This window comes from Dryobates pubescens, chromosome 16, assembly GCF_014839835.1.
Source record: "Dryobates pubescens isolate bDryPub1 chromosome 16, bDryPub1.pri, whole genome shotgun sequence".
Classification (NCBI taxonomy): Eukaryota; Metazoa; Chordata; class Aves; order Piciformes; family Picidae; genus Dryobates; species Dryobates pubescens.
Genome location: NC_071627.1, coordinates 20,267,224 through 20,336,038, shown reverse-complemented (window position 1 = coordinate 20,336,038; position 68,815 = coordinate 20,267,224). Strand labels below are relative to the sequence as shown.

General features: G+C 51.4%; 2 protein-coding genes across 5 annotated transcripts in view; one reads left to right on the top strand and one right to left on the bottom strand.

Moving 5' to 3' along the window:
- Nucleotides 1-11,094: 11,094 nt before the first annotated feature.
- Nucleotides 11,095-52,928, top strand: LARP1 (La ribonucleoprotein 1, translational regulator). The gene is made up of 20 exons (XM_054168386.1): nt 11,095-11,479; nt 27,265-27,291; nt 40,226-40,287; nt 41,750-41,815; nt 42,577-42,748; nt 43,338-43,469; nt 43,663-43,806; nt 44,512-44,674; nt 44,915-45,059; nt 45,283-45,457; nt 46,212-46,381; nt 46,648-47,007; nt 48,132-48,255; nt 48,837-49,042; nt 49,117-49,223; nt 49,610-49,761; nt 50,056-50,200; nt 50,440-50,549; nt 51,058-51,185; nt 52,160-52,928. Exons 1-20 carry the CDS (start codon nt 11,128-11,130, stop codon nt 52,379-52,381), a joined length of 3,162 nt encoding a protein of 1,053 aa, XP_054024361.1. The 5' UTR covers nt 11,095-11,127; the 3' UTR covers nt 52,382-52,928.
- A 5,888-nt stretch (nt 52,929-58,816) lies between these two features.
- FAXDC2 (fatty acid hydroxylase domain containing 2) overlaps nt 58,817-68,815 on the bottom strand; it is a 12,192-nt gene continuing 2,193 nt past the window's right edge. For 2 of the 4 annotated variants that reach the window (XM_054168479.1, XM_054168477.1), the window contains exons 2-10: nt 67,860-67,924; nt 66,699-66,746; nt 63,828-63,919; nt 63,624-63,727; nt 62,786-62,907; nt 62,253-62,458; nt 61,702-61,807; nt 60,513-60,679; nt 58,817-59,391 (exon numbers count right to left, since the gene is read on the bottom strand). In XM_054168479.1, coding sequence (XP_054024454.1) covers nt 59,235-59,391; nt 60,513-60,679; nt 61,702-61,807; nt 62,253-62,458; nt 62,786-62,907; nt 63,624-63,727; nt 63,828-63,919; nt 66,699-66,746 — 1,002 coding nt within the window. In that variant the 5' untranslated portion in view covers nt 67,860-67,924 and the 3' untranslated portion in view covers nt 58,817-59,234. The remainder of the gene's footprint in view (nt 59,392-60,512; nt 60,680-61,701; nt 61,808-62,252; nt 62,459-62,785; nt 62,908-63,623; nt 63,728-63,827; nt 63,920-66,698; nt 66,747-67,859; nt 67,925-68,815) is intronic. The other 2 variants (XM_054168478.1, XM_009904593.2) reach the window with 1 other exon arrangement.

Below are 68,815 nucleotides of genomic sequence, written 5' to 3'. Positions count from 1 at the left end.
TTCCAACAACCCACCCTTCCAGGGGGCAGCTGGGGCTGGTGGCTGCTGGGGTGTCTGTGGGGGCTGAGATTTGGGGAAATGGGGGGGTTGGAATTGTCTCTCACTGGCTTTGAGAGCAGAGGGCACAGAAACAAACAACTGCCTCTTTTGGGCCCCCATGTTACATGGATTTGATAAATGTGGGTACATTTCTTCCAGACAAAGGCGTTTGCAGCTACAAGCACACAAAGGCTATCACTAGCACTGCCTGGTGCTGGCACTGTGTGATGCTGGCTCTGGGACCTGAGATGCTATCTTGGGGACTAGCTGGCAGTCCCAGGCAGAGCCAGGGCATATCAACCTGCACTGCACTGAGGACACCTTGCAAACATCCCATCGTGTTCCTGAGATTTATTTCTGGGCTAAAGCCAGGCAGGAAGAGGCTTTCTGCAGGCAGCTGCCTGCCAGCAGAGATTTCCCCACCCCAGACTAGATGCTCTTCAACCTCTTTGTCCCCTCGGGTCGAACATTTCCCCTTTGAAAGAGGGAACGGGTTGGTTTTAATGGTTTATTGGGGTGAAAGGAATAGTCTTCTGCTAAGAAAATCAGTTGTTCTGGGTTTCTCCCAGAGCTGGGAGGTGTTTGGTCCGGGCTCACTGGGCGGCAGATGGCAGCAAAGTAGGGCTTGGGCTGAGCCTCTGCTCCCCAGGGTTCTCCAGCTCCTCAGTCTAAGCCCGGAAGAAGCCACCGGCAGCATTTCCTTCCAAACTGATTTTTCTTGTGGGGCTAGGGACCTTTTCCCCCGTCTCTGCTGTGCCCTGGTTCCTTTCCCATCAGGTAAGGCAAAGAATATTGGCAAATTCAAGCTGGCTCTGGTCTGGTCCCCCTCCCCAGCCGACTCAAAACCACCACTGTGACCTCACCAGGATAACATGGGGCATGATGACAGTTCAGATCTCTCTCTTCCTGCCCCATCCTGGGGTCTCAGCCTTCCCAGGAAGGATAAGCAATTCCCTCTGCATCAAGTGGTGGTTTCTGGTCCCTCTCCAGAGAGAACCCCTAGGGCCAGGAAGGGGCAGAAAGCCTCCCCCCCACCCCAACACTCTCTGAGAAAATTAAAAACCCAGCAAAGCAGAAGGCTTTGAGAGCTGTAAACAGGTTTACAGTGGGGTTTCCATGGCTTGTGCCTGATGGCTGGGAGCACAGCCAGAGCCCATGGGGGCGCATGGCTGGCCAAGGCAGCCAAAGCTCTCTCTTGGCATCCAGCACCAGGATGATGCTGGAAGGGAGCCAAGGACATCCCCCCTCTTCTCAGGGCGCTCTGGGGTGCCTGTTTACAAGTGTGGGTGATTTTGTTGAGTCACAGATCAGGGCTGGCAAGCACCCAGCACTGCACCACCAGCTGGACTGAGGCTTGGGGTTGTGCCACCCTCAAAGAAGCAGTGAGGGGAAAAACTGTAACCCCTGGCAGAGAGCTGAAAGCATCTTCTCCAGCCTGTCTGGCTCCTCTAACACACTGCTTGGTCAAAAACAAACAAACCAACCAGTTGAAATAAAATAAAATATGGGAGAGAACGATGACTTTGTGAGTGTGGAGCCCTTACTGATGGAGCAGCTCCTCCCAGAAGGGTGGGCATGGGGATGGGGTCAGGCTGTCCCCAGAGCCATGGTAGGGGCTGCAAAGCTGTGACTAGGACCTGCTTCAGTACTATACAATTTTAGGAAGCCCAAGCCTGGCCATGGGTGCACATGAAGGCTGCTGCAAGCAAGCAGCAATTCTCCAAGCCTGCAAGTGCCTCTGAGTCAGAGTGGATGTGGTGGGACTGCCAAGGGATGCTGGTGGTGAAGGATCTGCAGCCCCCAGTGTTGAGCCACTGCATATCTCTCTCTTTTACTCCCTGGCTTTTCTTTCCCTTGGAACAGCAACAGGGGGATTTCTCCTACAAGGACCCAGGGCAAGGGAGGGAGAACCAGCACTGTTTCCAAAGTGCAAACCAGGCAGAGAAACTCACCACAGCTGCATGGCTTCCTGGGCTGCACCACCACCTGCCGTGGTGGGAAATTCCCTCTGTCAGAGGCAGCCCCCTCTCTCCCTTGCAGCTCTGCCTCCTGGGGTGCCCCATTATCTCCAGTACCGGGGTCCTGGGTGCCTGTGTCACTCCACCCAGCCTGGCTTGCTGGAGATGCAGTTAAGAGCCAGGGCTGCCCTCTCCTGATTACACACATGGGTGCTGGGGCTTTTATCATGGGCAAAGCCCTGCTGGCTCATTCTGTCCCCCTGGCTGCTCCTGAGAGCTCTGTGCTCACAGCCTGGCTTCACTATCTCCTCTTTTCACCCGAACCACACAACCTGCAGCCTGCCTATCTGAAAAGCAACACCAAGCAGGACAGGGCCCTGGCCTCTGCCCAGGGGAAAGTGCCATTTGCTGCTACTTGGGGAACTGGTTCTTCCAGGGAAGGACAGATCCTGATTACTCTCAGGCCGATTTTGTGACCCACTGAACGCTAGCAGCTGCTGCTGGGACAGGACAGGTCCAGCCCAGGAACCAGCTCCAAGCCCTGCCCTGTTCCTGGGAGCAGGATGAAGGGGGTAGGATTGTCTTCTAGCAGCCAGCAGACCTTGCAGATGGGATGAAAAAGGCTATGCAGTGTGTTAGAAATTGTTTAAATGTGAGCATCCAACCTGACTACAATTTCCCTGGGGGGTTTTCTCATGTTTGGGCTCTCACACAACCAAGAAGGTCACTAGAGAGCAGCTTCACCAGGCAAAGCACCCAAACCAGCAGGACATGGGGAAGCTCCACCAAAGCATCCCTAACTGCCCTGTGAAACAATGGTGCCACCCCAAATAGTCCCCAAAGAGCAGTTGGGGCCCCTGTGTCAGTCACTGGATCCCTTGCTTGAAAAGAAGACATCATGAAAGTATTTGGGCCCTAGGGAACATGGGAAGGGGGAGACAGGCTGAAGAGCTCTAGGAAGAGATATCCGAGTTTGAAGATCAAGCAAGTGATGTCCCCAATTGCCCTGCAGTTAGTGAACACCTGTGGCTGGATGCTCCAGCCTCCACCAGTGTTATCAGCAATCAGAACATGCTGTCACCACGTGCAGGAAGGCAGGAGGTGTCTCAATGAGGATCGCTGAAGTAAATGATTAAATTAAGAGCTAAGGCAGTACAGCTGCAGGAATGACTGGGGCTGGAGCAGGAATTGCAGCACAACGTGGAGCAGGATGGCTGGAGGGAGCAAGTCAGCAAAACCACCTGCCAGCCCTCTGGGAAGAGGAACAGAGGAGCTGGGGATCTGGCACGTGAGCAGTGACTGACATTGTCCTCGTCTTTCCCCTCTCTGATGACCCTGTCCCACCAGGCAGAAGAGTCAAAAGCATCCTGTGATGTGGCTTTTGTCTTCCTCTGGGGTTATACTGGGGAGGTCTTGTGCTTCACCAGCATTAACTGTGCCTGGCTGCCCTGCAGGCTCCAGCTGCCACCCTGCTCCAGGCTCTGGGCCACTATCACGTGCTCCTCCCCAGTCGAATAAACTGTGGAGATGTTTTGGTTTGGCACGAGCTTTGGTTTGGCATCTTTAGGGGAGGAATTACAAAACAGCAAGATAAGGCTGATAGGCTGGAAGTGAGCTCAAAAAACCCTCTCTTTCAAGTGTAAAAAGGGCTCTCCTAGCCGGCAGACTTGTGGGGTGATCTTGGTTTAGGACATAAATCGCTGGCAGGGCTTTCCGGAGAGCTGGAAAGCTCTCGGTGCTGCCTTGGGGTGGTTTTGTGCCAACCTCATGCTGGCTCTACTGAAACAGAGACAAGATTTTGCTGTGCTAGCAGGAGTTTGTAAGCAACTTGCAGGGGTGGAGAGGGCCAATATGTTCTATTTCCTCTGTTTGTTTGTTTTTCCTCTGATGATAGAGAGGACTTGAAAGGTGTCTGTCTGTGAAAAGGACAAGCCATGTCTGGTTCCTGTTGATTCCTGTTGTCCTGGCTCTGCTTGCCATTGGAAGAAAACGTTTGTAGAAACAAACAAGAGGCATAAAAATCAAACAGACTGAAGCACAGGTGAGAAGTTCTGGCTCTGACTGTACACAGTTTCACATTGCATTTATTCTGTTCATGATTTAACTTCAAAGCCTAACAAGCAGCCTGGTAGGAGGTCAGACCCTTGCAGGCCAGCACTGTGCCTCTCAGTGGATAAGGAAAGCTCTTGTATCACCATGAAATCAGGAAGCCAAAATATAACAACATCCATCTGCAAGTTCCACATTTCTGGCCTGAGATACCTACCATCCAGCATGGTTGCAGCTGGTCAGTGGTTGTCACTACTGCAACATCCTCCACCACTTAACACCCTCAGCACTTCTTTATTTGCTTGATATAATTGCAAAAATGAATGCATTGATGCAGAACTTAGCCACTGCATTCCCAGCTATGTAATTAAACTTCCCATCCCACGTTAATTTCCACTGACAGCACTGGAACCAGAGGATGTCTTGGATCTCTAGGGTGGGCTTCTCTTTTTGTTGTTGCTCCCTTGGCTGTGAAGAAACTTAGGAGCTCACTGGGAAGTACAGGGACAGAAGAAGAAAGGGCAAGACTTAAGTCATAAAACAGAGACTCTCACAGCCTGGACTCCTGGTCCAGTGGCTCTTCGTGGGCAGTGGATTCAGGATTCTCCCAGATGCTTTACCAGAATGTGTCTGTGAGCATCCTGTGGTCTTGCTTGCCCCCTGGAGCTGGGACAGCAGATACATTCTGTCCTGAGGTTAGTCAGAGATACTCTGGCTGATAGCCTTTGCAGCTGCAAATCTTGATGAGTCTTTCCTGAGCAACAGCTTTGGGCTGACTCTTTAAAAACACAGAGTAATTCTTTTCCGTCGCTCGAAGCTCCCTACAACCTTCTAGGCACTACAGCATTATCTGGTATCCCCAGTCTGGGTCTCTGTGAGGAGGAAGCAGGGTGATGAGGGGGCTCCCCTTTGCCCAGGCCAATCTCAGTCTGCATCCCCACACCTGTCATGCTGCTAGCTGCTCAGCTGAACTGAGGGCTGACACAGACGCGGCATGTCCACCCCTCTGCAACCCATTCTCATTCCTGATGACCTCTCTGGGGACAAAGCATGAACATGAGCCCTTTTAGCTGTTGTGTTTGTATACACAGGCCTGCTGCTGACACAGATCTCTTAATCCCCCTGCCTGTGTCCCATGGACCGTGCTTGTACAGCGGTGGCCACGGCTGGGTGCTGGCACTGCACTTTACAGAAGCCTTTTTACCTCTGACTTGCTGATCAGCTGCTGACAGGGTGTTATCGGGAGGCTGGGGCGGCTCGGTGGTGCCATTTGGCTAAGGGGACTGTCCCCAGACTGACGTGGTGGCACCAGGGCAGTCTGGAAGGGGAGAGAAGCCAGTATGCGCTGTTCTGTGCTTTGGCATTGCTTTGCTTCCAGTTTATCATCTCTCCCACTTCGTGTGCCTCCAGCTTGGAGCTGGAGGTGGCTCAGCTCGTGATTCAGAAGGCTGATGTTTCCTTTGCACCACCAAAATATTTGGGAAAGCAAACACAAAATTGGCGAGGCTGGGTGGGAGTTACAGCTTGCTGCAGGGCACAAAAGGAGAGGAGGGGCTGCTCAGAGCAGCCTGGAACTGTGGCCCCAGGGTGCTGGGTGTAACTGGCAGAGCAGTGCTGGCTGGTGGGGAAGTGTCTGTGCAGGATGGACAATTCCCCAAAAGACAGCATGGGTAGGAAAGCCAGCAGAACCAGCTCAGCATAGAAACCTCTCTGCAGCTGAAGCAGGGACAGGAGCAGAAAGGTGCACAGGGGAGGAAGATCCTTGTGGCACCAAGAGCACAACAGTCCCACACAACACATCCCTGCGGTTAAAGGGAGATCATTTAGTTGCTCCTGGGGGTCAGGCAGAGCTGATGTGGAGGTGTCCCCACTTCAGCCTCTTTGTTCACATGTGTGATGCAGCTTTTGGTCTAAGAGAGACCCCCTGACCTACTCCTGCAGGAGTCTGAACTCTTGCACACAAAGTAAACAAACATTTAATGTTTCCTCTCACTGTTTCTCAGTTTCTTAGCCATTTGAGGAGGAGAACAGCACCCATTGGATCCCTATGTATAGAAGCACAGAATCAGAGAATGCTTTGGTTGGAAGGGACCTTTAAAGGTCACCTAGTTCAACCCTTCTGCCACAAGCAGGAATATCTTCAACCTGATCAGATTGCTCAGAGCCCCCATCCAACCTGACCTGGAACATTTGAGAGTGCCCATTGGAATGTGCTGCCTGGGGAGGTGGTGGAGTTGCCATCATTGGGGGTGTTTAGGAGGAGACTTGATGGGGTGCTTGGTGCCGTGGTTTAGTTGATTAGATGGTGTTGGATGATGGGTTGGATGCAATAATCTTGAAGGTCTCTTCCAATCTGGTCTGGTCTGGTCTGGTCTGGTCTGGTCTGGTCTGGTCTGGTCTGGTCTATTCTATTCTATTCTATTCTATTCTATTCTATTCTATTCTATTCTATTCTATTTCCAGGGATAGGGCATCTACCACCTCTCTGGGCAACATGGACCTGTGTTTCAGCACCCTAAGTGTGAAAAATGTCTTACTTATACCTAGTCTAAATATCTATGTACACTGTGAACTGTATGTTGTAGCATATAGGAAATATCTAAGTATTGGTGCAGTGCACAGATCCTGACGTGTGGCCTGCCAGAGAAACACCCAGCAGTGATTGAATTCTGCTGTGGCTCAGGCTAAGATTTGAAAGGCAAAGCCCAGGGCTTGGCTTTGACTGCAGAGGGGTGAAACAGTATTGAAATAACTGCCAGGCACTGAAAGGAGCAGGAGTCCCATGGGAAAAGAGAGAATTTGTGGCCGTGCGTAGCTGATGGTTTTATTGTGGATGTACAACCTGCCAAAGGAGTGAATGAAGCTGCTGGGAGTTGCTTCAGATTTAGTATTTCATAACTTTGGTGGCTGACTCCAAGCCTTTTGGCTTTTAATTAATCTTAGGAGCTTAAAGGAAAATATCCCAGCAATTCCACCCATAAATCTTATTGATTCCCACCTTGAGTCTTTGGGAGCTTTTAGGACACTGCCACTACTTGAATTAACTGAGCTCTAAAAAGCAGTTGCTGGCTGATGGCTCCCTGCACATTAGGCACAAGGCAGAAAGATGTGTGATCTCAGCACTCTGGCACATGGCAGAGAAACACAAACTCCCAGGACTCACAGCACATTGCCTGCACACCATGTTTCTCTGTGGCAATGGCACATCCCTGACTGGGTTGAGCCAGGATCCTCCAGGGCTGCTGGGACCTGGGAGGGATGCAGGCCATTTCATCTAAGGGATGGAAAGCTTAAGGCTTTTTGAAGAAGGATGCTAGAGCATTCATACCTCATTTCTCTTTGTAGAAATGCATGAAATATTTTTGCTGAAGTTTCTGATGGCAGAGGGGTGGCATAGAGGGTAAACATCCATCAAAGAAAACATCAGCCTTGGTGGTCAGCTGATGATCTTTGAGGTCTCTTCCAACCTTAGTGATGCTGTGATACTGTGATACCTGGAAACTGAAAAGGCTTAGGGGACTTGTTAAGTAACCTGGGCTAATATATCTGCAGCAAACTGCACAAAGTGAGAAATTGTGGTCCAGAGGAGGTATTGCTCTCTCCAGCCAACGTCATCATCAACTAGAAAATAGGGGTGCTTTCAGGGTTTTACTTGAGCAAGCTAGGTTATTTATTGACTTTGGGAGTGTCCCACAAGAACTGTGCCTTTTGGAAGGAAAAATTGTGACTATCAAAGCAGTTATGCACCATTCAATACTCCCTCCTCCCTCAATCCACTTGTTTAAAACATGCAAAAACAGCATAGCAGACTTCAGATTTTTAACTATGGGATATTTACTCTTATTTAAATCTAACCTTTTCATGCCAGGAAATCCCATACAGCACACTTTTGACACCAACACATTTGCAGCACCGCTTCCCAGTGAGCAGAAGATGGAAGCTGTGAGGTGCCAGCAGCTCTGCAGAGCTGATGGGAGATGGTTTCTGCTCTGTGCATGGTGTGAGTACCCTGAGTAGAATGATGTCTTCAGCTGGGCTGCAACATTCAACTGCTGAGCCCCTGGGTCGTGAAGTCCTGCAAAGTGGAAGCACTTTTTAATGGGGATGTAATGGAACTCATTAGTGTCTGCTGCTTTATTACACAGGTTGAAAATTACTTGTTAGTGTGAATGCATTCAGCCTTCATGCTGGTTCTTCATATGCTTTGCTGGAAGGGTACAAGTGTGTTTATCTTGGAGCCAGGGAGTAGCTTCTGTCTCTGTGGATCGAACAGCTGCAGATGGCAGAAGCCCAAGGGACTGTGAGCACTTGGTGTGCTCTCATCACCTTGCCCTACCAGAAGAAATGGAGGCTTTGCTGTTCTGGCTGCATTTTTTTTGCATGGCCCCTCTCCCCAGAGCAGGGGTGTGAGCTTTGGGGTTAAAAACCCAGAGCGAAGAGATCTCAAAAGCTGGTTCCAAGAAGGTGATATTGGAACAGCTCTCTGCTAGAAACCTGAAGGAACTGGCACTTTCTTCTGGTTTTGAGCTAAAGAAGGTGGAAACACCAGTATTTGAGGTAGTAGAATAAAATATTGGGGCATTTCATTTAAAAAGTACTCAAGAGCTTTTAGTGGTCACAGTATGCCACTAATAGGTGTCTTCTGGGGTTGGAAGGCACCTGTCATGGCAGGGTGACAGGGAGTTGCTGGCAGTCTCCTATTAGCCCCACTCACTGCTGAGGCTACAAAACTGGGACTGATATTTGGGCTTCCACTGTTCTGTGACAGAAAACCTGATCCAAAGCAAAAGGGCTGGGAGGCAGCACAGGCAGCTGCTTGGCATGGCTCAGGTAGGCCTGGGGACACATCTGGGTTGAAGGGTGAGGCAAAGGAGAAGCCTTGAGGATGATGGTTAGGTGCTTTTGTTGAATTTGGGGAAAGTGGTAAATCGTGCTGCAGAAATGCAGTGACACCTTGGCTGCTTCTCAGTAAGCCCCTGGAGCTGAGGAGCAGAATATCCCAGTACTGTAGACACGGGATGGAGCAGGGCAAAGTGGGTCAGGCAGAGGTGAGGACACTGGAGGAGCGAAGTGCATGGAGCTTGCTAGACATGGCAGGTGTGTTCCCACCAGCAGGAGCTGGTGCACGCTCAGCTTCCCTTCATGTGAAGGATGGGCGTTTGAGTGCTGACCAGCCAAGCCCATTTGTCCCTATGGCTGGTGCAGGAAGGTTACACAGATGCTTTCCTTTCTCCTCCCTCACCCATGCATTTATTTTCTAACACTTAAAACTCTGCTGAACTTTGGCCTGGCTGGACATCGAGCAAGCATTGAGGGTGAGACTCGCTCTTTTGCCTGGCAGCTCTGGAGCCAGTCTGGCCCTCAGCCACTGTGGACACTTTCCTGATCATGTGGCAGGCAGAGCAGCATCATAAAGGGACAGAGTGAATGCTGTGCCCTGGCTGGGGGTCAGGAACCCAACCAGATTGCATGTCCCCCACCTTTCCCAACCAGCAATGGGTTGTGTTCCACATCCAAGAGCCTGCTCCTAGAGAGGATAACACAAGCCTGGTGGAAGGGAAGGTGGCCTGAACTGATGGGAGTTGTGCAGCCCCCAAAAGAGTGCAGAGACACCCCAGCAAATAGAGACTGGGCTATATGTGGTACAGGACACAGCTTGTGTTACTGCAGCTCAGGTGTCAGTGCATCCCTGCTGGCTATTCAGCCAGGACAGGGAACGGCTCTTCTGGAATTACATATAAGCTTCCTATTGGAATTTTGCCAGCCAAATTCTCAAATGTAGTTGGGATGTAGCACATCCTGGCGATCCCCAAGGTTGTGGCACACTAGTGTGCTGAGACAAGAGGTTGGCTCCTGAGGGATGTGGAGAGTCAGGATGGGCTCAGTGGAGCAAGCTCAACATCCTGAGACTCCCTCTGTGGATCTGCCAGCACCTTGACACTTTTGCCCTTCTAAATGGAGTGCTGAGCTCATGTTTGCCTCTTGCCCTCTTCTTGCCTTCTAGCAGCAACACTGTGAAATGAGCTTTTCATCCTTCTCCACGCACCATCAGCCAGCAGCTACAGCTTCAGTGCTTTGTCATGCTGCCGAGTCTCCTGTGGGATTTGCACTGAGAGGGCTGCAGGACATGCTGGGGCTTCCAGATGGACCTTTCCAGGGAGCAGTGGAGCACCATGCTCACTGGAAAGGCCAGGAGAGGTTTGATAGGAATAAAAGAGGCATAGACTAGGGGACACAGTGAGAGAGGCAGGTTGGGCTAGGTGGTACCGGCAGTGCAGGCTGCTTTTGGATGCGTGGAATTTGTGTGCGTTTACACACAGGGTTTGGACTCCTGCTGACCACAAGAATTAGGGGACAAATACTGAGGATGTCAAAGGCAGTGAGGACCCAGCGAGACCTCACCAGCTGGAGATCAGTTAAACATTTCACACTCTCAGACGAAGATCTGTGGTTGTTGCCCAGATCAGGACACCGGGAGTTTCCCCAGCACAGACTTATTTCCCAGGACACGCACCGAGTCCCTTCCACTGGAGACCGAATCACCCGAAGCCGCCCGGTCCGTTATATTCGGGAGTGGGTATCGAAAAGCATCCCCATGCCGCGGCTCGGGGCCGAAGCGTGTCACAACACCCTCGTTACTCCCCGGTTCACTGCTCTACTCCTGTTTCTGCAGCAGTGCGCCGTTGCCGAGGCGGCGGCTCCGGGGCTCCCCGGTGCGTTTCAGAGCTTCCCCAGCCGGCAGCGGCGCCCCGGCACACGCCCAGAGCGCCACCCGGCACCGGGGACAGCCCCGCACTCAAGGCCCCTTTAAGGGTCCCCCCCCCTCTACGCGGCCGGGCGTTGCATCAGGCACGTGCGCGCCGCCGGCCGGCCCGCGAGGGCGCGCCCCTCCCCGCCCCTCCCCTCGGCGGTGGCGCGCTCGGACGGGCGGGCCGGCGCGGCGCGCGCCCCCGCGGCAGTCGCGTGGTCCCCGCGCGTCTCCATATTGCGGCGGCGGCGAAGGGGGGGGTGGGCAGCGCGCGGCGGCAGCGGCGGCGGGGGGGGGGACTCCAGAGCTCCCCGGCGGGGCGGGGGCGCGCAGATGGCGACGCAGGTGGAGGCGCTGCTGCCCGGCGCCCCGCTGCTGCCCGCCGAGGAGCGCGCCCTGGTGCTGAAGCCGCCGCAGGACGGTGGCCGGGAGAAGGGCGAGCCACCCATGGGCCCCGACGGCGGCCCCGCGGCACCGCGGCCGCCCAGCGCTAAGCAGCAGAAGGAGGAGAGCAACAACCAGGAGAAGGAGAGCCTGCTGAGGGCGGGTGGGGAAGCGGAGGACGGCGGCGAGGCGGGCGGCGCGGGGCGCCGGGAGTTCATCGAGGCCCCGCCGCCCAAGGTGAACCCCTGGACGAAGAACGCGCCCGCCGCCGCGCCGGTGGTGAACGGGCAGTCGCCTCCAGGTGGGTACCGGGAGTTGCAGTGAGGTGAGGGGGTAACGACAGAGGCGGTGGTGGAGAGAGTTCGTTGCGCCGCCGACCGCGCCCCGGCCGGCCGCGCCATGCGGCACGGCGTGGGGACGGCGCCGCGCTTGCGGCCTGCCGGCGAGCGGGACTGCGGCCGGCATGAGGGGAGGGCGGCGAAGGGAGGGAGCGGCGGGGTGTTTGTGTGGGGGGTCGGTGGAAGTAGGAAACGGCAGCACCGTCCGTGGCCATGAGGCGGGGAGCGCGTGTGCGGGGGAGGGGAGCTGGGCCCGGCCCGGGCAGCGGCCATGAGGCGGCGGTGGCGGAGGGGGGGAGGTGGGGGCCGGCGAGGGCTTGGCAGCGGCGGGGCGGGCCCGGGCTCTTGGCGGCCGGAGGCGCTCGGTGGCCGGGCCTTGGTGATGGGGCACGCGGCAACGGCCCCGCTCCAAGCTCCAACCCCACCTTCCCCGCCTCAGCTCCCAGCATTCCGCCGCAGCGCAGGCAACGTGGTCGCTTCCCCCGGGAGCGCGGCCCGGCCCTCGCCGCACCCCGCCACCGCCCCCCCGGGAGGGCCTTCCGCGGCCTGGCGCTGCCCACGTGTGCGGCGGCTGTTCCCCGGCGCGCAGGCCGCGCCGCCTTTCTCTGCCGACTCATGGCGGCAGGGTCGGGGGCTGCTGCGGCGGCCCGGCGCGGCTCTGCCTCTGCTCGCTTGCAGCTGCGAACAGCGATTGTCAGCAGCGAAGCGTGCACGGCTTTGAGGTGTGGGGGGTGTCCGCAAAAGGGAGTCGCGTGGGGAAGCGTCCAGTGGGGCGACACCGTCTAAGTCGAGGTTTTAACCTTCTGCTGCCATCAGCAAAAGCTGGAATTGCAGAACAACCATTTCCTCGGAAGTTGGGATAAAACGTTGCTATTGCCAGGGCATCGCTCACACCTGCTTCAAGTCAGTCGGTACTAAGAGGAACACAGAAGTTTTCACCGAGTGTCTTGTTTGGGAAAGAATTTTTCCAGCCTGCCTTTATTAACTCTAAAATCACACTGCCAGATATGACATCAGATTCTCAATTACTGTATGTGCTAGTGTTTTGCAATAACTGTTACTGCCTGGCATGATGATTCATCAGAGGTATTGATCTTTGGAAGATGAACAGCTCTGCAATTTGCACCTGGAAAGCTGTCATCTTAATGGGGAGTGTAGAGGAGAAGTTAATTGTGCCAGGTAAAAGTCCGTGTTCATAATGTTAGGTGGTTTGTCTTTGCACACACCAACATAAGCAAAGCCTAACAAAATCTGGGACAGCGTTGCTGTCCACATTTGTCTCTTGTGGTGTGACATAAAACTGGTCACGTCGCTCCTTTGTGTGAAAGCTGCACTCCACTGCTCCATTGCGCTGCCTGCTCCGGTAACAGTCCCCAGAAATAAACCAAAAGATGCACCACTGAAGGTTGAATGTTTCTGTTTGAGGCTCACATTCATAGTGTGTTTGGATTCATTACCAGGCCAGTTGCAAAGGTGGGTGCCTTGTCTAAGCTAGCAGAGACGAAGCACTCAGCCCAGCATATGGAGGAGGATGATTTGGGCTTTTTTGAGGGCGAGAGCGTGTCAGTAACATGTCCACCCTATGGTAGGGCATGGGAGTAATGTTGCAACACTCCGAATTTTCTTGGGCTGAGCACAATTGTCATGGTGTTCCTGAAGGCGTTTCAATAATGGAATTGGTTAGTGGTGTGTTTTGGGATGCTTGGCAGCAGCAACTGCAGCGCCCAGACGCTGCTGCTTCTTGGCTCTCCTCTCTTGGGGCATTGTTTCTTTTGCTGCCAGTTCGTTAGCAGAAGAGAAAACGTGTAAAATAAACACGGCTGGTGAGCTCTCACGAGAGGCAGGCTGGCAGCTGACCTTGCCAGGCAGTTCCTTGCCCTAGTACCTTCTTGTGGTGTCCACAGTGAGTTGTGCCCTCACTGCTTTGAGTAGAGGATTTCTTTTGGCAGATGCTTACCAAAAAAATCACAAAAAAGATCTGGGGTGTGAGTTTTTGTGAAGGGATGGTGCTGATGAGGTGTGCTGTCGTGTTGCCATGACCCTCCAGGCCTAGGGAAAGCCACTCTTTTGTATACTTAAAGCAGGTTGAGAGCTTCTAAACTCTGGACAGTTGTCTCTGGATGGTTTTGGGTTTTCAGCAGACCTTGCAAAACCATGGCTCACGATCTAGCAGTGTTCCCAGAGCACTGCTTGTGTGCTAGAGGTACTAAATGTTTCTAGCCCTGATCCTCCCAGAGGTAATGAGGAGACCCAGGGAGCTTGGTGAGGGGAGACCAGGGAGCTTGGTGAGGACAGCAGTGTAAAGATAAACAGATCTCTCTCTGACTTGTTTTACAGGCTTTGAAAGCCCTAATTTTTTATAATGATTCTATTAATTGTAGACCCACAGAACAGATTTAATGGGCAAGACCTACCTCTGTAATGGTCTGTGTTGGAACTGCTGCTTACAAAAGGAAAGAAAGGCCTTGAGCTGTGGCCTAGAGGAAACAGCCATCTTTTGAGATATTTCTGAGGTCTGTCTGTGTCAGAAAATGGATAGGGAAGTTTGAACTGTTTGACTTGCTGCAGCATGGGAGGGCTGATGTAGGGACTGATGAACGGTGTCCTGATGGATCAGGATTTATCTTCAGAAGTCAGTGTCTTGCTTACCTGCTGCAGCGTTTTTATGCTCAGGGTTGGCAGTGAGGGTGTTTGAGTAAATGTTTTTGCTTTTGCAGAAAGGAGGACTACTGAAGTGAAGCCACTCCTGGCTTCTTAATCCCTTCCCCCAAAAGCACAGTGGCGTGGCAGTAAGTGGAGCAACCATTAGATCAAGTTAGACAACAGTGATACTGCTGATGCTGTAAGCAGAGGCTGAGGCTCAGCTGGAGTGGCACACCAGTGAATTTCCTGGTGGCTTGACAAGACATGTGTTGTATTTCTATTCATGTGCCTTTCAGAGTCAGGGTACAAGGGATCAGAGGGGATCCTTTGAGTCCTGAGATAACCCATCCCATGTGGCAAGGCTTGTACTTGACACTGCTTACTGCTTTTGAGGGGATCCTGGCACTGGTAACTATGCCTCATTTTTACTCTCTAATGATCTAGTAACAAGGTCTGCGTGACTGTCCTCTCCTTACACGTTCTCTTATCATGTAAATAAATGCGGCCAGCAGCCTGACTGGCAAAGGCATGATGGTAGTGTGTGTGTCTGCAGTAGCAAAGGAAGCATTTTCTGGCAAAAACAGCTTTGCACTTTTGGCTTTAAACCAAACTCGGAGTATTTTCTCCAGTTCTTCCACAGAGGAGAAGGGTGGCTTGCAGTTAAAGGCAGCTTGACCTTCTGGAACATGTTGTACTCCTCCACTGTGCCCTGCACCCGGGCTGGTGCTGATGCAAGCATTGGTGCAGACAGGTGTTAACAGCACCCTGTTTTCAAAACCTGCTGGAGTTTTTTCAAGAAATGTTGCATCAAGGCACTTGGCACTTCTTAATTTTTAAAGCCATTGACATCTTGAAAGCGAGAACACGCAGGTTCTAATGCCTGGCGCTGCAACTGCCAAGCTTCGCCTGTACTAACTTTTATGCTGGTTTTGCAAACACTCAAGCGGGAGAAATCAATGTCTTTCCTAGTGGAGATGCAAGAGGTGTTTGAGTTTGTTGAGTAGAGTTTCTTGCTTGCCATTTGGCACATGCACTGGGCGGGTACGCAGTACTTTCCAGAAGGCACACCTTAGTTGCTAGCAGCAAGCACCAGAGGTTAGTCGACTATTGTTCAGAGAGAGTGCGTGTTGATTTATGCCAGAGCAGAGGCTGGGCTGGCTACCAGTACTGAGGAGAAGGCAGAGGAAGATTCATTAGCTTCTCACCCCTTGCTGACTAAGTCCCCATAGGGCTTTCCTTGAAACCAGCCTCCAGTAGAGGAGATAAGATGTATGGGAAACTTATTTTACCTTTGGCATTTCTTTGTGTTTGGAGTACACGTGTGCATCTGCCTGCTTGGGTATCCAGCTTGGTAGTGCTGCACACACCTATTTCCAAAGTGTTGGGCAATTCTCTCTCTGTCGTGGCATGTAATTATGGACCTCTCCTGGCTGTTTGTTGCAACAGAGCTATCGCAGCAGGAGTCCTTCCCCCCCCAGCCCTGCCCCAGGTTTCCTCCCTGAAATACTGTTTTGTTCCCATCCCACAACTCAAGTTTGAGTAACTCTTCCCATCTTACTATGAGAGGACGAGCGTAACTGGAGCTCACTGCTCCAAAAAATGTGAAGCTTTAACTCCTCTGTACACCTTTGCCCTTCAGCTTTGTGCTGGACCTTTGCCCTGTTCTGCACTGTTTGTTTCGGGAAGGCTGGGGAATGCAGCACAGCTCCTGAGAGCTGACTCACTGGTCCTGGTTGCTGGGCTTCAGCACTTGCTTCTGCTGTGACTTCCAGTTCTAGATTTCCAGGTCCAAGGTGTTGCTAGAGGATTCTCACCAAACACCTTCTTACCCTTTAAACTTTTTTGCCTGTGGTGCCAAGGTGGTTTCCCTTGGGATTGTATCTGGGATTACTGGTTTGGGATGAAGACGGTACTTGGGTCGCTTGTGAAGACAAATCAAGTGCAAAAAGCAGGGCCAGGAAGGGGGGCACTGGGGCTGCAATGCTTTTCTCTCCCTTCCAAATTATGATACCTGATCCTTTTGCTGTGTTTTTGCTTTTGCTGTGAGATTATCCTCAGGAGAACACCAAATGTCAGCTTGGATGGACTTAGGTTGCTCTTAGTGTACTTGAAACTACTTTGCAATGAATCTCTGACACCACCTTGGTGGTGATGCTTGTTTGTCTAAACAAGAAGTGAGCATGTTAGCTGTCCTGTCTAGGCCAGGATGAGTATTTGGATCCTTAAAGTTACTACAGCTGCAAACAGCAAGGGCTTAAAAATAATAAAAAAAAGAATCTTAGTGAAAATTTAAATACATTTGAATGCACACACAGGATTGTGGAGTCCTTTATGGTGGTGCATCTCACAGAGGAGCTCTGTTCCCATCTCAATAACCACATAAGTGGAGGTATGGTGGCCTCACTGTAGATCTGGCAGGTAACCCATAGGAGACCTGAGAAGGCTTTTTTTCTTTGCTTTGTTCTTACCCTAAGTCCAGTTGGGAGTGGTGAGTTTTGTGCATTCCAGCCATGGTATGTATTTACATTATGGTCTTTAAAGTGTTATTTGTTTCCTGGTCATGTTGGCATTGGAACCTTTACTGACTTCTTACCAGTGGCTTTAGACTTCATGCTGCTGGCTCTGTCAAGTCTGTGGTCTGCTGTGCACACAGGGAACCTGGGGAAAGAGGTGGTACAACCTTGGTGATACCTGCTGGGTAGTGGTAAAGCCATCTAAGTGGAGCTTTGCATGGGCAAGAAGTGAGCTTCTGGGGTTGGGTAAAGTTCTGGGTACTCTGTGCATGTGTGGGCAAGTGATGCAGCTGCATGACCTGAGCAGGTCAGAGAAAAAGTAAAAGCAAAGCTTTGAAGAAGTGAATGTAGTGCAGTGAGAACTTAAGAGCAGCTACTTGAGTATTTAGGAAACAGTAACTGGTGACCAGAACAAATAGGAACTGGGCTTGGCCTCAACTAAATCAATTATCAGACTTCTTGGGGTCAGGGCTGGTCTGGATTGTTTGGTTGAAAGGAGAAGCGGGTGTTGTGCATGGGAAGGTACAACAGCTGTGGAGTAGAAAACAGATCTGCTGGTGGCAATTCTAATACTGCACAAGATACATGGGATTTTTTGGGCAGGCTTGTGGAAACAGTGGTCAAGTCAAGTGACAACATGTTTCTAAACAGAGGCTCATCCTGTAATTGCAGGTTCCCAGTAATCCTCCTAATTGAACTTCCCTCTACCAGAGCATGTGCTAGTGCTACAGTTTGGGAGCCCTCTGTGGGCAGGATTGCCTTTCCTGAGTACACTGGTGTGTGATGTGCTGTACCTCTGTTGGGATTTCTGTTGCACCGGGCTGCTGGTGCTGGTTGAGCTGCCAGAGCCACCGTTAGCAAGTTGTCTGGCCCGGCTTCTGTGTTACACTCGCTGTGAATCTTCCCGGGATCAAGAGCTCTTCCCACAGCATTAAAGCTGCGTGTGCTGGGGGATATGCTGTTGTCACGTGCAAGGAGATGGAGGAAGGGCTGCAAACTGGCTGATCTAATACCTGCATTATCAGTGGTTTACCTTCAGTGTCCTTCTGGAGCAAAGCTGACTTAGGAGCAGCTTGCCTCATCACTTCCATGGATTGCAGCGCTGTGTAAGGACACACAGAGTGCTTCAGCAGTGGTTGTGATTTGGGTTTTTTTTTGGTTTTGAGTCATCCTGTTACTTTGTGTGGTCACAAGTTGGAAGGGTTGGTAGACAGCTCTGCTGTGCATAGCTTGGGGCTGATGGTCTGCAGGAGGTGACCATGATGGCCCTGGCAGGGTGAGGGGTCAGGTGGAAAGCCCTGTTTGCTTTAGAAATGACCAATGGAGGTAGCCCTTCGTGTGACTAAGGTCTGCCAGTGCCATTCAGTCTGGCTCTGGTGACATTCAGAAGTGACACAGGCACCTTTTCTTCACTTGATCTAGAAGATGGTGCTCTGGATCCCTCAGGAGCGCACGTGGCATGCAGCTTGCTCCAACCTTTGCTCCTAGGGAAGCACATTCACTTCCTGCCAGGCACCCCTTGAAGTGGTTGGAAACAGGTCTACAACCTGCTGCTATAGCAAGCAGAGCTGGCCTGTGACCTGGCCACGTGCTCACAGGTGCTTCTCTCCACTGCACTCCTGTCTTGCTTCCCAAAGTTGACCTGGCCTCTGTTGGGCCCTAGGAGAGGCATCCCTGCCCCCTGAGGAAGGCGATGGAGGTGGCTTAGTATCTGTGGTGCTCCACTGTGTTATTTGTTTGGTCTGTGGTGGGTTCTGTGGAGATGCCCTGGTGACAGTGAGACCAGTAGTTAGGGGGCACTGGGAAGAAGTGGGGGCTCGGATGGGACTTGTGAACTTCACGTGTCCTTGACACATGAGCCAGAGTTAAACCGTGATTGGAAAGCTGGGCAGTGGGTGGAAATGTGCAGTGTGTCCTTCCCGCTGGGTGCCAGTGCAGCCAGGAGGTGCCCTGTGAGCCTGGGGGCAGCCTGGTGCTGCTCCCCTCTTCCCTGCCCAGGTATGGGGGTGCAGCCCCAGAGGCTGGGGGTGGTGGGAGGCAGCAGAGTCCTTCCCGAGCACAGTGCTGAGCACGTTTTTCCAGCTGAGCGGCAGCGTGTGCCGCGCTCCTGCAGAGTGACTCTGCAGTCTGCAGGGCATGGCTGCGCGCTGGAAGGGAGCTGCCGGCAGCAGGGAGGGCGCAGGGGCTGCTTATCTCTTCTTCTTTCCTGGTAGTCATTTGACTTCTTTTGACTTGCCTGATGGATGCATGCATGGAGGGAACAGAGGGTTTTCAGAGCAGGATGTGTTAAGAGGTTTTAGTAAGTCTGAAATGCTGAGAGAAGGGGTGAGTTTTTCCGGACTAAATCTGTGGGGAAACAAGTATGAAATTGGAAAAGCCACAAAAATGAGGAAAGGTTAGGGTGTTGGTGATGGGAAAGTAACAGATACTGGTGTCTTACCTGCCTGCTAACTGGGAGGTGCTGCCAGAAGGTGAGTACATTGTTAAATGCTTAGCACTAAGCAGATTATTTGTGATACATATTCAGCCTTTGCACTAAATCCAATCTGGATTTCTTTTTTTGTTGTGGGTTTTTTTTCCCCCTCTCCTTACTTTAACTGTGCTTTTGAAAACTTCTGGTCAGTGGTGCAAATGAGTGATTATTAATTTACCAAATGTTAATTACCAAGCTGTCTGGTTTGCACACTTACAGATGGTGAAGCTAGTGATGGAATGAAATACTGAGCGCCTACGGTTAATAAGCAACACTCAAATGTTTGATAAGCCAACCTTTGCTTCAAACTACTGCAAATTCATTTATTCAGATTCTCCAAGGCCAGATCTTCCTTTTTTCTTTTTTTTTTTTTTGTATTAAAAGTTGCAAAAGAAACCCTGAATTGATTCCTGGAAGACACTTAGGATTCTTTCTCCAATCATTTTAAACTTTTGCTGTAGCCCTCCCAAACACTCACAAAGCCCACCTAGCTGAGTAGCAATGTCTGTTCATGTCAACTCTTCCAGCCACCCACAAGCCTACTGAAAGTAAGGACTTGACCATAATTAAAAATAGCAATGCTCTAGGCCTCACCTAGCACAAAAAGAACTATTAAAAGGAGTGGCTGAAGCCCTTTGCCCTATGTACCTCCAGGTGGGCTCATGTTGGCAAGTCAGCTGCAAGGCTGTGGAAGGGAGCAAGTGAATGGAAAAACAAGGATTTAAGTGTAAACAGTAACAACAGTATATGTAATGCTGAGAAATTCTTGAACTGGAGCAGCAAATACTGAAATGTGGCTAATGGTGTCCCATAAATACTCTCTAGAGGTTTTACTCTTGACTGAAGCAGATGTGATAGGGTATTTGTGCACAAGATCCCACCCAACAAGGCAGAAAAGTGAATTGGAGGTGTCTTCACCATGTGCTCAGATGACAAAGCATGGGATTTTGCTGGCTGTAATCATATCAAATTTCACTTCCTTAGTCCCAGCTAAACCTTGAGAGCTCAGGGGAATACCTAATGTGATCTAATGCATCTTCGGAGTGCTCAGAAGTCCTCTGCCGCTGCAGAGGGTCTTGCACTGAACAAAAGGGGGATTGATTTCTTTTGGCCTCCCAATCTCAGGTGAAGTCTTCTGGCTCTCCTTTTGTTTTGATTGGTGAGTGACAGATGTGGCATTTGCACACTGTACAGGGAGGAATTTGCTGTAAGTGATCCATGTTTTCCAAATGAAAAATTAAATCTGTAAGTAGAGCTACGAAGATGACTTAGAAGAGACATGGCAGATCACGGGCAGACAGCCCACTTGACTTCAGTTGGAACTCAAATCACACTTGATCTAATCAACAGCAGAGAAGTGGAACCAAGCAAGGATGGAGTTTGGAGGGTGATTGGAAAAGCTGTGTATTTGATTAAAACCAACCAGATAGCCTGGACTGGAGAGGGGGAACATCTCAGACTGTGAATCTGGTGATTTCTTCAGTCAAGGGATTTAATTAGGCTGTCTTTGCTGTGCTGCCTTGTGTATCCTACAGTCCCCCCTGCTTGGCCTTCTGCCTGCAGCCTTGAGGTGGAGAATGCCTTGCAATTTTCAGTTCCTGGGGTTTTCACATGCATTTATGGCAGCCCCTCCTGATGTTATGGGACATATCCATGATACTGGGACTTATGAGAAGCAGGAGGGATGCTTTTTCATGCAGAGGCTGGATTTCTGTCTATGGTAACGGATACTCTATAGGGAGACGGTTCTGTCTTGCTAGCTGCTTACTGAGCTGTCCTTAGGCAGAGCTTTGCTGTGGTGTCTGAGGCTGCCTGCCCTTGATGCACACACAGAAAAGCGTGCTGCAGCGCAATGTGAGATGACCCTGTCAGAGGGATGTGCCAGTCTGTGTTGGTTTCCACAGCGTGGGATCCAGTTGGCTTCTGGGCTGCACTAAAATGGTTCTTGTGTTCCAGTGAATCTGAGACACACTGATTTTGCTTGATCACACTTGGACTTTTAGTTCTTGTTCAATGTCCAGTACCTTAAAGAGCAATTTGTGGAGGGTGGCTGTGATTGCTGGGCTCAGTCTCATGTAAGGTTGGAGGGCTGGAGGCATCCAGTGGTGTCACTTCAGGCTTCCTGGTGATTAAGGGATGTGAGGCAGAGAGCTGGGTCACCAGCTGCTACAGGGGAACTGTAATGGGACACCTCTGATGTGCCTTGTACATTCTCTGCTGCTTTTTGTCTCATGTGAATTGGCGTGTTCAGTCTATGGGAGTTTTGCTGCTTGTCTGTTTTGGAGATGGGGGGCAAGGGGTTAATGGGAGAGAACACCCAGTGTTTGTTCTCTCCAGTGCAAGCACTGATAAGTGGATGGGAGAAAAAACAGCAGTGACCTTACAGTTATTCTTTGTGTGCCTGTGCATATGCAAGTGTTGGACTTGCAAGGCTGTCTGTTTGGAGAGCTCTCAGGTGTTTTCTGGTCAGACTGAGTAGGTGTGCGTTCCCCGCAACTCCACTGGCATCTGGTGCTCAGAGAAGAGACCTGGACCCTCTTCCAGGCAGATACCTGACAGGTTCTTTTGCCAGGCACAGTGCTGGTCCCAGTGGTGACTATCTTCAGCTGCAGTTGCAGCCTTGCTTGGTCAGCTCTGCTCCCCTTCTGTCTGGAAGAAACTGAATGTCAGCATTAAGCTACTAGCTTAATGTGTGGCATGAAGTTAAAGCTAAGGAGCTATCTTTGACAAATAATGCTCAGATTTGGGAGTAGGTGATTTTTGCCAGGGGTGTTCTTCTTGCAGCTTGGTGATACTGGAATTCTTCATCCCTTTCCAAGTATGTGAAGTTAGCAGCAGCACCCCAGCTGAGTTGCACCAAAACCATGGCCGTTTATACACTGAAAACCCATTTCAAGCATTTGTTTCCACATGTTTTGTGGGAAACAAATGTCAGCTCACACTGGCTGCAGCTCTTCAGCTTAGTGTAGGTATTGAGGGTGTCTGAGAAGAAACAGAAGATGGAGAGAACAGGACTACTTACCAAGGATCTAATGATCTGGATACCCTTGTGGAGAAACTGGTTTGGAAGCTGATAAATGCTTCTGTAGCTTTTTATCTTCTTTCACAGATCTTAGTGGTGTCTTAGGACCTACCCACCATCATGTGAGGTTGATCCATCTGGCTTGAATCTTTTACCCATACGAAGCTTCTCTTTGGGGAGGTAAAGATACTTCTTACAGTTGAGTGTTGTTGAGAGTTGTGAGAGGGGTTTGCCTGGACCTGGCAGCTGGAAAGGGTTGGGAAGATCTGGATGGCTGAGAGCTGGACCCTCCCCGAGCCTGCTCAGCAAGTAGTGAAGGAGGGGGAGCAGGAAGCAAGCAAGATCTCAGGAGTGACATAATTTGCCATGCTAATCTTTGGGGTTGGGGTTTCTTGCTTTGCTACTTTTTCCTCGCAGGCCTCGCCCCCTCTCCTCTGAGCATTGCTTTGAAGAGGCTTGTAACTGTCTTGGGAACCTGTGCAGACACTGCCTTGGCCTCTGAGGGGGAGCTGGGTGATACAGATTTGAGCTGAGAAGTTGCCTGGGGATGGGGAAGAGATTCAGATGGCACTGGTCTTTCTGCAGCAGATGCTGGACTCTGTAATTTGGAGCTTTCCGCTGCCTGTGCTGTTGGCGGTGGGAGAATCGCTGTTGTAGCCAGAAGAGCTGAATTGTCCTTGCCGGGTGGCAGGTCAGGTTAGGAGGAAAGATCCCTGGAGATCCTGCTATCTGCCAGCATTTCCTTTCCTCATCCCTCTCCTGGGAAACTAGCACAGCCCTGCAAGCTTTTGAGCTGTCACAACCGAGTTCTGGTCACGTCTCTGCTGCTGAGTCCTGTGTGACCTTGGAGAGGTCATTTTTTTGATGATGTCCGAGTCCTTTGTCTGCAAAACGTGGAGGGATGATTTAGTTACAACTGCATGGGTCCAAAGCCAGAACAAATCAGCTGTTGTCTTCTCATAGCAGTGGCAGTGTGGCTGAGCGGTGTGTCCTGCTGGGTGCAGCTGAGGAGCATCCTGTCATGTGTACTTGTACCTGTGTGTGCCCAGGAGCAGCCCTTGCTCAGCACACTGGTACCAGTCAGTGAGCTTTGGTGGCTGGCAGACGACACAAAGCACATTGAGGTCGTTTCTCCCCCAGTTTGGAGAGCAGAATGGTATCTGGTAGTGGGGAGGGTGGGCAGCGGGGTGCAGGGAGCTGGCTGCCACTGCCTGCAGCCCTGCCCCTCTCGGCAGTTAGGGCTGTGGGTTGCTTAATAACGAGTCAGCGTTTCTCTTGCATCAGGGTTAATGAGCTGCTCCTTAGCTGCTGTCTCTCAGACCCTGCTGGGAAGAAGCAACATCTGTGGCACAGAAGGGGTGCTGGTGGTGGAGGGGCTGGGGACAGGCAATGAGTGCTGGAGGTCCCTTCCCAGCTGTAGCTCCAGAGCTGGGAGAAGGCAGGCTTCCTGTCAGGGCTTTGGGTTTGACTCTGAAGTGTGGCTGGTGGAGGAGGCCAGTTATCAGCATGCTTCTGGAGTGAGTGGGGGAGATCTGGGCTTGTAAATGGGGTAGCATTTCTGGACCTGTCCCAGATACCTGAATAGCAGCAGTGGCCAGATAGCCCCTAGGGAGGGAGTATGTGTGTGGCTGCATCAGCTTTTCTCTTTAAATGCCCCATTTTAGCATATAGTTGTCTCCTGTGTTTTAAAAATACTGTCAGGCAAAAATTGGGATTCTGTATCCACCCCCCAGCATCACCTCAAATAAGGGCTGCCCTCAATTTGGTTTTGTCTCCTGGGCTTATTTTTACAGCAGCTCTGGGTATTGGTGTTCAGAGCAAGCGCCTCTGTCCTGCATCTGCGCCCTTACATGACAGCACAGAAGGGGATGCTCCGTGCCCATCCCCACATCCTGCTGGCCCTTGACCTCCTCCTGCTGGCTCCTTCCTCTGCCTCCCTTTGCTGATAACAGGAGATTCATGGAGAGTGGTTTCCACTGAGGTGATGTAGGCTCTGTGGATAATGTACAGAGCTGAGGAGGATGGGAAAGGGCTCGGGACATAGCTGGCTTGCCAGAGACTGGTGCTGTGATCAAGTGCTCACTGGTTCCTGTGATGAGTATAATCCCTGTGTTTAGACACCAAGTCTTTCTCCTTTCAGCCTGTACTGAGAAGTGTCTGTATGCAAGAAGGGGAAGGAAATGTGAGACCACAGAGCCCAAATGTTATGAGTCTTCCTTGCTTGCAACTCGGTATTGCCTCTTGGTCCTTTCCATTTGGCTGGTTGGAGGTTATTCTGTATCATCCCAGTGTGGTGGGCTGGATTTGGCTGGAAGATATGGTGCAGGCAGGGGCAGAGCTGCTCCACTCCATGTGAGTGCCTGCTGCTGGACAACTGGCTGGTTGGATGGTGGAAAGCTGCTTTGGAATGTTACTCTGAGGTTTGGCCTGCATCAGGATACCTGGCATTGGGGTGTCTTGTGGGAAGGTGGTGTGTATGGTGGGAGCAATCAGTGAGATTGGGTTGCTGGCTTTGGTTTTTCATGCTGGCACATTGCCTCAGGAAAATCCCAGTCTGCTCTTTGCCTGGGTCCTTCATGGTTGACTGTTCTTATTTATCTGAAATTTTTAAACCTGGGGAGCACTGGGAAGGGAGCTCAACTGGACAGGCAGCCTCAGTCTTGCAGTGTGCTAGGTGGACTCCTTGGGGAACAGCCCAAAGGGTTTATCTTTGCCAGCCACACACATTTCTGCCTCTTTCCCCACCATGGCTTTCTTGGGAAAAGCAAGCTGCCTGATTTAGACTTCTCTTGGGCACCTCAGGTGCTGCCCTTAATTGGCAGGCTAATTTCTAATCTAGTCACTTGTGCTTGCAAGGGAAGAAGATGTCCCAAAGGGTGGTTGTGCTTGATGGTCCCTGACCCACCCTGCTTCATCTGTCTCCTCTTGGCCTCCCTATTATTCAAACGAGCAGGTCCTGCACACTGCTTGTTTTGTGCTTGTTCTTGGCAGTGTGGAAAGCTGCCTGCAAGCCCTCTGCTCTTGGGTCTCTACTCTGGAGTCAAATCTCTGTTAATAGTAGCTGTGATGAGTTAGACAAGCTCAGTCTTCCCAAACAGGAAAGCTGAAGACTAGAGGCAGGTGTCTTTTCTCAACAGGAGTTGTGCTGGCAAGCCTCTCATGGTGAATGTGAGCAATACCTGCCCGTGGTCATTGTGTGTGGTCCTTGCTTTCTACTGATCTAAGCAGCTGAGGACCTTCCACTGCTGTTCTAGCACACTCAGGGGCAAATCTGTTGCTGAGTGGTTGTGGTTTCTAGAAGGGGATAGCTGGACCTGTTGTGGATGACTGGTTGTGCAAATGGTTGGCCAAGCTGTGGTGTGCATTTGATGAAGAGTTGCTTGGACAGCCTAGCAGGAATGCAAACTGGAGAACTGTACCTGGCAGGGGTATGGAAAGGAGGCTGGTTGCCAAGGCCTGTAGCTCTTGGCTGGCACAAAGGAATTCCTGTCCTCTGCCACTGTAGTAGTAGTCTTAGTTGTTAATTTGGGGCTTTGGTAATAGCTGGTACAGCTAGCTGGTCCAAACAGGTAACATGCATTAACCAGTACATGGTGCTCTGTGGAGAAGTTGTCTAAATGTTACCCAAGTAGGAGGATGCAGAACTTGCCTCTTGTTTGGGATCTTTCAGACCGAGTACAGGGTATTTCTACTCCCTGTTGTGGGAGCCTGACCTCATCAGCAACCATCACAGAAGTACAAGATGTTTAGGTCTACCTGGATGATGTGTTGGTGGAGGATTGCAGTAGAATGTGGAGTCTGCAGAGCATCCAGGCTGGTGCTTGGAGGTTTTTCTGGGTGTGTTGTTTTTACCCTCAGATGTGCCTTCAGCATGGCCACAGCTCATAACCTTGTGTAACAGCAGAGTTCTTGGCATTTTCTTTTTTCCCTCCACCCTTGCTTCTGCTGCTCATAGGTGGGGTGAAAGCATCCCTGCCTGAGGATGCCTTGAACATGGTGCACTGTTACAGGCAGATAACAGGAGCTCTTTGGTAGAGGCACATTTTTGCTGCTTCTGCATTAATTGAGCTCAGGCCAGAGAGCTTTGTTCCTTCCAAGGGGTTAGTCCTTGCTGCAGCTCTCATGACTTTACAGCTGAATGTGTGTCTTGGGCAGCTGATAAGCAGGAGCCAGGGGCCTGCCTGCCCCTGTTCTAGGAGGACCTTGGCTTGCAGCAAGCCTTCCTTCCTTCTCTTCCAAGTTCCTTGAAGAAAACAGTGTATTGCTCTCAAAAGTGCTGTTTTGATAGCTTTTGGGGAGCCTCTATCAACAGAGTTTCTCCACACATGCTGTCATGCATGCTCCTAAAAGTCTTTCAACTAATCTTTCCCAGCTACTTCAGTGAACTCCTAACAATAAATAGGGTCATCAGGAGAAGGACCTGTACCTCTAACTGGAAAGAGCATGGGAGGGTTGAGTGATCTGACTGAGCATCTGAAACTGCCCATACTCCAGCAGCCCTGCTCAACATGCTGTCCTGGCTGGCAGAACCACATGAGATGGAAAGGACAAGGCAGAAGTGTTCCACCAGAGTGATGCATGATGTGCTAAGGCACTGAGCATCCATTTAGGTGGTAGATGCATGATTCTGGCTGCCTGTTTTCTGGTATGGGTGCTGTTGATATTATTGCTCTGAAGACCAAGAACCATCAGGAAAATGCTCACTTTGCTTTGGCTGCCACCTGCATCCCTTGGTGGGACACAGTGTTAGAGGTTCTCTGTACGGGTTTCCATTTGATATTGCTGGCCAGGGGTAGTGTGAGAGTGCCTTGGACTAGGTCTTGCTGTGCAGCTTTCTGTTAGAAGCCAATATAGAAGATTATTTATGAGAACAATACACTCAGATAAACACTGTCTCCCTCAAAAGTCTTTCTCACAGAAAGTGGTTGAATTGAGGTAGGTTCCAAGCTGGATTGATGTTTAACTTGGGATACTAAGAAAATACTTCCTCTGTTTAGCTAAAGCAAACAAACCAAGAGAGGAGGAACCTTTTAAATATGATCTGCACTCCAGCTGTAACCAATACTGATCCTTTCTTTTTCTTCTTGTCTCTTACAGATATATTTCCAACGGATGGCCAGGCTGGTATGTATTATTTGGAGTTCTTCAAACCTCCTGCTCCCATGCCATCTCTGCACTTCTTTCTGATGCTACAGGACTATGAAACAGACATTCATTAAAAAACCCAGAAATTCCCAAGCCAAAAACACTCCTCAGAGAAAACCAAACAAAGAAGTCCTAGTACTTGGCCATTGCTGCATGGCAGTGACATGTTGGGTGCTGTGCTGTAGTGATGGCTGCAGCTGCTGGAGGATTTCTTTCCTGCCATGTGTTGTAGAGTGGCAAATTTGGGTGTTCAGTGTTTAAACAGTCTGGGAATTTGTAGGTCTTGATCATCACATAAAACTGACAACACTGATGCATCAAGATGCAAATGTAACTCAGAATCACTGCTCTTTGTGTGTTGTATACAGCTTGATGTGTCTGTCTCTGAGATGTACATTTGAATGGTGCTTAGAAAAGGTCCCTTTGGGGCTGGCTGTGCTGCTGCTGCTGAGTATCACTGTTGAAGACAGCTGAGATCCACCCTGCATTGCCATCTACAAAAGACCAATGAAAACTTCCTGGCCCCAGGGTTCAGCCTTTCTAGGATGGACCCTGTAGAAATGGACTGGGGTCCTAATGAGAGAGGGAAGGCTTCTTTGGATGCAAGTCCAAAAGTTGGGAAGAGGATATAGATTTTTAAAGCAGGTATTGATGATCTCAGTTCTTGCCTTTCCTAAACTGCCAGAATCTCTTTATCCAAATTGATGTTGAAGTGCCAAGACTGAAGGAAAAGTTTGTTTCAGACAGTGATACCAAGACCAGCCAGTAAGATCCTGTTGCCTTGTGGAGGTGTCCCATAGCAGAAGCACTGAGAATGGGGGTCAGTGCCTGGCTTGGCCTTGTGTGACCTCAAATGTATCACTGTGCTCAAGCCCTGCCTGCATCTTTGGCTTTGCATGGGATCACATTTCCCCAGTTCACATGATAGTGTGAGGATAAATTGCTGCTGATTGTGGAGGTATTGTGTGATCAGGATTTGGAAGAGTTGAAATCATCTCCATTGTTTTGAAGTTGGGGTGTGTGTGTGTGTTCATGTTCCCATGGTACAGAACTAGATCCACTGGGGCATTGCAGAAGATGCCTCTGCAGGTGTTGGATAAGTAATCCAAGTAGTAACCCAACCCATTTGTAGGTCTTTCATGATTCTCTTGCTTTCAGGACATGTGTGGAAAGCAAAATACTAATGGTTTTGAAGCACAATATTCCCATGTATTGACATCATGAGAGGCTTTTCTCCATCCTGCTGAAGGTCTGCCTTCATTGCATGTTTGATTAGGTTTTTTTTGACTGCTTGTTCTGCAGACTTGGAGATCTCCTTTGGTTGGCACAGCTCCATTCTCTCCAGCCTGTTGGGGACCTTCACAGCTGCCTCCAGGGTGGGGCATGAGTGTGCATCTGCAGGAGATGATAGCATTTCACTGGGTGTATGTTACATGTCAGTAGCATTGCAGAAAATGGTACCTACAGAGCTGGGAGGTTTTTTACAGTTCTGTGGGTTTGAGAAGTGAAAGCTTAAACAGGATTCCTCTGAAGGGTAGCTGTGCAGGACTCTGCACAGCCTTTACTATGCCTTCTTCAGAAAAGCCCTAAAGCTGGTGCCATGCTTTTTCTTCCCATGCACTGTGCTTATTGGGAAGCCCTGATATCTCAAAACACAGTGAAGTGTGGATACAGCAGGCAAAGGCAGGGGAGCACCACTGGTGGGGGGCAGCAGGCTCTTCTGGAGCCTATCTGCTCCTAGCATTGGAGCTGTTGTACACTCCTGAGGCCGCTGGCTTTGACTGCCTTTGCTGAGGTTTTTTATTTGCTCAGGTCTGTTAGGGCTAATCACCAGGGCTCCCATATCTGTGTCAGTGGCTAGATTTTGTTTTGTTTTGTTTTAAGATTAATCTTGTAAAGCCAGGTGGTTTCCTCTTTTGGTGAGAAGTATATTCTTCCACCCAAGAGTGGTGATGGAGGATGCTGAGTTGCAGGAACAGACTTGGGACCTGCATAGGTGGTGAGCCTGAGCCAAAAATCAGCCATTTTGTAGGCACAGGAGCTGTAGTGTGCCCCAAAGCATGTCCCCACTTGTTGGTTTATGGAAGCTGGAGGCGTTCTGCCCCCAGCCTGGTGTCACGTGCCGGTGCTATGGAGGTGGAAGGGCAGCAGTGTTTGCGTCCTGGTTACCTAACAGCGTCTGGAAATAAAGCTGCTCTTGGAGATCAGTGACAGCAGTTCCTCCATCCTCTCCTGCATCCAGCAAGTAGGATCCAGCAGCTGTAGGGTGCTTTTCAGAAGAAGCCACTTCAAACCTTTGGATCTGGGGTTCAGATGGAAAGATGAGAGACTTTAACACCCTTGAGAGGAGCAAGGCTGGGCTCGGCTTGGTGGTGTAGCGGCAGAGCAGAGGGATGGACTCTCATATAGCCACTTCTGTTAGAGGAGTGCTACAAGGGCACATCTCCACCTGGGCCTCTGTGGACATGGTGGCCATGAACACCTAACCTCTCTGGGAGCCTGCCTTTGCTGTCCACCTCCCAGGACTTGGTCCACGTGGGGTGGTGAAGTTTGCTGCCTGCTATTTGATGAAGTACTTTCACTTCCTTTAAACGGATCTCCTGCTAACTTTTAAGTGCTGTTCCTGTGTCCTGCCAGCCTGCTGCCCTCTTCTCACTGGTGGAGGAGGACCCCAGCCTCTTTAGTCTCACCTCTTAAGAGGTTGCCTCTGGGTGATTTAACTGCTTTCCTGTGTGCATCGGTACTGTGCACCTGTAACACTGCTGTGCCCTTGCTGAGCTGCAGAGACCAGAGCTGACTGCAGGGTGGAGCTGTGAATTCGTTGGTGTTCTGCAGAGCAGTAAGTGATGCTCTGCCTTGCTCTCACTGCTCTTGATTATTTTCTTTAAATCTTCTACTGCACCCTGAGCTGATAATTTTGGAGAATTGTCAGCAGTGGCTGAGTACCTTTCTTGAGTAACAGATGCCACTTTGAATTAGACACTGTGAACGTTCCATAAAGAGATGTGGGTGATGCTCCCACTGCAAGGAAGCAGGTTTTAGTCCTTTGTAAAGAGAAGGGGAGGAAGTGGATCTTCTAAAAGTGCTGTCTCTCACTCTTTTGTGGCTGAGTATTCCTGACTTCTTTGGAAAGCTCTCTGATTAGGACATTTTTTAATGCTGAATATTGAGACAGAGGAAGCAGCCCCCTGTAGCAGTGGAATTACCTGGATTGGAGAGTAGTTTATGCAGCAGGATGGGCAGCATTTGTTGTGTCAGTTTCACTGTATCTGGCTTACGGTGGGAAGAATAAGTGAGGATGTTGTGTCTTGTTTGGAAAGCATGCCCTGGAGTTAGCTCAGCTGAGGAACCTTAAGGAGCCTTCCTGCCTGCTCCCAAAGATTGCAAGGATATTTGGCTGCCCTGTTCCTGCCACGGTTCTAGTGCTCTGGTTTTGCCAATAAAAGGAATACACTATACCTGTGCTTAGTGTAATCCAGCTGTAGGATTTCTTCAGCTCATTTCTGGAGACATCCTGCTTAGTGGGTGACCAAGGTCTGGCCTCCCAAATTCCTGGGAATGCTTGCTGCATCCGGGCCTACCACCAAGTTGCTGTTGCTTTCCTCTACCCAAGAGACGGGGCTGCATTTCTGCCGGGTGGCGATTTTTGTCTTCCTTGAGGGTGTGAGCTGAGGTCTTGCACAGACTCCTTCTGTTGTATGTCACTGGCGAGGCAGGTTGGCAGCTGACCTAGTACAAGATTTGCAGGCAAGGCCTAGCAGTTGCTTTGCAAATGGCCACTGCACAGGGGAGGAAACAAGTAGGCAAAGTCTCGTGCAGGAGGCACAGTGGTGAGGAACCAGGAACGATGTTATTTAAATTACATCATTGTCTCCTTTCTAGGAACTCAGTCTCTGGCTCCCTCCTTTGAGATGACAGGTTTTCCAGAAGCATGCTTTGTGCAGAGGTTGCACTTTTGCCTTGTATGACCCTTTGCCCCCCTCCCCTGGCGTGGGTGGAAGCCACGCAGTCCTCTCGTCAAGAGCACAAACGTTGGGAGCTGGAGGGTCTTGTGCCAGGCGCTTGGCTCTCAATGCCTGTCTCTTCCTTGTTAAATACTTACAGTGAGATGTACCAGATGCTTCCCAGGGAGAGTTTTGTCATCTTCCAAGTCCCCAGATGCAGCTGTAGGAGTCTGACAGCCATTCAAGGGATCAGTCAGCCTGGTGCCCTGTGTTCGGCAGGGATGTGGTGACCTCGCTGCAGGCGCCGCTTGCGCTCTCATCAGCCGCAGCGGGAGGCAGGCAGAGAGCACCCCTCTGCTGATGGCAAGAGATTAATGATGGCTGGTCCTCAGGACTCTTTGGATTTTTATGTTGTTTTTTTTTTCTCCTTCTTCCTTTGGAGTTCTTCTGCTGCAGCATGAGGGGGAGTGGGTGATGCTCTTGGCTTTCACTGCCACACACCTCTTTCTGGGGCCTTCTCCATGTGGTGATGCGTGGGACCGCTGCACAGCTGCCTTTGCTCCCTCTCTGTTCTCAGCCTGCCTGTGTCTGTCTTGCCCACCCAGCCACGGTGTGGAGAGAAAGCTGGCTGAGCCAGAGGTGGGCTGAGCCAGGTGAGCCAAACTCTCATCAGCAGGTGTGAGCATCACCAGCCCTGACTGTGCAGAGGCCAGCAGCCGGAGTGTCACTGCTGAATGCCACTCCTGTCCTGGTCACACTGGTCAGATTCCCAGTGTGCCTCCCACTTTCAAGATAAGGTCTAGGACCTTGGGCTGGACCCTGTTTGTTGCTTTTGGTGCTTATCAGCTTTTACACACAAGGTGACCCGCAGAGCAGCCCTGAAGATGGGAAGGGAGGCCCAGCCTGGGCTCTGCACTGGTGTATGTGCACACTGGGCTGCCTCTTGTGCCCCGTGTCCCCAGCCTCTTGGCGTCACAGCTCCTGGCTGCATGAGGGACTTCCCGGGTGCCATGGAGGGAGGATCTCTGGAGGTGGCAGGCAGGCTTCTCCGAGTGGGGGGGAGCAGGGAGGGGCAGGCTGGCTAGGTCATCGTTTTTCCAACTAAATATAGTTGTCTGTGCTTTCATAAGGGCAGGATTGCTGCACCACGTGACTGCCTTATCCCTCCCGGCCGGCAGCTCCGAGTAGGGGATCGTGTGTCTGAATGGGTAATAATTAACTGTTAACTAGCTTTTCATTAGAGCCTGGCAGAACCAGCAGAGCCATGCAGCAGAGCTAAGCAGGAGCAGGGAAACTGCTCCTGCTTCCTCCTGGAGGCTGCACCACCCCCCTTTAATTTGCAAATCAGTTGTCCCCAGAGGTGAGTGGGTTGGGGTGGGTGTTTTTGCTGTGTTTTATAAGGAGTCCTGCCATGCCTGATGTGTGTATCCTTGCTGTCTTGGAATTCCTCTTCATGTCACCCCTCCTTCTCCCCCACCAATGATTTGGTCCTTTTAGGTCATGAACTATATCATCTGTTCTCCAAGCCAGCCTGGAGGACAGCCTGACCCTCTGGCTCCTCCACAATTCAGCCTGCCTGCATGGCCTGGGCCCCTGCTTTCCCTTTCCCAGTGCTGAGGTGTCCTTGCTGTGCCTCACTGTCCTGAGTGGCAGCTGGATCAACTTGTGCCTTTTCTCAGGGACTCCAGCCTGCCTGTGACTGCCTGCTGTGGCCTTTGACTGGGAGTGTTGCTGGCTTTTCCTGCCCCTCTCCCTGAACTGTTTAACCTGACAGAGTGTTTGCAAGGTGTCCTTGGAGGCTTTTCTGTCTTCTGTGATGGCAGAGGAGTTGCTGGTGAAGTGCTCTGCTGGCTGCACACTTATCTGCACCAGACAAGCTGGGTCAGGCCCTGGTGCTGGAGTGTTCTCTCCTGTAGCAGTAGTGGGGTGAGGGGTGCTTTTCTCCATGCTAAGGGAGAGCAGGGTGGTTCAGCAGCTCTGGAGGTCTGAGTCAGCCCAGCTCCCTCATTTTGGCACTTCTGGAGTCCAGTCAGCCGGGTGACCTTGGCTGTGTCCCCAGTGCAGTGCATCCACTAGCTTTCCCAGCAGAAAGCCCTCAGTTCAGGGCCCAGTTTTCCACAGAAAATTGTAGGAGTTCCTGTGCCCTCACATTCTGCATGAGCCTGGCATCCCAGGGATCAGTGTGGTGGTGTGAGTGTGGATCATGTGTCAAAAGTTTCCTAGAAATCCTCTTCAGGGAAGAGCATTGCTTGAAAAGGCAGTGGAAAGATGTTACTTGCCCTTAAGAGAGTTCATCTGCTACCTTTAATAGTAGCTGTGTGTGCCAGGAAGAGCCCAGGGTGCCCTTGCTGACACTGTTAATGTTAGAAATGCCTGGTAGCATTTGTTAGGCCACTGCTTGTCTGGAGTGTAGCTTGGCCACAAGTTGAAGGGTTTCTGTCTTGGACTGAGAGGCTTCAGGGGGGATGGTTATGCATCTTTGGTAGGTTCAGACCCTGCAGATAGCTTGTGTGCAGAGCTTGTAACAGTTATGTGCATTTAGAAAGCTCCCTGCGACCAAAACTGAGTTTTCCATCCTGTGCCACTGCTTGCTCCAAAGGTCTCTGTGCTGTGGGTAGGGTACTGTCAGCAGAGACATGCTCTGCAAGTGTATTGAGCTGCTTTGCTTCCCCCTGCTTGGGACCTCTTTGGAGCATCAGCCAAGCAGTGGGAGGACTTGGGGAGCTGGGAATGTAACTCAGGTGCTCACTCTCCCAGCCTGTGAGAGCATTGTCCTGGCACGCGGTGTTGAGCCTCCCTGTCCCCCTGGCCTCTCCCTGCGTTTTTCCAGGGCAGACTCCCCAGCTCTTGGAGCCTGCCTGGGGCACCCAGGTGGGAGTGTTCTCAGGGTCTGTGGAGCTGTCAGATGCCCTTTTTGAAGTTATTTTTAGCGAGTGATCTTTGCAGCAGGCGCAGAGCTTACATTGCAGGGAAGTGTAGGCAGCTCCCTGTTCCCTTTGCTCTTACAGTAGGGCTTGCAAGCTGGAGCTGAGTGCTGAGGAGCTGCAGAAGATTGCTTGGAGGGCTTTGAGCCACGGTGCCTGGAGCTTGTCACTTGGCTGCTGCTGAACAGGCTTCCCACATACTTTGAGTCCAGATCTCTCCTGTCCATGCACCTCAGCATCCAGTCTTCTGCTTGGTCCTGACCTTGCCTATTCTGCTGTAGTTTTTCTTGCATGTGCAGGAAACTTGTGGTGCTGCAGGGGTGTTGCAAATATCCCTCTTTGTATAAAGAAGGCCAGATGCTGTGCTGACAGCTGGGAGCTGGGAGACCACATGCTACGAGCAACTGGGCCAGCTGTGATTCTCTGCAGTTCCCAGGAGTGAGTTGGAGTTGGGGAGGGCTCCTTTATGCTGGGAGCTGTCCTTCTGATAACATCTCATTTAAAGCTCTTGGAGAACTCTATCCAGTGCTTCACTGAATCCCCCTCCAGGCACCCACCTCCAGCTATAACTGCAATCTGGTGGGAAGCAGAGCCCTAAAACATGGCATACTTAAAGGAGGTGCAGTCTGCCTGCCCAGTTTGCCCTGAGCCTTGCTACTTTCATGGACCTTATGATGTCTTCAGCAAAATGGCAGTGAGCCTAGCAGTCAGTGCTATAAATCTCAGGCCCTTCTGCTCTTGCAGGGAGCTGCAGAGACAAGTGTTTCTCCTCTCAGTCTGGTGTTAGCTCTGACACGTGGCTGAGGCTGGTGCTGGGAGCAGTTCCTTGGGAGGCAGGCAGAGGTGGAAGCTGCTATTTGATCTCTGGGAATATCCACATCTCTCTGCACCCAAGGGGGGGGCTACCAAATCGCTCCCTGGGGAGACTGATGTCCCCTCCTGTCTGCCTGTTCCTCCCAGCCCCTTTGCAACAGCAGGCAACAGACCCTTATTGTAGTCTTACTGATGAAGAAATAGGTGCAGCAGCCATGGGAGATGTCAGAAAGCATTTGCCTGTTCCTCAAGGCTTCTGCCTCCCAATTCAGGGGAACTCTCCATGGGACCAGCTCTCAGTAGGAAAATCCTTCAGCACCATCTGCAGCAGGCAGGCTGCTGGTGGGAGGGGATAGGCTGTTGTTAGCTTGCAGGTCACATCTGGCCTGCAGTACTGATCTGCAAATGTCTCTGGAGAAGGTGTGGTGGTGGAGAGCATGAAGCTCCCCAGCTGTGTCTTCTGATGGCCTGGTCAGGCTCAAATGGAGGTCAAATGCATGGGCAGTGATGAATGCCACAGAAGAGCCTCAAGCAGTGGCTTGTCCTTGCAGCTTTCCAGATCAGGCTGCCCTGGAAGGAGCTTGTTTGAGGCCTGGAGGAAGGACAGGGGCAGAGTTGGTGCCCTCAGTTTCTCATGTTGGCAAGGTGGGGATAGACCTTTGTGTGGCTGTTCTCTTTTGGCTCCCTAGACCTTCTGTGGGGCCACAGTGGGGTCCTGGCAGGCTTAGCTGTGGCTGTCTGCTTGCTGGGGCATTCTTTCTTACAGGGATTGCTTGTAGGTTAGTTCTGTCCCACCATGCCTGTCCTGTCTGTCATACTCTAGGAGGGACTCTCAGCCTCTGTGAAGGACTCTAAAGGAGCTAGGTATGTCCAGGGGAAGGAGCTAATTCCCAGCCTGGTTTCTTTGCCTGGACAATGAGCATGTTTATACAAATAGCCTAATGGTTTCTGCTGGGTGTCCATTGGTTTCCTCAGGAGGTTAATACAGATCCTTTTCCTTGCCATGTCTTTTTGCCTGGGACGCTTCCCTCTCTCACTTGCAACCTGCCCAGCTCCTCAGGCTGCTCAGGGCTCAGCTTGCCCTTGCTCAGGCTGCACATCCTCTTTTTCATCACCTTGAAGAAGCATTGCCAGAGCAGGTGTCCTGTCATGTTGCTTATGAGCTGCACATGCACCATGACTGTGCTGTGGAGCACAGGAAGGAGGGAAAATCATCCAGAAACTGTCAAGCAGTGAGGCAGATCCCACTGGACTGCTTGGCTGGCTGCCCTGCTGGCACCCTCAGATTCCTGCCAGGGCTCAGGAAACTGGGGATACCAGTTCAGCTCTTTGAGCCCCAGCAGGACCAGCAGGAATGTGCCCCTGCCTCAGCCTCTCCAGCACAAAGTCCAGGCACTTGGCTTCACAACTGCCTTCATCAGCAGTTTCTCCTAGGTGCTAGGCTGTAGGCTGGAGTGGCTTGGGAGCAGGCTGGCTCCCTTCCATTGACTTCACTGTTGGGGAAGGAGGGCTCTGCTGTGTTGGGGACAGAGTGTGTGCCAGAGCTGAGGACCCTGTATTCCTGCTGGGAGCCTGGGCTGCTCTCTGAGGCTGTCCCTGCTGGTGCTGAGATGCTCTGAGCCTTGGTCAGTGTTGCATATGAGTCCATTACATGAAGACATCAGGAGCAGGCTCTAGAGCTTTCTTGCTGGAGGTGCAGGTGTTTCTGCAGCATAAGGCCAGGTCTCTTCCCAGCCCTGCAAATTTATTCCACTTTCATGTCTTCTCTAGAAACCCACTGCAAGCTGCACTGGGTGTAAGGAAAGGCAGGGAACCAGGGCAGCAGGCATGAGGTTTGATTTTTCCCAGGTAAGGTAGTAAATATGTGTCTTAGGCTGACCTTGGTGATCCAACAGCATGTGTACCTCTTGGGATAGAGGATCCCACTTGGCTGTGGAGCTGCTGTTGCCCTGGCTGTCTGCTCTTTGTGCAGCAGCTCTCCTTCCAGGTAGGTGTTTGCTCACCCAGATGCCCCTTGGAGTTTCCTGCCTTAAGGGCAGCTGTGAGCTGGAAGGAGAGCACAGGGTGTCTGCACAGCTTTGCCCTTCTTGGTGTGCTGGGGAGCAGGGGTAGAAAGCCAATGAATGCTTTGGCCATGCCTGAGTGGTGGGAGGGGTTTGGCTGCAACACTGGCATCAGGGTTGTGATGCTGCCATCTGTGCCTTGCCCCCTCAGTCCTTAAGAAGCTCCTCGTGCTGGGCAGCCCCACGGGCAGACAGTTTGGTTCTGGCTGCGGGCAGCAGGTCCATTCCTCGCTGTGCCAGCATCTGCCCTGTGGCTGTAGGCAAAACTGCTCCTTCCTTCCCTGTCCACTGTCTCCTTTGTTTTGTCTGTCCCCTTGAATGGAGGGACCCTGGTTTTGGTGGGGGAGAGCTGTTGGGCAGTGCTGGGACAGCTGAAAACTACTTAGTGCCACCTAATCAATGCACAAGGAGGCTTGTGAAATGCCAGGAGGTCTGAGGTATCCATCAGCGGCTTTTAAGGGTTCTGCTACCAACAGGGCAGTATCTGGTATCTGTTGCTAGCACTATTTGTCCTGAGCCTCCTATGTGGGGAGGAGCAACACCTACTTGCTCCCTATTTCACGGGGTTATGTGCTGAAGGGGAGCAGGGTTTTCCTGCAGTGGCATTTGGTAGGGATGCTTTCAGCTGTGCACCACAAGATGTGGTGTCCTCCCTGTAGGAAGGTTTTCTTCTGAAGCCTGAGCACCTGTGTTAGCCTGTATGTGTTATGGATGTGTTGTTTTGGGGTTTGGTGTTTTTAAAACCACCTGGATTTGCTGCAGTCTGTAAAGGAGCATGAAGAGCAGTTTAGGGCTGTGACTGCCAGCAGCTTGGCTACAGAACCACTGATGGATGGGAGCTGGGGCACTTGGTTAGGTTGGCATGCCCTGGAGCATACCAGGCATGCACAGTTTCTGCTTGCCTTGGCTCTTGTGTCTCTCTCTCTCTGTCTGCTAGCACCATTGTACCCTCTTGGTCTACTGTCTCGATCTGAGCAACCAGGACTCGGAGATTTCAACTCCATCCACAGTGGCAAGAGCCTCCTGCAGCTCCCGGCGTGGTGCTGGCCTGGTTGTGCTCCCCAGAGCAGCCTCCTGCCAGGCTGCATTGCCAGGGCTGCGGCACTTTGTGTTTTGTCTTCCACTGAGCTCTGCAAATGCTAATTAGGCTTCTCAGCACCTCAGCTAGATAAGGGATCCCTGCTCCTATCTTGCAGATAAGGAAAGCAGCAGAACTTGTTTTAATCTCCTCCCTCCCCCGCAAAGATGATGTGGCACCCACCTCTGCTGCCAGTGTCCCTGTGTCCTTTTTCACTGGAGGTTGTGAAGGGGCCTCTCCTTGACTGCTCCCCCAAAAGGAACAATATCTGTGGTCATGAGGTACCTGAGCTAAAGCAGCTGGAGTCCAGGGCTGCATGCCATTGCTGTAAACTCCAGGGCTGCAGTGTGTTGGGAACCTGTGGGATGCTTGCAGTGAGAGAGGGAGCCTCATGCTCCCCCATCCACAATGATCAATGCCCAAAGCAGGCTGCAGAGCAAGTTCAGGTGTTTTTTTTCCCCACAGTGCCAGGTAATGTCAGTGATGCTGGATCAGGCAGAGGTGCTCCATACCTGTGGAAAGCCAGGGTGGTTGTGGGCTTTTGCTGTAGTACTTGGTGGTGCCTTTTGAAGCTATATTTAGTTGGTGACATCTGTGGGGGTTGAGTGGAGGATTTTTGGGGCTGTTCTGGAAGTGCTCACTCCTCACAGTAGCAGGAAAGTTTGAAAGCCTTGTGGCAAGCGTTGTGCTGTGGAGCTGAGATTCTCAGTGAGATGCATGTGGAGTTATTGAGGGTCACATGGGACTGTTGCTTACTGGGGGAGGCAGTGCAGGTGGGCTGGGGTAGTCCTGGGGGAAAGGGGAGGATCTGGGGACCTAGCTGAGAGTTTGGGGCTCTCCTAGGGGTGGAATGCCCATGCAGGAGCCTTAGGCGAGGGGACCAAGAAAGGCGAGTGCACATGGCTCTGGGCTCCATCCTGCTATAACCTGACTGTGCTTTATTGACACTTCAAAGCTTCTAACTCTGAGCAAGACTGGGCCAGCAGAATGAGTCACAGGTTTCAAGGCTAGGAAGGAGACCAGTTCTGATCAGCTAGGCAAAGTTGTCCTACTGTAAGCAGGAGATCAAAGTCAGCTTTGAGTGGAGCTGGGTAGGCTATTCAGGATGTTCTCCAGGGCATCCCCAGCTAGACTCTGCCTGCCTCAAGGCCCTTTTCTTCACCTCCCTTCTGCCCTCACTCCCCACCCCAAGCCCAGTCTGGGGTGCTATTCTTTGAAACCAAGCCAGGGGAGTCAGCAGAAACACTTGCCCCTGCCCAGTGCGTGGCAGGTGGCTCTCCATTCCCTGTGGAGCAGCGCTGTCAGGTAGGAGACCTTCACTCATGGTCCTTTCAGGGCTGATACATGCTAAGCAGCGGCATGCTGCTCTGTTGGACTCTGTGTGTGCCCTGCATGATTTCCTAAGTGTGACACCTTGCAGCCAAACCTGAAAGGGAGAGAACAAGTCAGATTTCTGCTTGTCAGGAGGTTGGGGTGTTGGCAGGAGCCAAGATGGGTCATGGTGGGGCTGAGGTCCTCACATGCTGCAAGTCTTGTGTGAGGTGGTGTGAACCCCAGCAGTTGCACTCTGGTATCTTGAAACACCTTGGAGGCACTCAGGTGCCTAAGTCCTTACGGCTGTAGCAGTATTTAGGCACTGCCCAGACGTGGCTCCTTCTCTCTCTGTGTTCCTCTTGTGCACGAGACGAGCTGCACCCATGTGCCACAGGCTTGTGTGTTCCTCTGTCAGGGCCCTCCTCTGCTCCCTGGAGCCTTTTGGCCGCAGTGGTGTGATGCTGGGTCTTGTACGTTCAAGGGCATGTTTGTTTTGCTGTGCATAACAGCAGATCAAGTTCTGCATGATGCTTTACAGAGGAAGCTGAGCTCCACGCCACCCCTCCTCCCTGGCTGGCAAGACCGAGTGGGGAGTGCTGACCTAAGTCAGGGAGGCTGTGGCAGGATGGGGTTAAAGGTCCATTTCTTGGCAGCCTGGATTGATAAGGAGTTCCCTGATCTTGATGGGGCCCTCGTGAGACTCGGTTCAGAAGCTGTCTCTGTTTTCTGTTCACTTTTTCACTGTCTTTTAACAGCTTTGTTCTTCTCCTTTTGCAGAGCACACAATTCCTGCGAAAGTGGTGAGGGCTGCCAACCCCAGACAGCGGAAAGGAAGCAAGGTAGGGCTGTGCCTGCTGGCCCCCTTGCTGGCCACCAGCTTCTGCTGCACTTGTCAGCACCACCTCAGCATCTTGAAGTCTCTTGGACAGATTGCTTCCTTCACGAGGCTGGTTGTGGAAAGGTTGATATGCTGGCCTGGTTTCCTGCAGGAGCATGGAGGACAACATCCTGATTCTCCAGCTTCTCTTTAGCATTTGAATAGTCTTGCTTGCTCTCTGGCCTGGTGTTCTGCCCAGCCTCTTGAAGAGAGGCACTTGAATGTGGAAAGTTTCCCCACCACATTCCAAGGACATCCCCATTTCCATATGGGCTTAGATAGTGCCCTGCTTTGCAGTGCAGACAGGACAATGGTGTTGCAGAGCCTTGTGTCTGCAGAGCCTTCCTTACCTGTGCAGTTTGTTCTGCACAGGCAGAGCCAGGGTAATTGATTTCAAACAAAGCAACTCCTTTGAAGGAATCAGGGCAGTCTGTTCCAAGGGATCAACCTGGGGTGGAGGGACAGTTATTTCTAAGGAGATTGGGCACAGTTATGTGTATGGGCTGTTGGTGTTGGCTCCCAGCAGCCACTGAGGACGCATCTGAAACTTGCTGGGACTTTCCTTAGCTGTTCACTTGGCGGGGGGGTAGGAGGGCCCTGGGGATGATGGTGCTCCTGTCTGTAAAACAGGCATGGGCCTGCACTGCAGGTGGCTTTCCCAGGAAACCTGCTTCCTGGAGAGAGGGGCATGTCACTTGTGTGTAGAGATGTGATCTCCTGGGGGACTCAGTGACTCCTCCTAAAATCCATGTAGAAATAATAAACCCTGTAAGGGCAAAGAGGATTTTCTGTGCCCAGCTAATCTTAAACTCAGTGCCTCTGTGTTGTTCATCATGTACCTGGACAGCTGTTTGGGTCCTGTCCTCGCTGTCCTGCAGGTCATCAGATACCTGCTTGAATCTCCCCATCAGTTCTTCTACATGATCCCTTGCTTTGTTGTTGCCAGCACTTGGTAGCAGTTGGGTGCTTAGTGAAGCTACACCTGCCTGTAGCCTGCCAATAGGTGCAGGCAGCTTCTTTAACAGGATGTGGTTGGATTTAGGATGCTGATAGCTGAGTGCTTTCCCTGTCCAAGGAAATAGGCCTAGGATAAGAGAGTTACCTCAGGTGACTTTGTCCCAAATACTGCTGCTGGGATAAAAAGCTAGGTGGGAGCTGGGTGGCTGGCAGCTTTCAAGGCTGGGGGCAGCTTTCAAGGCTGGGGGCAGCTTGTCTGCAGTTCTTTGGGATTCATTCAGCAGCCCTGTTTGGGTGGGGGGAGGGGCTGTCCATATGCAGTTTGGGTGTTACCCCCCAAACCTGGGGATAGCCATCTTGCAGGACACTGGTGACTGACAGTATGGCTGAAAGGGCTTCTGACTGTTGATGCAGGGAATGGCACCCACTGTTTGTGTACTAATGTGACTTTTCTCCTTGGCTACAAGGTTGGTGACTTCGGTGATGCCACAAATTGGCCAACACCTGGAGAGATAGCCCACAAGAGTGTCCAGGTGAGAACTCAGAATTGCTCCAGCAAGCAAGGCCAGGCCCTTGCAGACCTCCCTATCCCTCTGCAGTGCTGGGAGTGCTGTCAGAGCCAGGCCATGTGGGGTTCTGAGTGTCAGCACGGAGGCAGCCAGGAATAGCGTGCAGGGGATTTCCTTTTAGGGCTGCCTTGTGTATTGGGCTCCCTCCTTGGTGCTATTCTGGGAGCATGAAGCTGGGTCTGAACCCCTGGTCTGGGTGGAGCAGGTAGGGCAGCTCCTGGACCTGCTCTTTGCAGAGCTGCATAGTGCAAGAAGGGGCCTGAGCAAAAGTCAAGACTTGCACAGGAGAAATTGCAAATATCTAAGAAAGGGCCAGTGTGCCCAAGGAGCATGGCCTTCCACTCCTGCTGTGCCTGTGGGTGTCAGTGAAACCTTTCTATTTTTGAATGCTTCTTTGCCAGCTCCTGGCTGTCTCAGTGCTTGGGAGTCATTCACCCTTTTGCCATTGGGGTAGTCCAGTCCTTTGTTAGGACACCTTCATCCAGGAGTACCAGGCCTCAGGGAATGCTGTGCTCGGGGCTTGTGTCTCAGCTTGAGCTCTTTCCATCATCTGTAGAGGCCTTACCCTGCTCAGATAAAAGCCCTTGCCTGGGAATAGGATGTCTGTAGGAGGCACAGAGCAGGATGCTTCCAGCCTAGTGCGTGGTTCACCTGTTGTTGGGGGCTGCCTCCAGCTCTTCATTTCTCTCACCTCTGGAATCTGTCCTGCACTGGTGTGTCTGCAGCAGCCACACAAAGCACCATCCCTCCGGAAGCTGCCTGTCAAGAAAGACATGAAAGAGCAGGAGAAAGGGGATGGGAGCGATGGCAAAGAGAGCCTGAAAACCAAATCGGATGAGTCTGGGGAGGAGAAGAATGGTGACGATGATAACCAGAAGTCAGCCCAGAAGAAGAAAGGTATGGCAGGGACAGTCCCCTGGGCTCAGATGGTTTCCTCCTGCAACCCACAGCCAGATGGAAGCATCCACTGACTTCCCTCAGGGCTTTGATGCAGGACATGGGCCCAGCGTGGGGACAGTTGTGGTGAAAAGGTGTTTGTACACTCCATGGAGTGTCATTTTGGTGGGAGCAGGTGGAGCAGAGCCCGAGCAGGGACGTCTGTGTGAGGAGCACGGCAGGAGTGTTCCTCCCACGTGCACTCCCATGTTGGCACAGAAAGGCCTCTGGCTGTGGATTGCATCAGCCATGGTTAACACATGGGTTCAGCGTGGCCTCAGCCTTAGCGGGCAGAAAGGGGTAGAGGAAGGACAACTGCTGTGTTGCAGTGGGGGAGTTTGGTGTTATGTCCCTCCATGCCTGAGAGTCGTGGTTAGAGCCTTTCTACATCCATTGAGGCCTGGAGGGATGTTTGAGGACAGAGTTGGTCCAGAAAGCCCTGCTGTTTTTTCTCCTCTGCGTGTGGGGGCTGTGTGGCAAGAGGGGGCTGTGGAGGAAGCAGCAGACACTCGGTGAACCTGTGTCATGCCCAAACCCTGTCTTTTTGCAGGCAACAAACACAAGTGGGTCCCTTTGCAGATAGACATGAAGTCGGAGGTGCCTAGGGACAAAACAGCCTCTCGGAACAACCGGCAAAATGAGCAGCACAGGCACCCCTCCAACACCCGCAGCGAGCTGAAAGGTGGGAGCCCAGGCTGGGGACCCCCTCTGCCTGCCCTGGCTGTGGGGCAGAGCAAGCCCTGCTGCCCAGGCATGGCGTGGGGTGGTGGGCACACGTCCTCCCTTCGAGGGGCCCTGGGTGCAGCGGGATTGCTCCAGGGAAGTGCTTTCAACCATTAACACTGTTCCTGTCTCTCCTTCCCCCTGTGCTTCAGGCTGGCACCCTGACAACAAGCATGAGCGCAGCTGGCAGGACCACGACGAAACCTCCAGCGTGAAGAGCGAGGGAGGAGCTGTGCGAGGGACCTTCCGGGGCCGAGGCCGGGGCCGCGGCAGGGGCCGGGGCCGAGGCAGAGGAGGTGACCGTTTTATGTGTGGTCCTGTGACAGGAAGGAGAGATCAGGGCATGTGTCAAAGAGTGCAGGGGTCTGTACCTGCGTGAGAGAGATCTGGGGCTCCAAAGCAGGCTGGGGAGGACAGAGCACTCTAGAGATACAGGGAAATAGTGTGCCAGGTCATCCCAGCTGGTAAGTTGAGCTGCTTTTAATAAAAGCAAATTGTACTTATTAGTGTTTTAATAAAGGCAAACATCTTTCTGTTAATGAGGCCAAGCTCTTCCATTTGTTTTCTGTCCCTTGCAGAACCCCTACACGCAGGAATTGAAGCATTCTTATATTCTGCATAGGCTTTGTCACGTTAAGAGCCAAGCAGGAGTCATGGCTTGGATGGGGAAGAGGATCTGCTCTAGCAGTCAGTGTCTGTGGTAGCCCTGAGAAAGCTTCAGTGTAGGGCTTTCCTGTGTCACCTAGGCTACCCAGTTGCTCCTGGGTAAGAGGGCTCCTGGCCTGTCTTTAGCTTGGTCTGTTGAAACTTCGCTGGGATCTCTTCTGCAGCAAAAGCTGAGATCAGGAGGGTGGGGGCTGTGAATGAGTGTTCCCCATTATGGACTGCCATGAGGGCCCCAGAAAAAGCGCAGAGGGAGCAGTTCATGCAGGAGTCCAGCCCCATCTGGCCTGTCTAGCAGTAAAACGGGCTCTGTGCTTACCCCTGCTGGTGTCTCACAGGGCACTTCGACTACCAGTATGGGTACCGGAAATTCGAGGGCTCGGACGGCTCCCGCACCCAGAAGTACGCCAGCAACATCACTTACTACTTCGACAACATCAGCAGCGCCGAGCTCTACAGCGTGGACCAGGAACTGCTCAAAGACTACATCAAGCGGCAGATGTGAGCACCACCCCTTGTCTGAGCACTGGTGGCTGGGGGGATGTTTGCAGGTGCCCTTCCCAGAGACTGCATAGCTAATCCCGTGGCTAGGGATAGAGCTGAGGTACAGTGACTCACGGCACAGGCTTGCCCCGTGTCTGGGCTCCCCAGATAGCAGAAGTGTGTGTGGGGGTTATTTCCTTGGGGTGCCCAGACAAAAGTGGCTTTGGGCTGGTTTTCACTGTCACGTTGTCCTTGCAGAGAATACTACTTCAGCGTGGACAACCTGGAGCGAGACTTCTTCCTGCGCCGCAAGATGGACTCGGATGGCTTCCTTCCCATCACCCTGATTGCCAGCTTCCACCGGGTGCAGGCACTGACCACTGACATCAGCCTCATCATTAAGGTGAGGGCAAGGAAAAATGGACCTGACTTCTTGTTCTGATTCCTGACACTCCTGTCAGGCCTGTTTTTCTAGATGGGCTATGAGTGACATGCAGGTGGTGCCCTTCCCTTGTCCTCGATGTGATCCCTTCTCCTCTTGGTCCTTTCTGGAGGGAGGTCTGGGGCTGAGCCACTCAATGTGCCAAAGCAGAGCCCTAAGATAACAGAGTATTACTTGGTTCCAGGCCCTGAAGGACAGCAAGGTGGTGGAAATTGTGGATGAGAAGATCAGGAGAAAAGAGCAGCCAGAAAAATGGGCTCTGCCTGGCCCTCCTATGGCTGACTACACGCAGACGGACTTCTCACAGTTCATCAACTGCCCGGAGTTTGTGCCCCGGCAGAGCTTCCAGAAGGAGACAGGTGAGCACATGGGGAATGTGGAGGGAGGTGTGGGCTGCAGTGTTGGTACTGCAAGGCAGGAATGTTCACCAGGGCATGACTCATTTGCCTTCTGTTTGTGGTGGGAGCTGATACAGGCTCAGACTCCCAGAATACTGCTGCTTCTGCACTAGAAAAACCTGAATGAGATTGAGTCTCTAGAGGCTGAAAGAATTCCACATGCTTTACTGCTGCTGTGCAGAGCAGAGGACACTCATGAACCCAGTTTGTTCTTAGTGAGTTAGGGCACAAATGGGGCAGCAGGTAGGGAGCTGTCAGACTGCTGGGGAAGGATTTGTTGTCCTTTATGGGCTTCCCCCTGCTCTTGTCACTTCATCTGTGGGGGCTGACAGAAGCCCAGGGCTGGGCCTGAGTAGCCAAGTGGAGGATCTTCTCGGTGCTGCTCTAGTTTTTGGTAGGAGAAAAATCTGTTTCTACTGTCTTGGGAAGGTTTCCCTGAGAGCAGCAAAGAACCTCCTTTAGGGCTTTGTGTGTCTGGGAAATCATCACCTGCAGAGCTCTGTGGCCACCACCAGCATCACAACCTTAACTGGAGATGTTTGGCTTTGTTGCTTTTACCCCTCTCCCCTTTATCCCCACCCCGGCACTTGTGGGCAATGTGCTGGTAAGCCTTAGCCACTGGGTGCTAGCTAGACCTTCAGGCTGTTTAATAACACAACCCCTAGGCGTCTTCCCTTCCTCCCTCTAAAGCACCTTGTGGCTTTTGTTACTCTAGAGTCTGCTCCTGGCTCCCCGCGTCCCACCAGTCCAGTCCCTGCCAAAACAGAGGAGGTCAGTAACCTGAAGACGATGCCCAAGGGCCTGTCTGCAAGTCTGCCAGACCTGGATTCAGAGACGTGGATTGAAGTGAAGAAGAGACCCCGACCCTCCCCAGCTAGGCCCAAGGTAGGTGGATATGTAGGACCTGTTGGGCTGGGGGTCTCCCAGTGTTTTGGATCAGGAAGCAGCAGATTTCAGATCAGATGTGGTCTGTTGGTCATGGGAGTGATGTTGTAGTTCCTCCTGGCCCTATCTGACCCGCTTTGGAATTTCTCCTCAGTGGTGTAAATGAAGTGTTCTCCCCAGATGGGCAGCTTCCAGCTGCAGCAGGGAAACTAGGGGCAGCGGTTAGGCCTCTAAGCAGTAGGGTTGTGTCTGTCTTGTTCCTGTAGAAACCGGAGGAGTCCAAGACACCGCAACAGCAAAAGCAAAAGGACCAAGATGAACCCGAGGAGCTGGACTTCCTCTTCGACGAGGAGATGGAGCAGATGGACGGCCGCAAGAACACCTTCACCGACTGGTCGGACGAGGATTCGGATTACGAGATCGACGACCGCGACGTCAACAAGATCCTCATCGTGACACAGACCCCTCCCTACCTGCGCCGCCACCCTGGCGGGGATCGGACTGGCAACCACACCTCCAGGGCTAAAATGAGCTCGGAGCTGGCCAAGGTGATCAACGATGGGCTCTACTACTACGAGCAGGACCTGTGGACGGAGCAGTTCGAGCCGGAGTACTCGCAGATCAAGGTGAGAGCAGCTGAGCCGAGGAGGGGAGCGTGTGGGGAGCCTCGTGTGCAGCAGAGGATCTCTGCCTCCTTGGCGTGGGTACAGCTAAGCTGGGATTAGTCCTGTTGCGGAGCTCGGGATTCCGGCTCCCAGCATCATGCCCTGCTGCATTAGGGTTAAACATAGCTCTGTAACGTGGTGTAAGGCTGCAGCCAGGTAAATAAAGTGCTAGTAAGGAGGTGTCCTGGAACATGGAGCCCATTGCTCTACTGTGTGACAGAGTTTTCTCGGACAGTGGTAGATCTAGGGGGTGAAACTGGGTCTGTGCAGTGTTTATAGTGCCCATGTTGCATGGCATGGTCCCTTGGAGACTGCCCTTACTGGGACAGGTTCATAGCTGGCTGGCTGAGCTGCACTTGGCCTGTGGTGTTCTCCATTTTTTGTGCCAGTTTGCATAGATTCTAGCTTTTTATAGAAAATCCATCTGCTGCTTTGAAACATTTGAGTCCCAGCTTGGTGACTCTGATGGGTTAGAGACTTGCCTAGGCTGCTTCACTAAAGTAAGTAAATTTGGCCTGTTGGAGCTACCAGCTGGTCTCGGTGTTCCTTGTCTGGTATCTGTCACACAGCTGAAGCTGTGCTGCTTTCTGGGGTGGCAGAAGCTGAGGGTGTGGGGAGTGCAGGTGGCAGTGGGACAGTATGTGCTGGGTCCCTCAATTACATGAGAGCATTGTGCTCCACTGCTGGTGTGGCTGTGAGAACACAGGGAGGAGACTTTGGGGACACAAGAAGGTGGTGGGGGCCAATTGTGGGTTCTGGAGCTTGCCTTCAGCTTTGTTGCACCAATCCTGACCTGAATTGGTAAAAGCCTAAAAAAAGCAGGCAGTGGTGAATGGAGCTACCTTGTAGGATCCTTGAAAGCTTAGGAGGAGCAGAGTGGTTCACATCTGGCCCATGGCAGTGCCCAGTTCTGTCTGCTGCATCTCCCCTTCCTACTGCTGCACAGCAGGTTGCCCTTCTGGGCACCCAGGCTCCTTGGCTGCACGTGGTGCTCAGCTGTTGCACAAGCAGAGCGGTGGTCATGATGGGATGAGGGGGGAAAAGAGGGCAATTGGTTGCTTCATCATCTTCCTCTCCCAATGCAGCAAGAGGTGGAGAACTTCAAGAAGGTGAATATGATCAGCAGAGAGCAGTTTGACACCCTAACCCCAGAGCCCCCTGTGGATCCAAACCAGGAAGTTCCTCCTGGTCCCCCCAGGTACCAGCAAGGTAAGAGAGGGCACAAGGTGGGGGTGATACTGAATTTATTCCTATTCTGCCTGATGAGAGGCCCTCAGAGCTTGGGTAGTAGCGGAAGAGAAGGAATCAGAGTCACAGGGATGCAGGGTTATCTTTCCCAGTTTTTCTCCCATTGGAAGGTTTAGAGCTTCAGAAGGGGTGGCCCAAAAGCAAAGGCATCCCACTTGAATGAAGAAACCTTGGTAGACCGGTGTAGCTCCCTGGCTTTCCTCATGGAGCCTCTCTATACCAGGAAAGCATCTGCCTGCTATGCCATGCCTGCCTCTGTGTGGCACTTTGTGCCCTGCCCTTCTCTCGGGGGTGGGATTTGTCACCGCTGTTAGCCACTAGGAATAAGATGCCTTGTGTGGGATCACTGGAAGCTCAGTCCTTGGATCTGCTGCTGGGTTCAGGCTGTCTGGCCAAGCTGGAGACATGCTGAATTGGCAGCTGCTTGTCTCCAGAGAGCTGGGATGTGTCCCTGCTGGATCCCATCTGGCTAGGTGGATGTCCCTTGGCTGTAGTGACACTCGTGCTCAGAGCTCAGCTGACCTGGAGGGTTCTCTCTGCAGTACCTACAGACGCTTTGGCTAACAAGTTGTTTGGAGTCCCTGAGCCTTCCACCATCGCCCGGTCTTTGCCTACAACAGTACCAGAGTCACCCAACTACCGTAATGCCAGGACCCCCCGGACCCCTCGCACGCCTCAGCTGAAGGACCCAACACAGACGCCTCGTTTCTACCCAGTGGTGAAAGAGGGCAGGACGATAGATGCCAAGGTGGGACCAGGGCTGAGGTGCAGGGTGGGAGCGGAGAGGAAAGGGAGGTGTCGCTGACGCACCATGTCTTGCAGACTCCGCGGAAGAGGAAGACGAGGCACAGCTCCAACCCTCCCATGGAGTGCCACGTGGGCTGGGTGATGGACTCCCGGGAGCACAGGCCCCGAACGGCCTCTATCAGGTACCAGAGACCGGCATGTGGGGTCAGGCAGAGCCAGCAGTGGGACAAGGAGTCAGTGTGGGAGGGAAGGGGAAAGGTACTGCCCGGTCTTGGCAGGGGAGGTCTCTTGTTAGGTGGCTGCAGAAAATACTGAGACCCAACTTGTCCCTCCTGGAAAGTGCTGAGAAAAGTCTGAAGCCTTGGACTAACAAGTTGAGACTTGTTTGGAAACACTGGTTCCCTTCCTAGTAGGATACCTGGTGGCTCAGGTCCCAAACTCAGAGTAGACAGTCACAGGGGAGGTGGTGGGACCAGCAGGCACATGCTGTGGTGTGGAGTGTGACCACACTCTGCTGGCAGCTGGCTGGTGCCAAGGAAGGGGGTTGACAGGAATCTCTCGTGCCCAGCTCCAGCCCCTCGGAGGGGACCCCGGCCGTCGGAAGCTACGGCTGCACCCCGCAGTCCCTGCCCAAGTTCCAACACCCTTCCCACGAGCTGCTCAAGGAGAATGGCTTCACACAACACGTCTACCACAAGTACCGTCGGCGCTGCCTTAACGGTAGGGACACCAGCAGGGTAGGGACGCTGGCACGTCAGGTGTGGGGCAGGTGTCTGTGCTCTGCTGCCTGGGGGAGCTCATACACCGGGGTAAGAAGAGTCCTACAGGACAGCCTTGATGCTAGCAATGTCTTCCCACAGTTTGTGCTGAGCATGAGCTGTGGCTCAGGCTGTCCAGCACTGGGGGTGGGTGTAGTCACGGTGCCACAGGGTCCTCCTGCAGATGAGGACCCATGCAAGAGCTGGCTCCGTGGGGGAAGATCTGCCTTGTAACCCTCCCCTCTCCCCAAACCAGAGCGGAAACGCCTGGGCATCGGTCAGTCCCAGGAGATGAACACGCTCTTCCGGTTCTGGTCCTTCTTCCTCCGAGATCACTTCAACAAGAAAATGTATGAGGAGTTCAAGCAACTGGCTGTGGAGGATGGCAAGGAGGGATACAGGTAGGAGATGAGGAGCAGAGTGGCCTGTTCTGGGAGGGGAGTGGCAGGGAAGGGGTTTGGCCTTTTGCAGGGCTCACAACAAAACAAAGGCAACATCTTTGCCTTGCTCGAAGGTAGGAGTGGGGTCACCCATAGTCACCTCCTGCTGCTGGTAAAGCAGGGCTCTTTGCTCAAGAGCCTCTGCCCGAGTGTTGCGTGTGCTGATGCCTGAGCAGCACGTGGTGTGTGCTGTGTTCCAGGTACGGTCTGGAGTGCCTTTTCAGATACTACAGCTATGGCCTGGAGAAGAAATTCCGGCCAGATATATTTAAGGACTTCCAAGAAGAAACCATCAAGGATTATGAAGCTGGTAGGTGCTTCATGTGGCCTCCTCTGGGATTGGCAGTGATGTAGCTCAGCTGCATGGTCACCCCTAGACCACTTCTTGTGACTGGGCAAGCCATACCATGATGTTACGTTAATGTGTGTGGCTGGGACAGGTGGGATGTCCCCTTGCTCATGTCACAGAGAAGGTTGATTGGATGCTCACTGTCCTAAAGTCTGCTGGGAGGATGGGGTGGTGATGAAGATGGGCAGTGGGAGGTTGTAGCTCTCCCAAAACATTTCTCTAGTGACACCAGTTCCTCTTAAGATTTCTCAAGGTCTTGCAGTGTGGCTGAGCCTTGTCAACATCAGGCTAGATAAGCCTTGGTTATCTCTTGTCAAGAGGGCTGCCCATTACTTGTGTAGCTTGCTTCCATCCAGGTTTTCTGTCTTGCCTTGGTTGTGCCCACAAGAGGTGAGGGTCCATGGGGCAAGCAGTAGGAAAGCCTGAAGGAAAGGGTTCTGATGTCTGGTTTGGTTTTGTTCCCCTCCAGGACAGCTCTATGGGCTGGAAAAGTTCTGGGCCTTCTTAAAATATTCCAAAGCCAAAAATCTGGACATTAACAGCAAACTGCAAGAATACCTCAGCAAGTTCAAGCGCCTCGAGGACTTCCGAGTGGATGTGAGTAGACAAAAGGCCATACTGGTGGCCCCTTCAAACACCCCTCGGCCCTGAGTTGGCCAGGAGGGTGTTGGAGGCCGGTCCCTAAGCCGTACTAAGCAGGGGAGTTGGTGACGCCTAGTGGCTTGCCGTGTAATTTGCAGCCGGGCGAGGAGCAAACTGCAGGGTTTGCCCGTTGCAAATCCACTTCAGAGCAGCTCTCTGGGGAGCTGGATGAACCCATCTTCCCTCATGACCTGAGGAGGGGAGTGGAAAGTAACCCTTGATGAGTTGAATGGAGCTTCAGCTCCTGGACTTCTAAGCTGTGTCTCTGAGAAGAAGGTGCCTAAGAGCAAGTTGTCACCTTTGTGCTTGACTAAAAGTCAGTCTGTCTTTCTGTCAGCAAGTCTGGCAGTGGTAGATTTGGAGAGGAGGGTGTGAGGTAAATATGTTTGTTCTATATGGGACAGGGAGAGAAGTTGCAACTGGAGGTTTGCCAGAGGGCTGTTCCTAGTATCAGTCAGGGTTGGAAGGGACCACAAGGATCATCTATGGGCAGGGACACCTCACACTAGATCAGGTTGGCCAGAGCCTCATCCAGCCTGGGCTTAAACACCTCCAGGGACAGGGCCTCAACCACCTCCCTGGACAACCCATTCCAGGGCTTCACCACTCACATGGTGAAGAACTTCCTCCTCACATCCAGCCTGAATCTCCCCACCTCCAGCTTCATTCCATTCCCCCTAGTCCTATCACTACCTGAGATCCTGAGAAGTCCCTCCCCAGCCTTCTTGTAGCCCCCTTCAGATACTGGAAGGCCACAATGAGGTCACCTCGGAGCCTTCTCTTCTCCAGACTGAACAGCCCCAACTCCTTCAGTCTGTCCTCATAGGAGAGGTGCTCCAGCCCTCTGATCATCCTCGTGGCCCTGATCCAGGGGGAGGGCATCTGCATTTTGGGGTAGCTGTGCTGATACTGAGGGGCTTCTCTTCCAGCCACCCATGGGGGAGGAAGGTGGACACAAGAGATACCCTACAACGTCGGGGGGAGACGGCCGGAAGCGCTACCCATCCCAGTCTTCCAGCAAAACGGTCAGCCAGTGCCCAGCCAGCCAAGCCCACGCCTCAGCCAGCCAGCCTGCACAAGAGGATGCCAAAAACCTGAGCCAGCAATCCCCTGCCCCATCGGCTGCAGAAGCGCAGACAGTGGGGAAGTAGAGAGGCTGCAGTGTCTGCTTTCTGCTGGGGGATGGGGTGGGGTGGGTTGGTGGGGGAGATTGGCTTGGAGAAGGGAAGACCTGAGGGGGTGGGCAGGAGGGGAGCTGGAAAGTGGGTGCCCAGGAATGGGCTGCTTGGGAGAAACTTCAGCGCACATGATTTTTTCTCTTGGGGCTGGAAAGCAAAGACGATCTGCATCTAAAACACCGTTCTGCTATTACAACCCTGACCAGAGCCAGACCCGCTCCCAGCAGACCCACCCTTTGCTTTCCCTCCCCTCCTGTGCACACACTCATGTCTTAGTGTCCCTTCAAGGAAAAGAAACAAACAAACAACACCGATGTTGTGGCTGGGTTGGAAAGGGGAGATTTTTTTATTATTATATATATATATATCAAGTTTTAAATTATTGCTAGAGGTTCGTCTGGATTTACCAAAACAAGTCTGCTCTGTGCAGTCCCAACGACTCCCCTCTGTGTTCCCCCTCGGCTCGCAGGGCAGCCTGCTCAGGAAGCTCGGAGGAGAGAGGTTCCCCGCAGGGGGGACTGGAGCCTCTGATCTCCATGACCTGGCTGACGTCTCCCATTCCACGGACGGCGGCGCCTCTCCGACGCCGACCGTCGCGAGAGCATCGCCCTCTTCATCCCCCTGCTCCCTTCTCCCCAGCGTCTTCACCTCCAACCTTCCTGAGGGTCTGGCTCTCCCTCTGCCCCGCCTCTCCCTTTCTTCATGGACAATGTGGAAGTCAACCAAAGGACCTTGGCCCAAGGACAGGCTTGTTCTGACTCCTTCCTGCGAGGACGGCTGGTGGGAGGCCTGCAGGCACCTGGACTCGAGCCTGCACGGACAGTGCACCCGCTGCCCCAGGAACGCCCGTCGTGAGCAAAGACAGGACTTTGCTGAAGGAGGTTTTCTCTTCCTTATCCCTTGGAAAAATGAAACAATGACAAAAAAAAAAAAAAAAAAATCAAAACCACAAACTCCTCTTAAAAAAAAAAAAAAAGAAAAGAAAAAAAACCCCAACAAAAAAACCTTATAAAAAGACACATCTTCCTTTGCTTTCTTCCTTGGAAATATTATTGAAGAGAGGAAAAAAAAACACAGAAAAAAACTAAAAAAGGAACAAAACAAACAAAAAAAACCCACCACACACACACACACAAAAAAAGTTGCCTTATGGTGGAGCTGGCCCGGGGAGGCTCTCTGGCTTCCTGCACCCTGGGGCGCGCTGGGCTCTCGGCTCCCCCGGCCCAGAGACTCCTCATGGCATTGCTGCCGAGCTGATCTTCCCTGCGGCCTTTCCTCTGACCCTGCAGTTTGCTCGGACGCCTCCCGCCTCCCCCCGTCGTGGAGACCGCCCCCTGCCGGCCCAGATTCTCGTGGGGGAAGGTGCTGAGGGCAGTCACATCAGACTCGTGCTGACTGAGCAGCTGAAGCCGCTGTGTTGTGTATATACCATTGTAGCATCCTCCCTGCCACAGCGACTGGGTGCGGGGCCTCGCTTGCACCCCTGAGCCTTCTCCAAGCAGGCTGGGGCAGGAGTGTTGGTCTGCTCCAGCCTGTGCCTCCAGCATGGTCAGGGGGATGAGTGGAGAGATTGTCACAGCAGCTGGAGGGACTGGTCCTTGCTGCTAGCAAGTGGGAGGGCTGGCACGTTCTTGGTGCCGCTTGATGCTGTAGGCTGCCGGGGAGCGATGCAGCCCTAGGGAGCTTCCTTGCCTGCAGCCCTCACTGGCCAGGGGCTGTTGGTGGGACTTGAGCTGGGTGTGAGCAGGACACCTGCTCTCACCTGGCTTTCCTCATGCATCGTGTCTTGGTGAGCGGCTGCTTGGAGTCTTGTGCTCAGGGCAGTGTCCCTGTGCATCTCCCAAGGGCTGAGGTAACACCGTGCTGCTCCCTGTTCAGCTGAGGCAAGGTGGTGGCTGCAGAGCTGCTGTGGTTTTCACTCTGCTCTTCTGCCCAGTACCAGGTGGGCTTTGGCAGGCCAACCTTTCCCAGGCTCGTGAGATCGGCTCCCTTAGAGGGGGCATGTGTCAGAGAGGCAAGATCTGTTCCTGGGGCCCAGAAGTAGGTGAAAAGTCATACTCCCACCAAGCATGTAAGGATAGAAGCTCAGCCAGAGCCACTTGCCTTGGTGCCACTGTGCTTCATCTCTGGGACTGGGATACCAGCTGTGTAGATGGCTTGGTTGTGGCTGTGGCACCCCAGCCTCCTGATCTGCAAAGCCTGCTCCTGTGTGCAGTGCAGAGCTACTCAGAGATGTAGCTCTGTGGCATCACAAGCAGCATTTTCCCAAAGTATGATCCAGTGCTGTGTCTCAGCTGTGAGGAGAAGTCATCTCTCCAGAGCTGTCCCCGTATGGCTGCAGGGCTGGCAGATAAGAGCAGCCAGGAGCTGAAAGCGGAGATCAAGAAGGCAAGCTTGGGCACGCTGTTGTTTGCTAGTGGCTGAGATGCACTCAGGGCCCTGGCTGAAGTTACTTTCCCAAACTGACACTGTGTTGAAGGTGCTGCTTTAGTAGATTGGGGGCTGGACTGGTCCGTGTGGAGCAGCTTCATGAACTGCTGCTAGAATCAAAAGCACAGCTGGGGCTGAGTGAGGCTGGGTAGCTGCTACTCTGCTGCTTCCTGGTGGTGTGAGCCCATCCTGGTCTAGGCAGCCCTGCCACATCGCCCTGCGGCTGGGCACCAACTTGTCTGAGTTGTGGCCTGCTCCATTGGCAGCAGCAGTGCTCTGGGCTTGTGGGTGCAGACTAGGCCAGATGGGCAAGTAACATTAGTACAGTGCTGTGGCTGTGACTGTTATCTCTGGATTTCCCCTTGTGAGCTGGAGTCGGGTCTCTGAGGTTATGGATGCAGCTGGGTTTGCCCCTGGTTTGGGAAGGGGGGGCCTGGGAGGATGGCGATGGGGTTGATCAAGGGCATTTGCTGGGGGTTTGCAAGTGGAGCGGGTGAGGGTGTGCCGTGGGTGGTCCTTGCTGCTGTGTCCCTGTGCTCCTCTTGTTGGTGCATGTTCTCCTTTAAAGAAAGCTGTCTGTTTTAGCAACAAACGAAGCAGGAAATGAGGAGGAACGGGCTCCTGCTGCAGAGAGCTGTTGCTTGTGGAGCAGAATGTGGAATTGTTTGGGTGGTAGAAGAGGTGAAAATTTCCCAGAGAATTTCCTGCAATCTGAATTGATTTCATTTTTAATTTTTTTTTTTTTAAATTTCTAAGGCTGAGCCTCTAGTCTTGGCATGGAAGAGTTCCCTGAACCCCCACACCTGCTGAGTCAGGGGCTTGTCCCATCAGAGGTTGAGGCTCCTGTATGAACCCCCCATTTCCCAGAGGAAGACGGGTCAGAAGAGCACTCTGTCATCCTGCTGCCCTTGTGGACTCTGTGCCTTGTTTTACTGTTCGGGCAACAGTGTAGCCAGGGAGCAAAGGAAAGATGGACGTGACAGCCTGAGGCAGCTGTTGCTTGCTGCTGCCTGTCTTCCCCTGGACTGAGGGAACGTGGGGTGGTTTGCTTCTGCTCTCTGCTGGGACATGATGCCCGCCGTGAGCTGACGGTGTGAGTGGTGGCAGAGAGCAGGGAGCTGCATGGGGCTCTGCTTACAGGGCAGCGTCCTGCATCCCTGTGCTTGCGTGGTGGCCATGGCGAGGTCATAGTCTGTGACAAGCTGAGGAGGGGCTGGCCATGGTGAGGCTTTCTCTTGTCCTGCAGTTTGCCTGGGATCAGGTCTGCAGAGGCTTCTGGTCTCTTGCTGTGTAGCTGCATACAGAAGCATCACGCACAGCTGGCACCACCGTGAGACAAAGGGGCAGCTGTCCAGAGAGGAGTTTTGCTTTTGAGGAAGCTTTTGAGCTCCTGCCAAGGAGGGAGTTTGGCCTTGCTTTTAGCTTGGATGCTTCACCATGATCATGTTTGTTTGGTTTTTTTTTCTTTTTTAATATTGGTGGTCTGAGCATTTGGGCACAGGTACTTCTGCCAGTGCTGCTCCATCCTGCAGCTCGTGGGGGCTGGAGCCCAGCCACTGGCACGGCCAGAGGGAGCTCCAGCTGCTTTTGGAAGGGCTGGGGGAGGCCATTGGGCCCTCGGGCAGAGCAGGGCGAGCGCTCCCCATCTCACCCTTCTCCTTAGGAGATCCCAGGCCCCTATAGCTCCCCAGCCCGTCTCTGGGATACAGGTGGTTGCAGTGGGTACAGAGCTCTGGCGCGGGGTGGGGAGCGGAGGCGGAGGTCAGGTTTCAGAGGAGGCTTCGTTGCTTTGCCACACTCGTTTTGGGGAGGGGGGAAGTTGAAAAAGTAATAATCCTGCTGCTCTGTTCGCCTGTCTGTCCCTCCTCCTGCTGCCCCCCTCGCACCCCCTATGGCAGCTTGTCACTGTAGCCCTTGGGGTCCCTCCAGTCTTGGCAAGGGCCTGTCCTGCTGGAGACTGGTCACTGTACTGTAACAGAACTGCGTTAACCTCCGCATCCTGCCAGGCGCACGGCAGCAGCGCAGAGGGGGCCTTCTAGCTGTTAATGCCTTCCCAGCTGTTTATTGAAAGAAGGAAAAAAAAAAAAAAGAAATAAAATATAAAAAAAGAAGGAAAAAAAAAAAGTGTAAATGTAGCAAGCTGTGTTTGCAATGCTTATTTTCTCCTGTCTCCTCTGAGACCGGTTATGTCACTTTGTCACTGTTCGGAATGGATGCTAGGCTCTTTTTAAGCGAGGGTTGCTACACTTGATGTTAAATGCCTGACTGACTCTTGTTTCTGGGTTTTCCTGAAGTCTCCAAAACAGGTAACAGGTGGATTCCCCTCTTTGTTTTTCCCTCTTGTAAAAGCAAACGTTCATCTCGGTGGCGAGGAGCAGGTGGCTGGAGGGCAGCGTCTCAATGAGTAGTTTACAGTTTCACTTTCTGCAGACACTTGAACATAGGACCGATGTATCTGTGATGAGCACATCCCTCGGTGGGAGGCTCCAGAGGAGCAGGGAGTGCCCTGGGCCCTGGCTAGACCCCTGCAGCATGTGGAGTGTGTTCAGGCCACCCCCCGGGGTGCCCACGCTGGCTCCCTGCAACTTGCTCTCCAGGTGCCAGCCCTGCATGGGGGCTGGGCTCGTGCCAGTGGTGCCACTCACAAGAGTGGGTTCTTGACACCACTTGGTCTCTTGAGCCTCCCCATTGCAGCCCTGCTCCCTCTCCTCCTCCCAGCCTGTCCCAGTCCCGTTGGGGTCAGAAACTTGGATCTGTGGCTCAAACCCCTGCTGAGCTGTGCCCTGGCGAGGGTGGCCCTCTGCTCACTTGCCTGGAGCAAAGAGGGGGGGGGGTGGTTCGATGTGCTGGCCCTTCTCAAACCCTGTGTGTCCCAACCTCAGCCTTCTGTTTCCCCAAACTAGAAAGTGTGTGCAACCTTCTTCAGCTGCATTTATTGTAGAGACAGACTTAAAATGACTCATCACAGACCATGTATCACTTGGGAGGAAAATCTTGTTAATAAGGCCCGCTGTACATGATCCATCCTCTGTCTATAGGACATAATCTTTGACCCATGTGCTAGGATCATCATCACATATTAAAGGAAAAGAGAAAAATGTAAAATACTTGAATGAGAGCTTGTATTATAACATTAATATTATTCAGAGTATCTGCTTTCTAGGCTGATGTGATTCTCATTATTCTAGTAATGCTTTAGTCCTTTGTAATTTGTGGTAATTATGCTTTTTCCTTTTTAATACAAAAAAAAATGTATAAAAATAAAAACTTCAAAAGGCAATGCAGCCTGGGTTTTGTCTTTGCTGGCCTGCCCTCTCCAGGGCCTGTGGGCGGATGAGCACGCTGGGTTCAGCCCTGGGTGCTCCTAGGGACTGGGTGCAGGAAGTGTTGGTTCCGTGGGCAAGTGCTGGGCTTGACAGCAGGTGAGTGCAGCATGGGTCAGCCTTGTGTATCCCCTCCCTGGAGGGCTTTCTTAGGACAGGGGTCTGGCAGAGGTGAAAGGCAGGTGTCTAGTTTTTGTCCCAGGATTGAGGGAGGATTGAGACTTGGAGCTCTGCAGCATGTCTCCAGATGGGCTGTGTAGGTGCTTATGGCTACTTTTTATTGGGTGCTTTCTTACTGGGTTTCACTGCTCTCCACACAGCTCAGGGTAGAAGGGACTCTCCTTTCCTTGGGAGGTCTCTTCATGTAGTTTATCAACATACAGTTAGTTTTGGTTTGTGCATCCTTTGTTGTGTGGTGAGGCTCAGTAGGAAGAGGTCATGTACCAGAGCTTCTGCCATCAGCTCCCAGATCAGCTTCCCTGTCCCACGAGGGGAAAACAGCTTTAGGATTGCAGACAGTAGTTCAGATTTGCACTGACCTCTTGCATGAAGAACTGCTTGGGGGAAGTCAGGCCTCTGTGTGTGCAGGGGAGAGGGCTTCTAAAGCTGACTTTCCATGGGGCTGCCCCCCATATCCCACGTGTTCTGAGTCTCAGAAAAACAGTGGATTTTATCCTATCATATAGAGTGATCTTGCTGCTGTTTCTGTGGAGTGATGCTGAAAGGCCAAGGCATGGCCTGTAAAGACTGAAGGATTAAAACCTTAATACTGAGAACTCCCCAAAGCCATGTGGCCCAAAATGAGTCTGGTTTGCAAGCAGGCAGCTAGAGTCAGGGAGCAGTGCAGGTAATTATGGCTAAACCCCCTCTAAACATCATTTTAAAACAGTTTTCTGGAGCAGGGAGGGAGTTGTGCCTTAGGTAAGAAATAAGAGGCAACAGAAGTGCAGTCATTTCAAGCAGCATGTTCAGCATCAGCTAGGTGTGAACAACAACAACAACTTGTTCCCAGTCCAGTATTATTTGGCATCACTCATTGTCTCTTGCTCTGCAAGAACTGCAGGCTGCTGGCCTCACTCTGCCTTCTTGGGTGTATCAGGGATGCTTTCTGAGAGTGGCGTGAGGCCAAGGAGGACCTTGTGTCTCTCGTAGGCTTTGGTTTGTCTGAACACTGTATCTGTTCCATGCAGATAATCCAGCACTCCCAGGACTCCATAGCACTGGTTGAACCTGGAAACCAGAGAATAATCATCACTGGACGTGATGGGTTACTTAGACCTTGCTATTTCCATGTCCTTGCAGAGCCCTGATAAGCCATCCATGTGGTTTCTGCCACTGCCCCCATCTCCCTTGCAGCTGTAGCAAAGCTTGGGTGAAACTTCCTTCCTCTCTGGTGCTGCCATACCCACAAATGGTGGCATTCAACAAGTTGTCTCTCCTGGGCAGCTCAGAGCTGCAGGAGCAGCTGGACAGCCATATTGCCATGGTTTAGTTGTTTAGGTGGGTTGGATTGGTTGAGGGGCTGGACATGATGATCTTGAAGGTCTCTTCCAAACTGGTCTGGTCATATTCTATTCTATTCTATTTCTTTCTTTTCTATTCTATTCTATTTCTTTTCTATTCTATTTCTTTTCTATTCTATTCTATTGTCTGGCCGCACTGTCCTGGGACACAGAGCTGCCATCTTCCAGCACTGAGGCACCAGCACAGCCACTCTGCCACAAGAGTCCTTCAGCTCTGCAGTGACCCAGGTCCTGGCATGAGCTGAGCTTTGGAGGAAACAGCTGATAAGAAGAACTGGCACCATGGTTTGGGTGTTGTCCAGTGTTTGGGTGGCAATAAAGCTGCCACACTGGCTGCTTCTGCAGGAGGGGCAAATTGTTCAAGGGAGTGTGTGTGAATTGGGCAGGCACCTGTGCAACAGGAACACTTCTTCCACTGCCATGGTATGTACCCCTGTGCAACCTGCTGAGACTGCTCAGACACTGCTGCTTCAACCTGCTGCTTCAGACACTACATGCTCTCCTCCCATGTCAGCCTGGGAAACCTGAAACACCCAGCCCTGGCTGCAGTGTTTGTGCTTTGGAGAAACTTTCCAGCTCAGCTGGTGGAGGAGGGTAGATGTCAGTGAGGTGTCTGCATGGGCAGTGAACTTCAGTCTTCTCAAATCCCAGCCTCTGCTTAACTGCTTTGAGAACTGACAGCTTCTAGCCTGCTATCAGGCAAGCTGGAGGGATAGGCTGCTCCTGCTTGTACTTGACTTCTGCAAACCCACTTGCCCCTCAAAAAGGAGCTGTGCCCATCAGTGGTGCCAGGGAGCAGGCAGGAGGGGAAGGGGGAGCTGAGCATACTTGAGGTGGTGGAAGTCGTGGAACTCCGGCGAGGGCAGGAAGGGCAGGTGGTAGCCACAGTGTGAAATGCTTGTTGTTATGAGAGCAAGGGAGAACCATGCAGAAATGGAGACAATGTGGGATCCCATGATCATTGGACCAGTCATGACAGGCAGCGTGTTGGAGATCTGGAAGCGAGAAGCAAACTCCTTTATTAACTGGTTCACAAGAACCAGACTCCCCTCTAGGAGCTGCATTCCTTCACCTGGGTGATAGATCAGGTCAGTTTTGTGCAACAGCATAATGGGTAGATCCCTCTGCAAATATCTTGATGGAATTGTATAATCATCAAAGAAACTATTTGTTCTGAGCTCACTGTTTGACTCACTGCAAAACACAGTCACAAGCTCCCTAAGCTCACAGTGGAAGTTAGACATGATATCAAACAAGGGGTGTAAGGATGGCATGATTCCAGTAAATCACCCTGGAGTCAGGTCTGAATTTCAGCTTCACCTTGGAATAATGCTGGAGTGGCTCTTAGGGAAACCAGCTGTAAGAGGGCATGGCCTGGGGCCACGTGCAGGCAGGGCAGTGATGTCATGATGCTGGATACATGGCTTTGTTGTGTCCTACCAGTGGCTGTCGCTGCCCAGACCAAGCTTATTGTCAGTCTGCTGCCCAAAGGCTGCCAGGGAGACTCTCAGAGCTGGTGCTGCAGCCCAGGGCTATATTGTTAACAGCAGAGTCCTTGTAAGTGGAATCTTCTGGGTGTGGGATGTGTTTTCCTGAGATCTCAGCTGGAGCAGTGCTGGCAGCCACTTCTGCTAATACTGATGCCAGCCACCAGCAGGAAATTCATGGCAGAGTTCTGAGCCTATGCAGTAAACCCAGACTCTGCAAATGTTGCATCTTGTGCTGAAAGCACTGCCTGTGTTCCCAACCTTTTCTGTGCTCAAGGAGGCACCATTCAGTCAGCTGCATATCTGTGGCAGGCCCCTGGATCTGTGCTCTTAAAGCACTGGAGTACAGCATACACAAGTACTGCAACCCTTCTACAGCCAAGCTTCTTGGCAAAGCAAGTAGCTTCCTCTTCCTAAGGGAGAAGAAGAGTCTAAGGGTGCTTTTTCTTTTCTTCAGCTGCCACTCCTCATCCCATGGAAATCACACTCCATGCAGAATCTGGGGGATTATCACAGAGGAATGCACTTACTATGTGTTCTAGTGGGTGAGCATAAATGGAGACCACGCCAATGGGGGCTGTCCATTCGTGGTGCTTCTTGTGAATGTGCTTATACAGGACTGGGTGGTGAACAAGCCTAAGCAGAGAAGAGAGAGAGGCAGGTTTTGAGTTCCACATGGAAGGAACATACAGCAGAAAGCTGCAGTGTCAGGGGCCAGGCCCTGTTTTGTAGGTGCTGGACAAGTGAACTGTCACTGACTTGTTGAGCTTTTTTCTTCCAGGATAGTCAGCCCTATTCTTTTCTTCTCAAAGAATGCTTTTGTGTAAAGCTGCCTGCTGTTTGTTCCTTCACGTCTGAGCTGTTCCACCTTTGTAATTTTACCCATTTCTGCTTAGTCCAGTTAGTGGCAGCACCAAAGCCTTGTGCTGTAATAGGTGGATTTCAGGACCTCTAAGTCTTTCCATATAAATACAAGAGTGGTGGGAGAGAAAGGAATATGACTACTGCTGTTGCAGGAGATGGGTATAAGCCTAAAGGCATGGAGAAAACCCACAGTGCTCTGTTTCTGTGCAAAGCTCACCTGTGTGAATAATAGAAGAGAATTTCCTCTACCAAGGTAAAGATGCTTAGCTCCACAAGAAACCAGGAGAAAGTGGGTAATTCCTTGCTGAAAGTGTTGCCCCACCATTGCATGACATAAAACATGGGCACAAGCATGGGAAAGGAGACAAAGAACTGATTACACAGTGCTGTGTAGATGGCTTGACGTAATTTCTTTGTGTCCACCTGCAAAAGAGAAGTCAGGACTTGAGGCTGAGTCAGAAGCAATGCAGGTTTGAGTTGGAAGGATAAAGGGCTTTAAGATTTGTAGGCAGTTTCCACATTAGCTTTGGAATGAACTCTTTTTATCAAGCAGTCAACCCAGATCTGATCAGGAGCTAATTACAAGATCTGCCTTCCTCTCTGCAGGGGATATACAAGACTTGGCTTGATTCTCCTTGAATCCTATTTGGTTCCAAGAGAAAAGCCTAACAGGTTCTTCTCCCCACTCCTAGCCTAAGAGACTGCAGGGAGTGTTTAGCCAGCAGAAGAGGCAGAGTGGTAAGTACTTACAGGATCGTTCTTGCCCATCTGGATGCGATAGCGAGTAATGAAAGTTGGCTTTCCTGTCACGTCAGCCACCAGGAGGAGTCCATTGAAGCACCAGAAAGCCAGGCCAGGCATCAAGGCAGCCCCTGTGGCATGAGCAAAGGGCAGAGCTTTGTGAATAAACTGAGAGGTGTAGCTACATTGGAAACAAAAGATAGCATAGTATCCAGAGGACCTTGCTAGGCCCCAGATGTGCCAGGTGTATATCCCCTGCCCTGAGGTGCTTTAAAATGGAACATGTGTAAATTCTGAGATCCAGGTATGACCTGGGGAATGAGGACGAGAGCAGAGCAGAGCAATGTCTCAAAAGTTGAAACTTGTCACAACTGAGGCTAAGAAAAGACTTCTCTGGGTGTCTGGGGGATCTGTCATGGGTGGTTTCTAAATACAGGCAGGATAAGGTTGAGCCCTTGCAAAATCCCCACCAGGCCTGTTCACCAGCTGTTACTCACAGGCAGAGAAGAGTCCTGTAGGTGCTGCAGCAAGAGTGAAATTCACTAATTTTCCTTTAACTTGCAGTAATTAGTTCTAATGAGTCACTGAGTTCTCACAGGAGGAAAGTGTCTTCACAGAGAAACCATTTCAGCAGCAGCACAAACGTAAACTTTTTAATCTGTCTAGGGGAGGTCTAATGGTGAAGCAGTCCAAAGGCAGCACAGTTGGACCACATCAGCTGGGGCTGGCTTTGAAGCCTACATGTGTTGTGGGAGGGTGAATGAGGTTAGGAAGGCATGTCCATGTCCCCTTTTCAGATGTAATACAGGGATGGTTCCTCCTGTAGCAGAGAGCTGTTAAGACTCACCAAGGAGAAAGATGGTCCACTCATCTCCCTCGTAATGGTAGTAGAGTTTTAGCCATGTTTTTTGCCAGAACTGGCCTGGAGTGTTCCAGAAATTCTGCACAAACCTGTGGGAATATGTGTTCTTAGTTGCCCATCTTTTCATCATCCACTTTTTTAGCCTCTCCCCAGAAAAGCTTCTCCTTAAGCCCCTTTGAATAAGCTTACCAAGAAACAGAGTTCACTAAGGCAGTGAACATGAGCAGGCCTGTAGCAAAGACGTAGGCAGAGATCTTTAGGGCATTCCAGAGCTTGTCTTCCTGTGAACAAGCAACAAGAATAAACACATGCTGCTGTGTCCTGCACCAGCACTGTTCACATTTGAAATGCAGGAGGTGAAGGCAGTCCTGTGATGGCCTGGTTTTGTTCCACAAACTCTCAAGAGAACACAGTAACAAAGTTGTTAGAGGACAGTGCATGTAGTTGAGGCAGGGAGCACACACACATCTATCTGCCAGGCTTACAGAGACCTGAAGTGTCACTGATGTGGACATTCTCTGGAATAACTAATGAGAGAGAGAGAGACCAATGATAGTTTTGTTTCCCTCTTTGTTTTCATTTCACAGACTTATCAGTACCTGGAGCACTCTTACTGGCTTCTGGATAACTTGGAGCAGCAGGAAAAGAAGACCTGTGGGTAAGGAATGATGCTCCATCTCAACACCTCCCTCACTCTGTACTTTCTCCCTGCCAGTGTACAGTATGCTCTCTCCCCACAGCAGTCAAACTGCTGTGCTCAAATGATCTAAGAGCTCCAGTTAATCCAGAACCATTCCTCTCAACTTTCCTCTTTGCTTTGAAGGCAGGTTCTGAAGTAAGGCTCACATGCTCAGAAGCTTGCCTTTTTCTCCCCCTAAGTATAACAGAGGTTTAATCCAGGATATTACCTTTCCTTCCTGCTGTGCCTCTGGGGCATTGCAGGTACAACTTGGCTCTAGTACTGAGAGTACAACTTGGCTAGCAGGTACCATGTGCCATCCATGTAGAACAACTGCACATTAACAAGGAGCTAAAACACTCAGCTTCTCACAAGCATAAGGTTCTCTGAATCCCTGCTCTCAGTCACACAAAAAAAGGAAGTCACAAAAATGCTGCAGTTCTTCCTGTGTACAGCAGAAGGGCAGCTGTGATGTTAGTGTGACTCTTGCCACAGTAAGGATTTTAACTATCCAAAGTAACTGCAAGAGACGGAAAACTGCCAGCAAGACCTTGTGATTCCAGGAGTAATTACATTCAAGAAGCAGTATCCAATATAGCTGAGCATTTAAATGTCCAAACCCAGGCTGTGCAGCAGATACAGGACAAAAGTATCATTAAGTGGCTGCCTTTTTTAAAACAGCTCAGGTTGGGACTGATTCTGGAATTCAGCAGCCTTAGTTTGGGTTTTCTTGGATAAATAAGCATTATCTTTAGCTGCAGGATAAATGTTTGGGTTTGTTTTGTTTTTTTGAAAGAAATCAAAGCAATGCTAATATAATAAGAGTGTAATAACCATCCAGTGTCCTGTTCATTGTTCTGGCCTTCCTGTTTGTTAACTGTGCTGTTGTGCTGCACAAACAGACTGGAGTGAAAACAGTGTGATTCATAGCTGCCGTGTCTTGCTTGTCTCCTGTTGGAGAGGATGAACAAGAGAGGCAGCTCATTAATAGACCTTAAATGCAGGTTTGTTCAGGATAAGTCAATATAAAGGTATCCTCTCTCCATGGTGATCAGAGCTTCTCTAAGATTCTGTAACAGCTATAGAACATTAAACATTGCCTGGAAGTCGTCAGCAGTATTTATCTGTCCCAGGACAGAACTTTGCTCATTGGCACTGAACATTCAAGCAAACAATTATTTCCTCTTATCATTTCTCTCTCTTTTTTTTTAATCAAGTTAGCATCTGTGAAAGAAGTAATTTGAAGGCCTCTTGACCTACACCTTGATGTCTGTGACCCCTGTAGGATTATAGCAGAAGAGATGCAATCAGTTGCCAGCATCTTCACTGAGTGTACTGAGCTACAAATGCAAGGCTGGCGAAATCCACCTGTTCCAGCTTCAGATAAGGCATGATGGATTCTGGGCTGGAGGTCTGCTCTCTGAGCAGTTTCATGCTTTCCATTGCATCCATGTTATGCCTCATGTGTGCTGATGTGAGAGAAGACTTTCTTCATCTTTAGAGCCTGGAACAGTGTCTCCACATTCCTTAGGAAAAAAGGTTACAAAAGCTACATATACCTAGAGCTTTTCAACAGACTTCTGTCCTATGAATCCTTGTTTCTTCTGGGATGAAGTAAGAATGTGCCTGAGGAAACCTCTGATGTTTTGCAAATGCCAGAATTTTCAGTTAGACTAATCAGCATTTCAGATTCTTCAGCACCTTCCAGCTGAACAACTCAAAGTTCCAAAAACTAGTAACTCCTGCTACTCACTGAACAGGACAGAGAGCAGCTAAAAATGTTTTAAAAGCCATTTGGGTAGAAACTGTCTTGCTTTGAGGCTGTGTTTCTATTGCATGTAATGAAGGGATTATGGGAATGAGTCCCACACAGTATAATTACATGAGCTGTGGAAGCAGGGAAGTTTACACAGAAAATAAACAAATCTTGCTCATCAAGTCCAAGTGCTACCACCCTGTTTCTCTTCATGCCAACAGCTCCAGCACAGCAGTTTCCAACTCTGACCTGTGGATTGCTTGACATCTTGCATTAAAAGGCTTGTACAGGTTGGCTAATTCCTAAAGTATAGAAGCAATGGTTTAGCAGGACCACTTTGAGGACTGGGCCCAGTCAGAGGGCACGGCTTCTGGGTGTTGTGGTCTCTTGCCATGCAAGCAAAGCTAAAAGGCCCTCTTCCACTTGGTGCTGTAGCTGCAGCCCACTGGAAGGGAAAACATGCTGGGAAGATGTTGCTGCAGTGCTAAGAGGTGAGTTCCTAGCTGTGCCAAAGTGATCAGAGTGCAGATGTGCCTGTCACTTCTCTTAGAAGATGGTTCAACACCTCCAGCCTTCCAAAGCACCTGCATAACATTTTCTTTTCAAGATGACCCTGAATCTTTACCTGCTTCTGATGCTCAGCCATGGTGGAATATCCAGAGTCTTTTTTCATCTGAAATAAAAAGTGATGTAAGTAAGTGAACCTTGTATAGCTGGAAAGTGGAAGAATATGCTGCTGACAACAGCAAATCCCCTCAACTTGCAGTTCAGCTGCCACACTGAAGTATTTACTCTCTATTCTGTCCTGCTCCCTACTTCATGCTGGCCCTTGCACAAAGCTGAGCTCCTGAGAGAAAAATCTCCTTATGTCCTGATGAGTTAGTATTGTCCCACAAGACTAATAGGGATACAAGGGCAACAAAGAAAAATGGCAGAAGAGCCAAACCCAAAGCTTCTGATGTTTGCACTGGTATGGTATGGCTCCCTCCTCTCATCTGGCCCAGGAATACACTGCACTCAGTAGGAGCTCCAGCCCTTCACAGACTGCAAGGAAATGATGATATGGGACCTGCCTTCTTCCAGAACTATGTCATGCTGCTAAACTAATGAGCATGAAATAAAAAATCTGACTACAAGGATGAGAGTTTGTGCCATGAAGAATTAACACAGTAGAGCCCCACATGGCAGAGGAACTGTAAACTACAGCTTGAGAACACGGTAAGTGAGAAAATCATCTTTGTTTCACATCCCACTATAGTCAATTTGAGGGTTTAAAGTCCTTAAACTGGCAGGTGGCCACCTGGTAATAAATCTCCCAGCATTTGGTTCTGTCTTGACCATTTGTTCCAAGTTTTGGTTAAAATACAAAAATCAAACCCAAGCTTTAAGTAGCTTCTGGGGGCTTCACTGCTGTCCATGGCTATGGAAAGACTTCTGTGCTTCAGGAGGTAGTGTGGCTGTCCTAGGGATTATTACACATCTGGGTTCATATTGCTGCACTCCCACCAAAAATCATAATTAGTTAACATTTCTCATGTTTTTCTTGGCTTCACCCAGTCTCTAAGAACAAACACATACATTGTAATAACATGAAGGCCCTATTACTGAGGACTGCAGAATTTAATCCATTCTGCTTTTCACACAGAGGAATATGGAAGCACACTGAAGCACAGACAAACTGTTGCCTAAGGTGATAAAGGAAAGCACAAAGAAGGCAGAAAGACACCTGTCTGAGGCATGAAGGAAACCAGTTGAGGAATGATTCTTTAGAAAGATGTTCTGTTACCTTTCTGATGGTAGCACACCTCTTAGGGGTACTCTTCTTGCAGTGCTTCAGAAAGGAGGAATACACTGCCAAAAAGAAGTCCCTGTATTAGCCAGGAGGTTCCACTTAAGCTTTGAAATGACAGCTTTCTGGGCATCCTCTGACAAGGAGCTCTGGCTATTTACAGGAGTTTCCAGCCCTGCTTCCTTAAGTTTTGTGTCAGTATGCAGGTCAAAGGGCATGAGACAAAAACATTGGACACCTTTCAGCTTGGGCTCCTGCTTACTCAGGGGCAGAAAAGGACAAGCAGTCCACCAAACTACATATTTTAGTGGAAGAAAACAATATTAAACTGTTCTGGGAAATAAGCCCCACCCCCCCCTCCCCCCCAGTCAGACAAAACATTAGCTGACACTAGGCTTGCATGTACTTGTGGGAGAAATGCTAACAGTTGGTAGCAGCTTTAAAAAAACACTAAGTTAACTTTGTCTCCTTTGGCCACAAAACCAGCGGTGTGAGAGGTGCTCTAAGGTGCTATTGCTTCACATGAGGACCTGCTAATAAAGTCAGTGGCTTCCCCCCAGATCTAGAGCTCCTCACCATTAGATTTTGTGAGCTACTAGAGCCAGCTGATGACATTTGTGCGTGTTGTTTTTCTTTCCAATGCATCAAGCTTGCCAACCACAACCTTGATGAAAGAATGTACTCTAACATATCTGATGAAGAACACATACAAGCAGCAATTGCAAATAAGCTGCTAGCCTGAATAGAACAGCCTAAATAACTTGCCACAGGACAAACTGATCTTATCTTCATTTTCAAAAGGTTTCCCAACCACAGGGATGCATTTTTTTATGTTATGTAACATGCACTGTAAGCCCATCTTGTCACAGAGGTAGTCTCAGTGCAGCTGTGCCCACTGTCTGCAACAAAACAGTACCAATGCTCAAAATATGTCAAGGTGGAACAATCCCTTC

Bases quoted from the DNA above. Each gene is read 5' to 3' on its own strand.
- LARP1 (XM_054168386.1), top strand. From the start codon at position 11,128: ATGGCGACGCAGGTGGAGGCGCTGCTGCCCGGCGCCCCGCTGCTGCCC. The intron at 11,480-27,264 runs GTGGGTACCGGG...TGTCTCTTACAG, and splicing joins GAACGGGCAGTCGCCTCCAG to ATATATTTCCAACGGATGGC. The intron at 45,458-46,211 runs GTGAGCACATGG...TTGTTACTCTAG, and splicing joins GAGCTTCCAGAAGGAGACAG to AGTCTGCTCCTGGCTCCCCG.